This window comes from Papaver somniferum, chromosome 4 (genome assembly GCF_003573695.1).
Source record: "Papaver somniferum cultivar HN1 chromosome 4, ASM357369v1, whole genome shotgun sequence".
In the NCBI taxonomy this organism is placed as follows: Eukaryota; Viridiplantae; Streptophyta; class Magnoliopsida; order Ranunculales; family Papaveraceae; genus Papaver; species Papaver somniferum.
Window position 1 is genome coordinate 26,772,633 of NC_039361.1, and position 72,089 is coordinate 26,844,721.

Sequence of the window (72,089 nt, forward strand, 5' to 3'; positions counted from 1 at the left end):
CTGCATGATTTCCGGGGATTCTGTCCGCAAGACTGTACAATCTATGATGAAACATTTGTGCGAGATATTGTACTTCTCCAAAGCACAACGTCAGGACATATTTGCAGCCCTCAACCGCGTTGTCTCAGGAAGGCGCTTGTATCTGGAAAAGGAAGCGGTCTCGAAACCTCAATCCTTACTGGAAGATGCAAGCAAAGAAAAATGGGGACTCTTAACCGTTGCTCGTTTGAGGTATGTCGAGTTCGATAGTATATTGATCGATACGGCCTCTGAATTCAACATCATCACTCTCCAGACCTTGAAAGCAACAAATATTTCAAAGCAGGAGGCTACTCGCAACCCAACTGTGATTAAGACTCCAGAAGGAGAACTTGGAGACTCATATGGATACATCGATCTTGAAGTTAAATTGAGTGACGCCCTAACACAAGCAAAGTTCTACATAGTCAAGGAGCATCCAAATTACGACATGATCCTATGACGCTCTTGGATACACGAAAACAAGGCAACACTGGAAGTTTGTCCTATACCGGCTTCGGTAGCCGAAAGGATATCCAACAAGCCGTCTGGACCTGGGGACTGTCTGTTTCCGCACCACCTACAGCTTGCCAACGTGATACAACTTCCTGGAGAGAGCCCGTCGGCGTACATTAAAAGGTTCCAAGCCCAAGTAAGTCTCATCACACAACCCTTTTTGCAACCAATCACTCCTCACTCTGACAAGCACTAGGGACTGGTCCCAACTAACAAACTAACCCCGACTAAGAGATGTGAATGGGAGGTCGTCCCCTTCAAACGTTTTATCAAAAGCTTAGAGGCTATCTCGGTCAAAGATGATAAAGCCAAGATCCAGGCATCTGCACGCCCAAACCCATTTGGAATTGGAGATATGGTGACGAAGATGACTACATCCAAGGTTGGAAGCATGACGGTGAAAGTAACCAATCCACCTGACTCACCCACTGAAAGAGAAGATGAACCGTACCTGGTAGCAGACGTTATCCTAGGAGGTTACTGCAAGCTCATCAACGCTGACAAACTGGAAGGCGTAACGATTCACTCGTGATGGCTCAAATCCTACCGTACTTAAGACGCTATGCTACCACTTTCCAGCGTCCTCCACACTTTAAAACGCAGTGCTGTTTTCTCCAGCGTGTCTTTTTACAGTTACCTTCTCATGTCATATTTGTAATTCCTCCAGAAAATGATTGCAATACTTGCATTCATAATTAGGGTTTCAATTTCCAATTTCAAATTAATTGAAGTATTATTTACATCCAAGAACTTCTTTACCCCTAAAGGAAGACACAAAGTCCTGAATCAGCCTAAACCCATTAGAGCAAAACAGAGAAGGAAACCCTAAGCAAACATTTCGTAAGAAGTCAAAGAAATAGAATATGTGCGGAAAAGGAAGATGCTTTGAGCCATTCACTCAGCAAGACCAGGGAGATCTCATGTCAGGAGCACATGCAGGTCCGTGGTATTCCATTATGACATTATTTCTTTTATCATAAAGAATCACATACATATGAAGGCACACCATTTCGCCTAAAAAGGTTCAGATGTAATCTTAACAAAGGATTATAACATAAAAACCTTTATTCAAGCAAGCAAACAAAATATCCTGGACTCAGCCGCCACTGGGTACAAGGAAGATGTTTATGAATTACAGGAATGTATGTAAAGAGAAAGAAAAGCAAAAGCCTAGCCGTCAACAAGGTCGACCACGTCAGCACCACTACTAGGTCCTGTTTCAACGCCATCACCATCGTGAGTCGTTACTGCTTCTTCCTTCGGATCTGCCTCATCTTCCGCTTCAGATGTTTTTACAGAAGCACTCTCCACCCCAACATCGTTAGCAGGAACAACTTCCATGTCTCCCTCAAAGGCCACAACAACGTTAGGGATTGTGTTGACTGCTTTCAGACGCTCAGGTTCATCTGTGTCAGAATCAAGGATTATCACACCGTCGTGGATTGGATAATCACATTTATCTTCACCAAGAGGTCGTTTGTGTTCAACCCTCCGCCTCTTTAACCGTGATGTAAACCTCTCTGCCCTTGCGCTCACTGGTGCTTGCAACGGTTCATCACGCCTCCATTGCTACTCCATGTCGATTGCAGCTGAAAGGGCACAGATACGTCCCCTGACAATATGCAGGTGCAGAATGGACATCCCCTGTATAGCACGACCGACTTCGCGAAGTGGGAGATCGAATTTAGCCATTACTTCTTCGTGCGCATCAGCTCCGGGCTTGTCGACTTCGAAACTTTTTTCTGGAGAAGTTACAGAATGGTCATCGCTCACCGCTTCCATGATAAGCTGCAAAGAAGAAGAAGCTATGAGCACATAAAAAATGTGCATATCATCATCAATCAATCATAAGATCAGATAAGTGCGTAGAAATACCTGGATATACGACTATGGATGAGAAGAATCCTTGGAATTTATATCTCGCAAGTCAAAAGAATCCCAGGAGAAAAGAAGTCTTTATTTGCCTCCTATAAAGGCTACTGATTCGGGATAATGATCAACGAGGCTCATCGGATATATCTGGGAAAAGCTGCCGTGCAACGGAGGATAGTACACCCAGTTCAAGAAGTGGGACAAGCTCTGTCCAGATGTACTTGGAGGAAACCAAAAGCGACTCGTCTGACCAAATCCTGCCTCCTTCATGACTCTAATCAAGACTTCCAGGACATCACCTGATGATCTATGCGGTAAATACGTATTTATTTTAGCTTAATTGTTTCAGCATACAAAGTTGTCACCATCTCATGCCTACCCCACAATAGTGTAACCATTACGTGCTAGGCAGGGGACTTAATGTTGATGGTGGATTTTCGTTTAAGGCTAAAATTGTAAAAGCCGAAACTATGCGCTAACATCCTGCAAAGGATAAAGCCACTGATAAAGTGGAGAATACTTCTTCACTATAAAACTTATAGCATTACCAATTAATGCATGACCAGCCTTGTATTTCATGTACTACTCTATTTTCATTATTGGTGCGGCATGACAACTGAGTGATCGCTCTCAGCAGAGCAACACGAATCTCCAAGCATTAAATAAGGAGGCATGTACGAAATACTCATACATGCTACAACTCTCGGAGTGTTATACTATCCCGATCGAGCATCTGGACTGTCCGTATCAATCTCAGAAACGATCACGACCATCCAACTTCACCAGCATGATTGGATGGCTTAGATCGGATCCATAACCCCCAGGAAGGTATTGGAGTATTCACCACCGACCCAATGCGGGCCCCACATGGTCGGCCCCCCCAAAAGGGTAACATGGCTTGCCAAATCGTCCAGCCAAAGCAGCGCGGACGTGAAACCCTAATTTAGGGTCTGCGACACATGTAATGTGTCGCAAAGCAGTCTCAACCATCCATCTTCGCAGGCATAGATGGAGGGTGCAGATGTAGATTCAAAGGGCCCAGAGCATGTCAACACAATCACCGTGGGCCCGCCTACACACATGACCGATCGGTCAGGACCAACTATAGTTGATCGTTCCAGTTCGTGCACCCAAACAAGGCATGACGCACGGCCGGTGAAACCCTAATTAGGGTTTGAACATCACGAGCGTCCATTTTCTCCTGAACGAACGAAGGGTCCAGGAATAGACTAGGCAGGTCCGATGCACATCAACATGATCACCTTGGGCCCATCTATATTAACACCCGATCGGCCAAGTAATATCATGCCTGGTTGCCTCGATTCGCATGCCCAAACTAGGCGTGGTCACACCTCCCAATTGTAAACTAATCTCGACCACTCAACTTTGCCGGAAAAATTGAGTGGCTTAGATCACGTTTCTATGGGAATGAAATACATGCGTGTACACCAGCCCGTCGTCTGTACACCAGACTAATCGGCCAAGACCGACCAGGCTTGGTCGCCTCGAAACACGCGCCCAAAGTTGGCATGACGCGCGGCCTTTGCGGCATAAAATATCTGTCACAAATCAATCCTAGCCGCTCCTCTTTGCTGGACAAATTGAGCGATCTAGATTACACTTTCACGAGACAATGAGGTATGGACATGTAAACAGGCATGCCATCTACATGCATGCCCAATCGACCTTGCCAAAATCGTGTCCCAATCTTGGATTCGACCAAGCTGAAGAGTGACGCTTGCGCACCTCTTCATAAACCCTAATTACACTAACGGTCGTAGATGAGTGTCTCAAAGATCATCTCGTCCGTTCAACTTCACCTGCTTGGTTATACAACCCCGGTCAGGAGTTAACTGGTCAATGAGGTGTCATGGTGATTACCATCCGTCACTCAACCACACAATGTGATCGGCCAAGTCAGGACTTATATGTATAGCCCCAAACGATCACTTGAAGATGGCTAGACATGCATCTATTTTAAGACGATTAATCGTGACTTACTCCATTAAGCATTAAAACAACGATGCTTCACTCATGCTAAATGCATTCGATGCATTACATGCATAGGATTCACACGATATTTCATAAATATCGACTTCCTAAATAACTTAGTTATTTAATCTAGTATTACATGCTACTTTCTGTGGGTCCCACGATCCACATACTTGAGACATCAATCATGTCACAAACTGGGGGATACATACTGGGGTATTGGTCTGGCGGTTTACAGCGTGCAGCGCACAAATCGCCATCACAAGAACGTGTCAGGAAGTCATGGACGGTTAGTGATGATGGGAGAAGTGGGCAAGACTGATCGTGTAACACTAACACATTCAACTCCACTACTCCATCACTCCAATTTCTCCATTTCCCGTGACGTGGGTTAGGCTCAATGACTTGTAAAAATAGGTTCTCCTCCCTATTTTCAAAAAAGGACAAGACAAAAGAAACGAAGTGTTGATACAACCGTATCCAAACACCAGAACTGATAGCTTACATTCTGCAAGCCAGTTTAGCTTTATGATACAAGTCATATACAGCCAACACCTCCACAATCTCAACACCTTCTTCGCTTCCCTCCCTAAGATCAACCCCATCTCCTTCACTTTGTGACCGAAGCAAGTCTGGAACGGCCGTATCTTGGTTTAGGCCAGAATTGTACAGATTGATTTCTCGAATCACAAAGCACTCCCGTGCAGTGCATTTGTTTAGGGTTTAGGTTCATTCCTCATCCACACACCCCAAATTACCAAATTCAGCAGGAATAGTTTTCACCCATAAACAAATGGACAACCTCTTTTGCTTCAACACATAATATTTGCTTCGCTTTGCCTTTAGAAAAAATGGTGGATGTTGTTGGCTTAAGAAAGAAATCTGTTGGTTTGGTTGAGAATAAAACCTAGTATTGTATTTATAACAAAAAAAAATAGGCGTGGGTAATTCAACGGGCGGTTTTAGTAAAGCCACAAGGTTTTACTACAAATGCCAACTCCTATGGTAATTCAAACGGGCGGTTGTAGTAAAGCCGCGCAGTTTTACTACAAACGCCAACGGATAAATTTCCAGCGACTCGATTTTATTTCTCGCCGTATAAATCCATTATTCCCATCTCTAAATTCACTTCTTCTTCTTCTTCTTCTTTTTTTCTAAAACTCTTAATCTCTCTCACTCTGCAGAAATGTCTGTTAGAAATCGTGGTCCAAAGTTTACTGAAGAAGAGGATATAACTATATGCAAAGAATATCTTTTTTTCATAGGGTAATCATTGGTATGGGATTTCAAGACGGTTCTTTTTGGGAGAACGTTTTTACAATGTTCGTATCGCTGACGTGGAAACCAGGAAACCGAGATGCTCGTCGATTGCATGCTCGTTTTCAATCTATTAGGCTTGCAGTCCAGCCATTTATTTCTCTGGTAATGGAAATTGATCGATAAAAGTTCATCGGTGTAACTGAAGATGAAGTGATCCAAACAACTCTTGATAATTGGGAGGAAGCTCACGGTAAACCTTTTCGTTACGAAGCGTGTTTTAGAATTCTAAAAGATGGTCCATGTCAAGCACATCTGTACTGCATTCGAATGCATCTCTCGATCTTTACAATGGAAGAAGATGTTACTCTTTTTCGATGTTGGTTACATCGTATGATGAGACCAATGAATAACGACGACTATTTCTGGGAAAGAGTATTGGGACATTTTGTAGAATCGCGGAACGAAACCATAAGAAATAGTAAGAGCCTAGAACTAAGAATTGCATTCATCACTAAGGAAGTCAAACATTATACATAAGTTTTGTGGATGGTTCACCGTAGCATTTCTGGATTATCCAACGAAGAACTGGTGAGTATCTTACCATTGTCCTCACTGATCAACTGCATCATAAATATCTGAACTTGTTGTTTATCTATTTTACATAAAACCATCGCTCAGACCAAGTTTACTGAAGAAACCGGAAGAGAGTTTAAGCATTTTGAATATTATGAACTCTACAGAGATAATGTCGCTGGATTTGATGTAGTTTGATGTTTTTGTTGTGATTTGTTAAAATGTAGTTTGATGTTATTTGCAAGTTTAAATTGTAATAAATGTCGCTTAATAATCTATTTTAAAATCTAAATATTTTCATTTATTGATATTACTGCCAATTCTTTTACAAAATATAAACTTAGGCAATAATAAAAAGTACTAAACAACTTCAATAAAAATCAAGTACAACCTTTGGCCTCCTGGTTATCTTCATTTGACGTATCTTCCATTCAACGAGCTCTTTCACATTTTTTCCTTTATTTTTGAATATTTTGTTGTTAACTTTCAAAACTGGAGCTCTTCTTTGCCTTTTTAGTGGAACATTTTCTTGGAGAAACTTCTAAAACTTGCCTTTCCCTCTTACAATTTTTAATCTTTTTAAAACTCCCACATATCTTAGAAACAGCAGCTACAAGTATTGCATCGCAAAAAAATGTGATCGCTTTTTCAGCCATTTCACCAACAACAAACTAAAAATTTGAAATAGAATTAGAAGTGAAAATTTAAGAGAAGTGAATTTTGGTGTGAGTGAATTGTTTGAAGATGATGGTAATTTATAGAGGTAAAAAAGTGAATTTCGAATTTTCAAAAAACTATCCGTTGGCGTTTTTGCTACAACCGTCAGCGTGCGTAGAAATCACGTTGTGTTTAAGCTTCAAATGCTCGCGGTTGTGGTTCCAACGCCGAGTTTGAGCTACAAATGCTGGCGATTGTTCTTTGACCTGGCGCTTGATGATCATCCTCCCACTTCTTTTCCCATAGTGGAGAAACGTGTTTGGCCATCCACCTGGCTCAATAAAAAATTAGATTTGTTCATTCCCATAGGAATTTCCTTAAGCCTAATGTGCATAGTACATCTTCCAGAATTCATAATCTGTTAAATTATTGCTCTGAAATCTCAAGCATGCAGGAAAGTAATACAGCCAAGCTATAGATCAAAGAATGGATTCCACCTGATAAGGAATTTGTGAAAGTCAATATTGATGGTTCTTATATGCATGATATTAGGAAAGGAAGTGTTGGACTAATTCTGCGTGATTTTGCAGGTAAATTTCTAGGAGACAGAGGAATAAAATTTGAGGAGAAGGTGGATGCAGATTATGGTCCTAAGAATTTTGAGTGTAAAGCACTTGAGATAGCGGTAAAATGGATGGAGAAACTGAACATTGAGAAGGTTATATTTGAAATGGAATGCGATAATGTGATACATTCTATAATAGGGAGGGAATCACAAGTTCATTGGTTCAACTCAAGTATAATTGAAAGATTCAAATTTAAATGCATTAGTAGTGGAAACTTTGGTTTTTTAAGTCTATCTATAAACTAGGAAATAATGTAGCTCACTATTTCGCTCGTAAAGCGAGAGATAAGAAAACAACATTTCATTTTAACTCTGATGTTCCAATATTCATAACACAACTTTTGAAAGAGTATTATTGTAATAATTTGGATTGGTTAATAAAAAGTTTCTTAGTATCAAAAAAAAAATATTAAAAATTAAATTAACATATGTTTTTTTTTTGTGGGAATGTTATAAATATCCTCCATTTTTGTTGACTTTGCACAAATACCACCGAGGGGTAAAAAGTAATTTTTTGGAGCCAACTTGACAAAGTTGTTTCTGCTTTTTGGAAGTACCTTCTATAAAGTTGCGTCCATTTCTGGAAGCAACTTGTGCTAGTTGCATCCACTTCTAAAAGCAACTTGTGCTAGTTGCTTCCACTTTTCAGAAGATAGGGGTATTTTTAAAAATTGAATAGTGAAAAATACTAGAAGCCCCTTACTATATGGGTTCAACATATAGAAGCCCCACTAAATGGATCATATATTGTCATCTCCATACTTTCAGAAAATGATATTATAGTAGGCCCGAAATATCACATTTTCTTCAGATCTGGCCCATAATTAATTATTACGAATTTTAATAAAGACAATACTATCCTTTAGTATATATACAAGAGGAATATCATCGATTTTATTTTCATTTTCATTTTCATTTTCAGCCTCTCTCTCGCTCTCTGGTCTCGGATCTGAAGAATTTTAGGGTTTCATATCGTCAACGTCGTTGTTCTATGGAGAAGAAGAAAACATTTTTAGCTTCATCGATCTCAGCTGAGGATGTTTATGGATTATTGTTGATGATGTTTAATCAATTTAACAGCTTAGTCAACTAATCGATTGAGCTTAATAACCACGTCGATGTAATCTGAAATTTTCAGTCGATTCAAGAATATCTCAGGTATTGATTTCTTTGATTTTTGTTTCAATCGATTTATAGATCCAATTGATTTGATTCAAATTGATTTTTGTTCCCAATCTCAGTTGATTCCAATTTGTTATTTCGAAGCTGCTCAACATAAGGTTTTCCAGTTTGATTCAATAGGTTTTCCTCATTTACTAGTTCTATTTTCTTAGTTTGATTAGGTTTTGATTATTATTTTTGGTTGATTCTACTCAGATCGGAGGGGCATAACCACATGAATTTTCTTGAGTCTAAATGTTTTGAATCTAGGTATGTTTTGATTATCGTTGTTGATGTTGATGTTGATGTTGTTGTTTAAGTTCGATTTGCTGGTTTTTTATCTTGATTTTTCATAATTTAGTTTTGTTGTGTTCTTTGATTTGTTTCATAATTCAATTCAGGTTAGGTTCAATTCAAATCCCTTCCGAATAGGCTTTTGAAGATAAATCCTGAGATTAGAAGTATTTCATGATATATATGGTGAAGATTGGGTGAATGCAGTCACTCAGCAGGACAACATTCTTACTCATGTCAGTAATGTCTACTACTCAGTGCCTCATGTAAAGGTTCTTTTGATGAATAAAAGTACTTTTTTTTGTTTCTGCATAACATAGTAAATTGACTTGAACTGATAGTTTATAAAAAGTTCCAACAAGTTTGATTTTGATCTTCATATTCATTTTGCCGCATATGTTCAATGTTTGCTGAAGGATAATACTGTGTCGATGCAGCTGGAACTTGCAAAGCGTCTAATGGATGGTTCATTCGCTGATCGTGTTTTCTTTTCAAACTATGGAACTAAAGCAAATGAAGCAACTATTAAATTTGCGAGGAAATGACACATAGTCAGTTTGCTAGTTTACTGGGTATTGAATATTGTATCAGTTTGTTGTTGCTTTAAAATCTAATGGTTGTTTCATTGGTTTATTTCGTTGAGTTGCTTTCTTCTTTTGAACTTGCCACATTGAAGTGCGCCAGGTTGCTATAAATTGCTACTTTGAACTGTTCTTTCACTATAAATTGTTGATTCATATGTGAATTATGGTTTTCTTAACATAATTTTAGTGAGGACAAGCCGATGTCTTGGAGTCATTTCACAGCTGAAGGTGATGTTGAGTTCAAGGTTGTTCTTTCTGTTCCTCCAAAGGCTCCTCATGATCTGTATGGGAGTTACTAAAATGCTAACAAGTCCAACTTGAAGTTATACGCAGACGTGTCTTCATCTCAGATGGATTCGATGATCTTTTGCGCAAGTACCTGAAATTTTTGATGGTAACCAATTTTTTCCCTAAGATTATTTATATAGGTTCATTATTATAAACGAGGCATAGCCTCATAGAATGAATTGCAAGCTTTGCTACATGGATAATAGTTGAACATCGTTTTTTTTGGTATATTATGCAGGGTCTTATGGACTCAGATACTTTACCACTTAATGTATCACATGAATTTGTTGATTTTATGTTGACATATATAATTATGATGCATGTGTAACTCCTAGTTGAACAATTCAGATGCATGTGTATCTGCAAGTTACAAATGCTAATTGAATGTGTAGCTTATAGTTACACATGCTAACCGAATGTGTAACTGCTAGTTGCACATGCTATGTGGATCTACTGGTTTGTATCTACGTTATGCTTATTTTTGGTTAAATTTACTGGTTTTGTGTTGTCTTGTGCAGGGAAACACATTAGGAAGTTGGTTAAAGATGGATTCATCAGCTGCAAACCAAACCACATTCACTCTCGATCTCATGCACGAAGAATGACAAAAGCCATATTGAGGGGTTTTCACTCTGGATATGGTACGTTATACATAATAATTCACAGTTTTTTTACTTTTTCAGTATTCATAGTGTGTATTTGGCTTCCATCCTGCACTGAACCCTTAGCTAGACTTGTACTTATGGATTAACTCTGTCATCATTTCTCAGTAGTATGCGCTATGTCAATAAATCAGATTAAAATACAGCTGACAGTGTTCTTTAGACTTAATTGCAGTACCAAAAGTATTATGGCGTGAAATTCGGTAGTTTAATTAGTTAAGATTGATTGTTCTAATAATCACTGAATTTACTACCTTGTGAAACTCATTTGTAACATAATACATGTATTAAATTTTGTATTGGGAATTTTAGCTGATTGTGTTTGATTTTCCTTTTGTATTTATTGGTATGCAAAAGTATGTGAAACTTATAGATACACATGCTAATTATATGTGTAACTTCTAGTTACACAAGATAATTTGATGTGTAATTACTAGTTACACATGCCGATTGAATGTGTAACTTCAGGTTACATAGATTTTACTTACATATAGTATTTACACAAGAAATTACCAAATTAGTAGGCCTTTCACAAGTAGTAGTATTGTGTATGATTAAACTTGAGTAGTTACTTGTAATCTTGTATAATAACGCCACTTTGAATGATTCAGGTTCAGTTAGTAATTGAGAATTTAGAGCAATTGTTCCTGAAACAACAGAAATGATCGGCTTGTTGTCAATGATGATCGAGGTGATAAGTTAATGCTACTGCGAGCAAATACAGATGCCCCTATATATCTCTGCCTATAGGTAAGTAATGGAAATGGTTTGTTTAAGTAAATTTAGGACTAACTAGTGGAAGTATGTTTACTAGTTTAAGTCCATAACAAGTCCATAGTGAAAGTAATGTATGGACAGCAGAATGAAATACACATAATTGTATTCTTTTGTAGGAACTGTTAGCTTTTGAAGTTTGAACGCTTTCATACTTTACGGGTACACAAGCTAATTACATATGGTAGATTAGCTCCAAAACCAGATTCTGAAGTCGTGTAGCTACTAGTTACACATGCCAATTGGATGTGTAACTGCGAGTTACACATGCTAATTGAATGTGTAACTGCTAGTTACATGTGTTAATTATATGTGTAAAAGTTTGAGTAAACCCGAAATGATACGTAATTCAGTTTATTAGTTGCATATAGGCATGAGCTAGTTGCAACCTGGGTGTTGAAACTTTAGATTTGTATATCTCATATCATGCATTCATATTTTTTTATGTTCTGGTCTGATACTGGAATACTAGTCAGTCTTTCCATGCATAAATTGATTTATCCATCTTTTCATAGGTTACCCTCCCTGAGCAGATGAGTTAGGAGGTATGATTAAGTAAGACTTGAGATGATAGAGAAGAATATGAAGATCAATTGATGTTTTGGATTCGTGTCTCAATCTGCAGGTGTTGATTATTATTATAACAACAATACTAGTAATACTACCTCTCTGGTGGTGGTGGTGCTGCTGCTGTTGACAACTCTCTCTTGTATTGAAGCACAAATTACGGCTCCTATCGAAGGTAACTATTTCTTCTTAATTGACACTAACTCATCTTCTTTACCATGATATACTTATGACCGTAAACAATCAAGTTATAGAGGAGAGACCAAGCATCGTTTCACAAGGAAGTAAACTATTTCATGTCTCACTTTTACTAGAAGATTGTTTGGAATGTTTAATTTTGTGCTATGAAGTTATGAGTGGTGTTACAAATGCTTGCTAGTAGGAAGTAGCATATACCTTGAAAACATTGATATGTTGTTTTATGCATTGACCCTATTCTGCCATTTTCTGCGTATATTATAACTTGTTACTCATACCTGGATGCAGAATGAGGGCTCTGACTCAAGATACATTCACTTGCTTTAAAGTTTCTTTATTGTGTTGTGAAGAAATCGATCTCATGAGGATGTGTCTGCATACACATCTATATGGATGTGTGACTGATGATTACGCATGACAGATGCATGTGTAACTCCCAGTTACACATGCTAAGATAGGTTATCATGTGCATTTGCTGTGATCTTTGTTCTATAATTTTTCCTTACAATTTGTCTTATAATATTTTTATTATTTTTTCTTTTTGTTCATCCAACCTAATCCATGGATGTTTATTTCGTTGCTGATATGCAAGCATTTTGGAGGGAGGAAAACAAGAAGGAAAGACAAAAATTTAAACTTCATAAAAGCACAAATCAGACGCATGTGTAACTCTCAATTACACTAGATAGATGCATATGTAACTCTCAATTACACTAGACAGATGCATGTGTAACTTCTAGTTACACATGCTAAGAAATTATTGTAAATGAATATTAAAGTAATACATGTATTTTTTGTATGCGTTCTTTTTGATGTCTATTTTTTTGATGTGTAACTTTGTATTACACATGACATAAGGATGTGTAACTTCTGGATACACATGCCATATGCATGTGTAACTTCTGTTTACACATTCACACTGAAATAATTTTGGGTCTAGATTTAATAATTTTGGGCTTAAATTTATGGGCTTGACAATATATAAAAGGATATGGATGTCCTTTAATAACTCGGGACCTAAATTTAAATTTCTTTTAATTAAGGGCCTCATATTATGGGTTATCCATGGGTTGGACCTTAGCCTAATTTTCCCAACTGAATAAGGGTATATTTTAAGGATCCCACGAATAACCTAATTTTGAAACCGAAAACGGCTCGAATACATTAATCAGTTCCTGGTTCCTAAGATATCCGAGTGAAATCGACCCGTTTATACCTGGCCCATCATAGAGTAAACAATTCATGGGCCCATCATAGCTTCCTGTCCTAAGAGTCCAAGCAAGAACACATGTCGCTTCATAATCTTTCAATGCAAAAACTCCTTTCCAATCGCCTTTCTTGACCTGACAACCTGCAAAATAAATTTACTCCTCCTCACCTGTTAATGAAAATCAGAGAATCCCCAATTTTTGAATCATATCCTCCTCATCCAGGAAAACCCTAAATTTCCTTGCCAATAAACACTTACCACCCGCTCTTATTCAGTTTTTGTTTCAAAGATCCCACTCGAGTTTGTGTTTGATCTCATTATTCAATTTCCTTGAGACTTTCCTGTGAACATCATAAATTCTTTCGGCAGCGTATTACCCACCATGTCATCTCTCTGGATTTGTGAGATGACATGGCTGATAGAAGGCACTTCAAATCGTTTTCGTAATTGCCTTGTTGATGGTTTCCTCTCCGAGTCGGAGAACTTGAAATCATGTTAGAAATAAGCAGAAGCTTCATCTTATCAGATTAGCGGAGCTTCAAAATTTATAAGAGAAACACAGGTACACCTTTATGTATTCAATTTCAAGAAATTCATTTTTATTTATTTTTTGCCATTTTTTTGCGAACTTGTCCATTTTTACCTTCACATTTCCGAATGTTGTATGTCTTGTGTACCCTTCCCTTCATGTATGATTCTTTTTAGTGTATTCAAGAATTTGAAACTCCCTGTAGTCTTTGAAATTGAGTTTCGAGTTGAGGCGGCTTAAAATGAATCACACAGAAAAATTTACATGATAGTCCACCATGATGTCGATGCATACTGTTGAGAATAGCCCCACCTAGTATGGTTTGAGAATTGGGCAAATGTATGGTGCAAGTTGATAAATAGCGACAGCAGCGACCTTTATAATATGGCCAAATGTATGGAGAGTTAGATCTAGGAACACAGACATTTTGGTTTACAATTCTTTATGCTTACCAGCTGACATTAATGGATTTCTAATCTCTCCTGCAACAGTTGTTAAAACAACAAGAACAATTTTACGTTATGTTTTACCCAATCTCAATCTCAATCCTAACAATTCTCTTCTACTATCTTTCTAAGAAGCGTAAGAGATGTGATGATGCGTCGAGCATAAAACTCAACCTACCGCCTTCTCCACGGACGATACCTATCATCGGAAACATACATCAACTAGGACTCCGACTTCACCAGTCTTTTTACCGTCTGTCAAGTAAGTATGGTCCACTCATCCTTTTAAATGTGGGTAAAAAGCCTGTCCTTGTAGTTTCATCTGCAGAGATGGCAACTCAAATTGTGAAGACCCATGATCTCGTTTTCGCAAATAGGTTTAGTACAAAAGTTGCAAAAGTTATCTTCTGTGGTGTAAATGATATAGCTCTAGCTCCATATGGTGAGTATTGGAGAAAAGTGAGAAAGTTCTGTGTCCTTGAATTGCTGAGCATAAAAAGGGTTCAATCATTCAAGTTTGTAAGAGAAGAAGAAGTTGATAAACTTATTGAGAAGATAACTTGTTCGTCTAGACAAAGAGAGACCATAAATTTGACTGAGATGTTGTTTTCTATGCTAAACAACATTATCTTTAGGTGTTCACTTGGTGATAATTTTAAGAAAGATTACACAGACAGATTTGTGGAGTTGACTAAGAAGGCGGACACATTGTTGGCATCTTTCAGCTTTGAAGATTTATTTCCTTGGCTTCATTGGATGGATACTCTAACTGGACTTACTGGGAAGCTTAGGAGAATATCTCATGAACTAGATATCTTCTTTAATCAAGTCATTGATGATCATCTCCTTTCCAGATCACACGTGGACCACGACAAACATGATAAGAGGAACTTCATAGATCTGCTTCTTGATCATGCTGACCAAAATAACCTTGATCTCACTAGAGATAATATCAAGGGAATAATATTGGTAACTCTTATCACTCTCAGTTTATTTTTCTGCCTTGAACACACAAGTTATTTTCAATTCATATTTTCTATTACAGGACATGTTTGTTGGTGGAAGTGACACCACTGCAACTTCCATTGAATGGACTATGGCAGAGCTAATAAAGAATCCAAGGCTAATGAAGAAAGCACAAGAAGAGGTAAGAAGAGTGATAGGAAATAAAAACAAAGTGGAAGAGCAAGACATTGATCAAATGCAGTACTTGAAATGTATTGTGAAAGAGAGTCTACGGCTACATCCGCCTTTACCCGTTTTGATTGGAAGAGTTTCCTCTGTCAGTTGTAAGATAGGAGGTTATGATATCCCACCAAATACTGGAGTTTTCCTCAATGCCTGGGCAATTCAAAGAGACCCCAAATTGTGGGATAAACCAGCACAGTTCCATCCTGAAAGATTCGAAACCAACCAAATCGGTTTTAAAGGTCAGGATTGTCAGTTCATCCCATTTGGGTCTGGAAGAAGAGGGTGCCCTGGAATAGCATTTGGTCTTGCGGTGGTGGAATTTGTTTTAGCCAACCTCTTGTACAGGTTCGACTGGGAATTGCCTGGCGGTGCTGACAGTGAGGGGCTAGACATGACTGAAGGTCTGGGCATCACTGTGAATAGGAAAATATCTCTTCATGTAGTTCCAAATATTCTCAACCTGCTTCTGATTAATCTCTCCTTATATGCATAAATGTAAGTTTTAAGCTCTATTTAAGTTTTTCACAGAAGCTTTTGTTTCCAAGATCCGGCTTGAAAGAAAGTCAAAGCATAGTTTGTCATTAAAGCTCCAGAATCCAGATAACTAGATCAACAAATTAGTTTTCTATTTGAATCTTCAAGTCTACCCCATGTTCCTATGACCTTGAGGCCTGAGCTCCTTATTTTGCTCAAGTTGAAACATGGCCGAGTCAGGCTGACATTACTATACAGACGTGCAATAGCATCTCATCAGTGGTAGGATAACACCAGGACGGCAACAGCTGTAAGCACCACCAAATATATATATACTCAAATCGTTCAGTTGTTCACAAACCACAATCCATACCTTTACCTAATCAATATCCAACAATGGCAGATCAATCTCAGCAGCAAGCAACAGATAAATCCACTGTTACTGCTACAAGAATGTTCGACCGGCTTCACACTATTACTACAACCGATCCTTATGAAAAACTGATGTGCATCCACAATCCTGACAATGATACTCTCATTAGAAACTTCCCAAATCCACTTACCATCCTAGCAGAAGATGATCAAACCGCCAAAGACATATCTTTAAATCCTGACCGGAAAACCTCGATCCGAATATTTCGACCTCCGGCCGAACTCTCTGTAACAAATAAGCTTCCCATCATAATTTACTTTCATGGTGGTGGTTTCATTCTTTTCAATGCAGCTTCAACTATGAGTCACAATTTCTGCCAATCCATTGGTGCACATTTGCCCGCATTGGTCGTTTCGGTAGACTACCGTCTTGCTCCCGAAAGCCGACTTCCCGCTGCTTATGATGATGCTGTTGATGCCCTCAACTGGGTCAAAAGTCAAGCTTTAGACACCTCAAACGGCGAACCATGGTTCAAAGAATACGCTGATTTCTCAAGGTGCTTCATTATGGGGTGTAGTGCTGGTGGTAATATTGCGTATCATGCTAATCTAAGAGCAGTAGAAATGGATCTTGAACCAGTCAAGATCAATGGGCTAATACTACACATACCCTTTTTTGGTAGTTCAAAGAGAACTGAATCAGAACTAAGATTGATCAACGATCTATACTTGGCGCCTTCACTAAGCGATGTCATGTGGGAATTGGCTTTGCCGGTTGGTTCCGATCGTGATCACGCTTATTGTAATCCGAGTATTGACGACGGCGAATCATCTAGAATCAAGGTAGGGCTGATGAATAGGTGTTTGGTGATGGGATTTTACGGGGATCCGCTAATTGATCGCCAAATTCAGCTTGTGCAAATGTTGGAGGAAAATGGTGTGAAAGTGGAGACTTGCATTGCAGAAGGAGGGTTCCATGGGGTGGCATTCCATGACCCTAAAATACTTGAAACTTTGCTGGAAAAACTGAAACAATTCATTTGACTTTCTCTGCTATTACCAAGAAGATTCAAAGAATGGATAAGCCATGAATCTACTTTGTCACATTGATAATTTTAAATTTTAATTCAAACTTGTACTTTTTTTTGTTACAATATCATTTCAGTATGACACTAATCTCAATTTTCAGAGAACATGAAATCTTTTACAACTTTAAACAACTCTTGAGCCTTGTTTGGATCAGTATGTGCCGCTCCATGAGACCCAGATTCTGCAACCAAACTCACAACTTGAACACATTTTCCATCCAACATCTTGGCAAACTCGATATCCCGATCAACCAACGGATCTCCTTTACTACAAGCAACTAAACATCTCTTTACGAACCTTAATTTCCTTTCTAAATTCTCATCAACAAATGGATTACAATAAGCATGATCTCTGTTGACGCCGATTGGTAACGCTAATTCCCACAACAAATCATTGACAACTAGCGGCACACGGTCATCGTTAACCAATCTCAATTCAGAATCCGTTCTTTCGACTCCACCAAAATGTGGTTGGTTCAATATTAACCCACAAATCTTTATTGGTTCTAAATCCAATTCCGATGCACTTAAACAGGAACTATAAGCAATGTTTCCACCTGCACTTGACCCCATGACGAAACATTTTGAGAAATCAACATAGTTTCTCAACCATGGTTCCCCATTGATTGTATCCATAGCTTGATTCTTAACCCAAATTAGAGACTCCACGGCATCTTCGTAAGCCGCTGGGAGACGGTTCTCCGGTGCGAGACGATACTCTACGGAGATGACCATAACGGATAACTGATCCGCCATGGACTTGCAGAAACTATGGAAAACCGTTGAATTTGCATGAAATTGAATAAACCCAAAGTAAATTATGAGTGGAAGAAGTTGATTATTTTGAGATTCGGATGGTCTGAAAATTCTGATCCAGGATTTGTTTGTGGGGTTCAAGTCAACGTCTTTGGTGTCTGGATCATCTTCTTAATTGGTGATCGGAATGGAGGAGTTTCTAGTAAGAGAATCAGTAGCTGGGTCGTAAATGATTTTGAGTTTTTCATACGGATTTATGGTGCTGATGATTGAACCGGGAAGTGGTTCAGAAGACTGATTTGACATGTTTTTCGCCGAGAGATTTTTCCTTCGAACTTGTTTGGATAACAGAGATCGATTCGTAAGTGGAAATTTAGGACAAGGTTTTATTACCCCAAGGAGTTGACAAATTTGTAGCATAATTATGAAAAACTAAGTGAGGGAGGACGAAACTTCGTATAAAACGAAAAACTGCTGGGTCCTATGATTATGAAGCAGATATGCACTGGGTTTATCAAAGCTTAGAGCAACCACAATCATAAACGGGACTAAAGACCAAACGCCATACCAAAAGCTAAATTTATTTGGCATTTTCAGAGGTCAAGCGTAGTGGTGAAAGACTAAAATTTAGTCAGGCGAACAAAATAACAACGTATGAAATGGAACGGATATACAATGAGCGTACAATGGTCAGGCGTTGGTATTGTGGGCGTATGTATGGGACGAATGTATTTTGAACGCCTGGTGTTGGGCGTGAGTATTACTAACGCCTGGCAACAGACGGAAATGAAAGACTATGCCCAATCAGCAGACGGAAATGAAATACTACGCCCGATCAGCAGGCGGACTTATAGCAAACGTCTTGTTGGGGGAGTAATTATTGTATATGTTGGGCGGTGATAGTATATGCGCTTGATGTGAGGCGCTAATAATACTCTCGCCCCAATCAGGCGCTGATAATACTCTCGCCTCAATCAAGCGCCCTTTATATCACCGCCCCATCTCAAGCGCCCTTTTAATAAACGCCCCACTGTCAAGCGGCCCTTATACTTACGCTTAAACCATACGCTCATTATATCTTCGTCCCACTATACTTGGGTTTGGTCTGGGTTGACGACTAGTTTTAGTCTCAAACCCTAAAATCCAGACCAAATATGCTTATAGTCTGTTCCACTACGCTTCCAATCCTGGCCAAATTTGGGTATAGTCCCTAATTATGATCGTGATTGTGGATGCTCTTAGGGTTTTCAAAGTAACGATGTTTTTGGGTACCATGGTTTTTTTTTTGGTAAAGACATTAAAAGTAAATCCAGATCATCTCTTATCTAGATATTTATATTAATATCTAAATTACTCTACTGATTAATTTTGAGTGATAATTAGTTAGTGTTAATAATAGTTAGTGTAATGATTAGTGAGATGATTAAGTTAAGGATAATTAGTGAGATTAAAAAATCATATGGTATTTTTTTTAAGAAGTAGAATTATTGAGAGAGTAAAGTTAGAGAAGATGAAGAAGGAAAACATGAAAAATGATGGATTTTACCAACCACAAACGGAAGAAGGGTATTTGAGTATCCAGGTATGCTTCAAACTTAGATAATGTTGGTTGAATTGCTCCAAACTTTCAAAAAAAATGAAATTTTTTATGTAGATTTGGGCCAGTTCGGTTACCATATGTCAAGAACATGTAACCGAACACACCTGAAAGTGTAGTTCGGTTACGTTTTCCAAACACGCAGGTTACCGAACTCGCTCGTTAATGGAGGTTTTAGTCGTACAGTGTAATGTTCGGTTACCTAGGATAAAATGGTAGGTAACCAAACTTTGAACTTAACAATTTATTTGGGTACATCTTGTGTGTTCGGTTAGTCCGCAAACTTCAACGCAACCAAGTTTCCAGCCGAACTGCAGGTTAAAAGTAACCTAGTGTTAGAAGTTCGGTTGGTTCGCAAACTTTAACATATTTTGCGAATCAACCGAACTGGGCTTATATATGCATATATGCAATTAGACAAACGTTCGGTTACTACGAAATTTATTTCTTGGCGAATTAGGTAGAGTTCGGTTACGAAGTTTCAAAGGTAGAGTTCGGTTACAAAGAAAACTTAATATTTTTGCGAACGAACCGAACTTGTGGACTTCTCATTATTTTCGTAAACTAAAGTTCGGTGATATCCTTATTTTGCGAAGGAACCGAACTTATGGACTTGTGTTGTTCTAATACAAGGAGTTCGGTTAAACGTATTTTTTTGCGAATCAAGAGTTCGGTTGAGAAAAAATTAATTCGTGATAACCGAACTTTTCTCTGAAAAAAAAAACCCTCCATTAAACCTCTCTGCAACTTCCATTTTCAACTTATTTTAATGATTACTTCTCATTTATTCAACCAAAAACGAATAACAAGTAATAGGTTTGTGAGAATATCTTTATTAATGTTTTAAATTAAGCTATAGATATATAGTGGTGGTGGTGGTAATCGGAGGTGGTGGTGGTAATCGGTGGTTGGTGGTGGTGATAATCGGAGGTGGTGGTGGTGGTAACCGGCGGTGGTGGGCGGTGGTGGTGGTGGTTATCGGTGGTTGGTGGTGGTGATAATCGGAGGTGGTGGTGGTGGTAATCGGCAATGGTGAGAGGAGGTGGTGGTTATATATATATATATATATATATATATATATAGGTGGTTATTGGGTTGGTTTTAAATTAAATTAGGTTAAGGGTAGGTTAGTCATTTCAATATTTTAGGACACCCCTTATAACTATAGGGAAGATGGCCTAATAAAACTATGGTCCCCTCAAAAAAATCATGGTCCCTAGAAAATCGTTCTTTCAAAGGGATACTGCTGGTGAAGTCTTTGTTGAGGAAGTTGTATTCAAACTCATGCGGAACTACATACAGACCAGAAAAAATCAAATTTTTACTATGGTTTTAAGTTTGGCCAAAAAAAATCATGCCTAAACCATAGGCTTAAGCCACCCCAACAATGCAATTAGTTTTCAAGCGACCCACCTTGATTTTCCAGCTCCGCCACTGAACTCATAGTCTTTGTTCCACAAGCATATTGATTTTCGCAAGAGAAATCCGGAAAGCTTGTTTACAAGGGACTTCGGGAAACAGGGATCAGAAATTACTGACCACCATTGTTTGGATAAAGATTTGAACGCCATAATGGATTCATATGGCAGACGTAATAGAATCTCTGATAGTAGATCTACATTGCTAATTAGTAAAGATGATGATGATGCAAAATCTGAAATCTCACCTTTACTTTGGCGCTCTGGTGATGAATGCATTCTCAAAGAGAAAAGAAGTATCAAGGTCTCTCTCTTTCGCTTTGGTGATGTTTCGTTTATAGGCTTCCTTGTTTCGTTTTTTTTATGCCTTATTTCGTTTTTTGCCAAGAGTAACCCAAATTGGTATTCCCCATGACCACGGCCATAGGTCTAGGAAAGGTCCACGTACATATAGCCATTCGTAACACTATAAATATTTGATGAATAACGGAAGCTTATTGTATAATTTGATGGGAAAGTTCGCCAGGAAAAAATAAATAAATAGGTTTCGTGGAATTTGTAGTCCCCGATTTGAAAACACAACCGAATGTTCCACGTTGAGGACCACTTACTAATTTGTGCGGCTTAAAACGAATTACACAAACAATTTCCAAAATCGCGCTCCGTGATAATCCACCAACGATGGACAGTTGGACACACCAAAATGTAGTTTTTTCAACCATATTTATGGTCACAGGTTTAAATTATCCGAACGCAACAGCCAACTTTGACAATGTTATTATGCTTCACAACACAGTTCAGCCAACTCGCCCTTAGCCATTTCTTCATTTTTTGGCCAAAACTCTATTCAACCTATACTAAACAGAGGTTTTGCTCACAAATCTTTCAAGCCTTCAAAATAGTACACATATTCCGCTTGATGCATAAAACAGTAAGCCAAAACAAGGGACAAATGCACCAACAAAACTTAGCTTTAATATTGACCGAAGCCTTATTATTTAGGATTACACAACTCTTCTTGTTCTTGACCCCCAACCCGTCACAAGATCGGGCTTTTATAGCTTTAATCTGCCTGGCGGTTACATATTTACTTTACACAAGGCAGTTGGTCAACCGTGTCAACTTGCGCAACTCCTTTCATAAAGCCAAACAGGCAGTTCCCTTAAAAATGCATAAAGCAAACATTCCTTCCGTGTAACCAACTTATAACCGTCAAGGCTATGTGCCTGACATATGTCATCTAGTCTTGCTGCGCCATGATAGCTTCACCATCCAAAGTCATGCCATCATTGTTGTGCATCATTTTCCCAATGATGCAAGTGTGCTAATGCAAGTCTTGCTTGCATTCCTGCACGACACATGCATATAGGTTATATGCCAAACTCATTTGGAACCTCTTGATGCTAATCTCGCATCTTTGGCCATATCTAAACCCTGTTTGGCACATGCCTTTGCCTAGATGCAACTATGAATGTGCCACCGCATTTTTGGCCTATGCCATGTTGCCAATAATGCACAACTGTTGCGCATTATTACTAGGCCGCTTGACCGGTCGGTCATAGACCTCCCCCACCATCTGAACTCGAAGCCCTCATCGATTCTTTTTGTTGTATGTAAGCCTGGATATGGTATTCTTCTCCCAAGAAGCTATGGAGCCTGGTAAACCATGTTGGATGTCATAAAATGAAAGGCAGATACAAAGACTTTAATGTTGTATATCTATCTCTACCCCCTATAGTCCGAGAAAGAGTGGACAAATATCCCTTGCATTGGTTTTTATTTTGTAGATAAAAAAAATACAACAACATTATAGTTCAAATATTGGTAGAAAGGTAGTGGCTTACGATGCGCGCGTTCCATTTCCTGGACTTTAATATTGATGGTAAGTTTATTAAACCAAAATTAATATTTATTTTTAAATAATTATTGATTGATCCAAAACAACTAATTAAATGATATCATTGTTGTTATAGGAATTATCCCCTTGATTTGTATTTCATCGTGAAATATCAAGTGATGTGAGAGTCCCCGTACCGTTCAATTAAAACGAATGGGTGTCAAATCAAAAATTGAAGGCGATTCTTTTATTGTTTTTGGAATCCAAATACATTTTTCAGCGTTGAACGCTTTCGTTTTATCCAAGAAGGGATCAAATAATGAAGCCGAATATGAGGAAATCGAAATAGTGTTTGTCTTCTGGTTATTGGGTCAAACATTCTTTTCTAACTCGACCGATATTTCTCACGTTCTTTGGAGCGTTACAAGATTTTCATGTTGCACTATATCATGATTAACTATCTGCAATTTTAGCCGAAATGTATTATGGCCTCGATGCAGCGTCCTGGGCATAGAGGTAAATATCCAAATTCTGCTATTTTTAATTGAGTAATTTTCTGGAAAAAAAACCTGATCAAAATACTCAATTATGAATTTATTTCCAGCGTTGGTGGTATACCTGCTTCCGTGTTGGTAAACCAGTTCTCAAACACAAAACCTTGAGAGTTCCAATAATGACATGTACTACAAATAAAACTGGGATAATTAATTAATGACACTTGTGATGATGAAATGCTTTCCGTTTTTGCTGAAAGATATCAACAAATGACAGGGACCCCCAAAAATCTTATTGTTCATCGTTACTACAGTTTTGCTGAGCTTGAAGAATTCGGGGTGTAGTTGCAGGAAATCCTACACTACACCCCTCACAAGATTTCATTAATATTCAACTCATTTTAGATTAACAATCTTAGTTTTATTGATCAATCTTTGAACAATCCTACAAGAAAAGATATAGGAATCAAGAATAACCACTGCTCTAGATTTTCTCTCTCCTATTTACTTGTTTCTCACTCAAAAAAGCTCTCTCTCTCCTTTTTCTTTACAACTGAACGACTATTTATAGGGAAGTACATAGTGGATGACATCTAATTTTTCCTTTATTTTCAGATATGTCCATTCTCGCAACCTTACAAATGTTAATCTCGCAAACTCTCTTATTTTCGCAGAACCATCACATTTTTCTCATGATTTTAGCTGACGTCGTTTATTATGTCATTTCTAAAATTGTTCTGCGACGCTGTTGTGTTGTGTTGTTGATAATTTCGCTGAGGAATTATTGTTGTGAGATTCTGATCCTACATCTTGCCTCTTCTCATATCTTCTCTGCAAAGTAGAGAATGATGTGAGAAACGCGGCAGCTGTTCATCTCTTCATATTCTGCATTTATCACAGGTATTCTTTATTCCATCTGTTTCTTGACACGTCTTCAGTAACCGCTACTTTTCAACCGCTCACGTCTTTTCGCCTTAATGGTGTTTATTTATTCGAGTAAAAAATCTTCTTTATATATTCTTCTTACTCTTCTTTCCATTTTCTTTTTACTTTCACTTCTCTTTTTATTCTCTCATCTATGCAACTCTATTGTTCTTCTGTAAGTTCTGCTACTGTAATTCCTCCCTCTTCAATCTTCTTACTTTTTATTCATTCCCATACTCTATATTCAAATATGCTTCAAAGTGGCCATAAACATGAGAAAAACTTAAAAGACGTCCAAAAAGATCTTGCTGAGAAAGGTTTCACACTTTCTACCATTCCTGGTGAAAGTGCCAAGTCAATTCTTTCTATCAAACTTTTCTCTGATCAATATTGTGATGATCAATCAATCATAATTTCGCTAGGTCAAATTCTCGCAGGTCTCCCCATTCCTCTTTATGACCCAGATATTCCTCTGTTCTATGAAATTCTCGCTCACTCGGGATTTTCGCGAGCTATCTTCCAATTGAGTGGGGATTGCATCCGTCTGATGCTAGAGTTCGCTATCCGTGATGCTGATAAAGGATCTCTGTACTCCAAAGAACTTAGGGATCCTAAATTCGCAGACTTGGAGATAATTGCTGAGAAATACACAGTAGCGAGTTTCTTTGAAAATTATGAATTGATCTCCATGAAGAAAGAGAATACTCGCTGGGGTGTTTGTTTGAAAATGAAAGATAACATTGATGAAGCTAAAATACTCATGAAAGACATTGATTGGAATTCTGGTAAGAACACAACTCCTCGCCAATCCAAAGATGATAAATGGTGTGTTTTTCCCTTGATGCTAAAAGGACCTTACATTGGTGGGTCAAATGTTCTTCCTGAGAATCTCGCTACTTATCAACCTTGGGTATTCTCTTGGCCCGAGAAGGAGAAATAGGTATGTTTATTCTAGTTTCGCTCACTTTACATTTCTTTATTTGTCTTTATGCTTTTGTTCGCTGACTCTTGCGACATTCTACAGATCCAGAAACTGAAAGATAGTTATAACAGGACTGGGAAGGCTAGTACCTTGTTATCTCTTCTCTCATACACAGATGAGGTGAGAAATATTCTCTTATGATTTTAAACAGTATATTGTTGCTTCCATTTCTTATTTCTATCTGTGTGTGGAGATTATTGCTGAAGTAGAAGAACCTGCCAATGTTGTGAAGACTAGTGATAAAGGCAAAGGTGCTCTTCGCAGGGAAAAACCAACTGCTCCGCCTTCAAAGAAAAGAAAAGCCCGTTCTTCCTCTCCTTTAAATATTCCTTCTTATGAAAACTCCGAGAATGATGAGGATGATGAGGATAATGATGACCTTGCTGCAAATGAAGATTCTCCATCTAAATCTTCTATGGCTAAGCTCTCTGGCCTCTTTTCTGATTCTTTGCAAGGAATGGGAGATAGTCAATTCGCTAACACTTGTAAAGCTCTCGCTACAATTTTCGATGTTCCTTTATTGGATGGTGATAATTCTCTTCGTGGAGTTTCTATATCAGTGACTCCCAATTTCCTGCGTTCTCTTAATAGTCTGGTATGCTTTCATCCTTTTACTTCTTCATTATTGTAACTCAAAATCTCTTTCTATTTTAATACTTTTTATATTTTCTCGCAGGCTGGAAAAGCTTCCTTCGCTTTTGCCTCAGATCTGGAGAGGAGACGCGAAAATCTTGAAAAGAAGAATCTTCAATTTCGCACAAAGAATGAGGAACTAGAAGCTGAAGTCAAATGTCTTCGCCAGAAGAACAAACAACTAGAAATTGATTCTTCTTCGTACAAGAACAAAATCTCTAGTCTTCAGCAAGCTAATAATCAACTCTATGGTATGTTACTTTTCTCCTTTCCCTTCATTCATTTATCCTGTTGTTTTATCTTATTTAATTGATCCTTTTTGCAGACATTTATGGTCTTTCTGATAAAGCTACCATTCTTCGTTCATTTCCTAATGCCTTGGATAATGATACCCTTCTTTAGCGTCTTAATAAATCTTTAAATAGTTTCTCAAATGATAAAATTTCATCTCTTTCTCTGAATGAACTAAGATCCAAATTTCGCCTCTTAGAAATTGACCATAGATCTAGTTTAGGCTCAGCCAACCGATTTAAGCGTCTCCTTCTTAATTCTAAAGAGAAAATCAATGAGTTAAGAACCAAAATTAGCGGTCTCATAGATGATAAGGATCGCATCTCTGATCAAGGTGCTAAGGCTTTGACGAAATTCCAAGAGACCCTTCTTGAAGTTCAACTTGAACGAGATGAAGCTAACCGCAAGAACATCGAGCTCTGCGAAAGGGAAAACCAAATTCGTTCTCGTCTTATTATAAGTAATGAGGATGAATTCGCTTAGGTTTCGAAATTCTTAGACGATGTCAGAAAAGATTTAGGTGTAAATGTTAGTCTCCAAGTTGAGCATACAACCTTGATTAGAGATATGATTTCTGACAGAGAAGGTTATTAACTGTTCTTCTTCGCTAATCTTTTGTTTCTTATGAATTTTCATAAAGTTATTAATTGATTGCCTTTTATTCGCAGATTCTGAAAGTAGATATCGCGAAATAATTGAGGAACTTGAAGCTGAAAAATAGGAACTCGCAAAGAATCTTTCTTCTCGCAACGACAAGTATTCTAGATTAAAGAATCAAATCAAGATCACTGTTGCGAACTTTAAGAATAATGCTATGCATTTTCACAATCAAACTATTCAAATGGTTTGTAATGACCATAGTATTCCTCATTCTGATTATCCTTGTCTCTTGGTGGAGATCCCAAAGAACATTCCCAGTCTAATTATTTTTGATAGCGAAGCTGATGATGAAGAATCTGATGGTGATGAAGGTTCTGATGGAGATGAAAGTTCTGATGCAGACAAAGAAGGGAATAAGTCTGATGAAGATGATGAAGGATCAACTAAGAAGTAATTTTTGTTTATTTCTTTAATCTTCTGTAATACTTGTACATTTATTCCTCCTTTCTGTATATTTGCGAATTATTTTGGTTCTCCATATTCCTTAATGCATGAGTTTCTTTCATTTTGACCTGCATTCATTAAAACAGTTCTTCCTTGCACTACAGTTAATCAATATAATCATTAATTTTTGAATTTTTGTGTAAATCTATCATATGGAGACAAATAATATTTTCTAATTTCATTCATTCCCATACTTGCGTCTGTTATTTGTATCCAAATGAGAGATTTTGCAGATTTTACTTATTTTGTGCCTCAACTTCGCAGTTGTTTATGTATAATTTCGCAATCTTATGCGAAGTGAATTTTGATTCTTTTCAAAATCTCATTCATGTGTGGTCTTATTTTTCCTTCCTAATTAAAGGTCTTATTATGCCACCTCTTGTCATTGCGACAAAATCGCAGGACGTTCTTGCACTTTCATGCAAAAACCCATTGATCTTGCCTTAACTTTTTCTTTTGTATTATGGACTCTTCAGGAATGTTGCGACAATATGACAGGCCTAAATATTCTTGCGAAAATAAAGCCCCATGATATTGTCGTCTTGCGACGAAATCGCAGGACGTCTTCGCACTTTCATGCGAAAACCCATTGATCTCGTCTTATCTTTTTCTTTTGTATTATTGCCTCTTCAGGATTGTTGCACAAATATGACAAGCCTTAACACCCTTGCGAGTAAAAAACCTCATGACATTTGCGTCTTAAGACACTTATCAGCTCCCTAATGGAGGGTGCCCCCCTTATCTTCCCGATGGTTGCCCCTTCAAGGAGGCGTACTTCTACCATACAAGGTTAGCTCCTCCCATCCAGTCTTAACAACAACCAGTTGTTTTCGCAGCCTCTTATCCCTTTTACCTATAGGTCTTATGGTTACGAGACTGCACCCTAAGTGGGGTTTTCTTCAGGCCAAGTGCAGTATAAGCCAAGACTTGTCAAGAATGGCAAGGTACGCTTCAAACGCCCCTGCCACTCTTGACTCAACCGTGTACCTCGGCGCCTTGATCAGATTCTGCACTCCTTGGGAGAGTCCTTATTACCTTAGTCGCCCAACCTAAGTGATATACTTAAGCTGAGAATCCAAGGTGTCTCTCCCGGATGGGCTTTATTGACCCCAAATCTCCATGACTCAGGTTCCGGTGGCGATGTATCCTTTCCCTGAGCCATGCAACAGGTACCCCCTTATATGACGTACTTTAGGTCTTACATTTTCCTCTTGCGAAATTGTATTCGCGAACTAGGGTGTACGCCATAAAGGTTCGCCCCTTTCTCTTTTGTCATTTTTTTTCTGATTGTCTTATGTACAATTCATTATCTCTGTGAGATTCTTGCACATCATCACATTGTATTTGCATTTCGCAATCTCAATTTTGTCATTCAATAAAATGTATTTTTGAGAATTTTATTTATTGCGAGAGTGTCGCAACAAATCAATCATTCATACATTACCTTTGTTATCCTCTGCTTGTTTGTTATTTTCTGCTACTGTTTCCTTGGTAGTGGTATGTTCACCATTTTTTTTTATTCTGAGCTAGCATTAGTTTCGCAACATCTCTTCTTCTTTTCTTTCGATTGCATCCACCATCAACCTCTCACTTCTTTGTGTCTCTTTGATTTTGTGTCGCCAATTTTCCTTCTTGTTTGCTCTTCCTTCACAGGATTTTATCTCAGTTTCGTAACGCCTCTTTCCTTCAACCCAATCTCCCTTTATGATTCCTACACCGCTGGGGTGAGGAAATTTGATGCAATGTTGGAAAGTTGAAGATACACCTAAAATCCCATGTAGCCAAGGTAGACCAATTAATGCATTGTAGGGTGATTCTACATCAACGACACAGAATAGGATTTCAGAAGATATTCCCTTCAATGGAATTCGCATAGTAACCTCCCCTCTAGGCTTGTTGGCAGTACCATTAAAACCATATATCTTATACATTGATGGTATAAGATAATCATCTCTTCCTCCCATAGTTTTATAAGTATGATAAAATAAGATGTTCACAGAGCTTCCAGTATCGATTAGAATCCTATTAATTGCCCATGAATCTTCAGCTTTATCATCCTCATCTTCTTTCGGTTTTGGATTAATTTCTAATTTTACTACCAATGGATTATCATGTATCTCTTCACCTTCGGGGATTTCTTCTGCGGTAAAAGAAATAATCTGTTTCTGCCATTCCTCTAGTGGCGAGATTTTCACAATATTCATAATTTCTCTTCCATCGTTATCTCTTGCGAACACTCTACTCAAAACATTGTCATGAAAATATTCCATTGTCTTGGTATGAATGTACGATAGAGTGACATAATAGATTCTTTACTTTTGCACCAACTTCTATGAAGAGTGTTTCCTTCTTTTTCATCGTGTTTACTTTGTGATGCTCTGGTGGTGGTGGTAATGGTTGAGATTGTGGGTGCCCTACCAAAAAGTGGTTTAGTTTTCCTTGATCTATCATTCTCAGAATAATTCTTTTTACATTTCTGCAATCATTTGTAGTACGTCCATGAAAATGATGATAAGAACAAAATTCATGACTTCTGTGGTTTGGAGGTGGTTCTGTTCCCATGTTCCATGGTGTTGGTATATTCTCCATCAAAATTATAGCTTCCCATATTTTCTCCACACTTGCATTTAGAGGTGGCATCTTGATTTCTTCCCATACTACCTTGTGACCTCCTTGTCCTTTATTATAGTTTTGTCTTTGACCTCCATAAGTTTCTTGTGGATGATCGAGTCTTTGAATCTTGTTATTTCCACCATGATTGTAGAAATTTCTTTTTCCTTCATACTCCTCTTGATATCGGCTTCCCATAGCCACCAGTTTCTGGTTATTGTTACCCGTCACCTTCTCTTGTTGTACTTATGAAGTGTTCGCCACTGTGTTTATTAGCTTGGGTAATAAGCTTGCATTCGCTGTTTGTGAACTGGCGTTCGTAACTGGGTATGATTCCATTTCATTTTTCCTTTCCTCTAGAGCAATATATTCTTCTTGAAGTTCCCGCAATTCAGTCATTGTGATCGTATTCTTGACTCTGAAAATTTGGATATACAATAGGTTGGTTGCAAACATAGCATTGATGAATGATCAGATAAGATATCTCTCATCTACACGGCCAGCCATTTCGCTATACATAGTCCTCCATCTTTTAGTTAGGTGCTTCAAACTTTCGTCAATCCTTTGTTTTAATCCAAACACGTCCTCAATACCAGGTCGCGAAGAATTATTACTTATACATGCCCCCAGAAATGTAGTCTGCAAATGATTGAAGGATGTTATTGTATTCTTTGGTAGACCTTCGAACCATTTTAACGCCTCCCCTGTTAAGATGGATGCGAAATACTTGCATAATACGACATCATGATTTTCCCATTGCAGCATACACCTCACATAGGCTTTAATGTGTTGAATTGCACAAGTTGTTCCATCAAAAATGCTAGTTAATGCAGGCAACTTGCATTTCGGAGGTATTCCTCCTAGTTGTACTTCCCTTGTAAATGGAGTTTTCGCAGCTTCTTCTATAGCCTCATCTAATTGTCTTCTGCCTACCTCTCCTCTATTATTTAGCATTCCTCTCATTTCTTCTAACTTTTTCAAGATTTGTTTATTTACACCTGAATTTTGATCCATTGGTGTTTTTAATTTCGCCTCCCTTCTTCTAAGTTCATGTCTTTCTTCTCTCGCGAAATTTTGCATTTCTTATTCATTATCCTCATCCCGTCTTCTTCCACGAGTCTCTTCTTCATCTTTATCTTGAATTCGCATATGATGATGTCTCTCATTTTCCCCTTCATGATTTTGTTCATTTCTTATTAATTCCATTCGCTGTCTTTCAGCCATCCTCTGTACTGTATCATACTCTTCATTGATATTACCATTATTCCGGTTTTGTGTATGCCTTCTTTCTCGATTGTCGTGATTGTTCTGGCGAATTGTCTCCTGAAGATCTTGTTCTTCCATTTCCGCTCTCAATATTTCACGTTCGTAAATTAAACGTGCTTGTTTAGCATAATGTCTTTCAATTTATTCTTCAATCGTTTGTTGATTTCTTTGAGTTTCTCTTTCATGTAAAATTCTCCTTCCTCTCGATTTCCTTCGCCATCTTGATCATTTCGTCCCTGACGTTGTCCATTCTCTTGATTTCTACCATTTTGCATATCATCAAAAGTTTTATTTTGTGGAACGTAATGATCATCCGTTCTTTCTCTATTTTCGCGATATTCTTCATTAGGATTTGATATTTCTTCTTGAATATTGTTTCTTGCATTAATTGTGGGTGAGTTTCGCCTCATCTCTCTTCTAGTCGATCTTGAATATGATTTTGTAATACTTCTCGATCTTCTATTCTGTAGTCTCATATTTTCCATCCTAAATTCGTGATTTTGCCTTGTTAAATTCGCACGTTCGTATGCCTCAGCTCTTCTTTCTCGTGTATTCTTCGTCTCAACGTTTCTAACGCTCCAATTTCCTCATCTCCATGAATTATTCCTTCATCTGCTTCTTGATTTCTCTCTACCTGTCTATGGTTTCTGGTTTTCTGCTCTTCTTCTACTTCTTCTGATGAATTTGATTGCCAAGTGTGTATACTCATCCTATCATAATATGTATTCCTCCCTTGTACTAGTGTTTGTTGAACTGGTGGTTGAATTTGATTTTCTCTATTATTTCTCATTCTAGTAGATTCTCCCATTTCACTTCTTTCCCTTCCAGCAATTCTCTTGCTTCTTCTAACAATAGTTGGTTGTTCTGATGTATTTCTTATTCTAGTTATTTTTTCAATGTTAACGAATTGCAAGAAATTATGTAAAATTCTTAATCAATCACTCCAAATTTTCACAAATCTTAATATTAATCTTCAATATTTTCTAGAATAATCTTCAATGTTCCCTGTTTCTAGCGCCATTATGTAGTTGCAGGAAATCCTACACTACACCCCTCACAAGATTTCATTAACATTCAACTCATTTTAGATTAACAATCTTAATTTTATTGATTAATCTTTGAACAATCTTACAAGAAAAGATATAAGAATCAAGAATAACCACTGCTCTAGATTTTCTCTCTCCTATTTACTTGTTTCTCACTCAAAAAAGATCTCTCTCTCCTTTTCCTTTACAACTGAACGACTATTTATAGGGAAGTACATAGTGGATGACAGCTAATCTGTCCTTTATTTTCGGATATGTCTTGCGACATTCTCGCAACCTTACAAATGTTAATCTCGCAAACTCTCTTATTTTCGCAGAACCATCACATTTTTCTCATGATTTTAGCTGACGTCGTTTATTATGTCATTTCTGAAATTGTTCTGCGACGCTATTGTGTTGTGTTGTTGATAATTTCGCTGAGGCATTATTGCTTCGAGATTCTGATCCTACACGAGGTAAAAAACATTCGGGATTATTCACTCCAAAGACTTGTTTTGTTCACCCGGGCATCTCACAGAGGCGTTTGGCATTTTGGATCAAGGAGGCGTTTCTATTTACAGAGTACTTTTGCAAAGGAGATTAACTCCCCAAGGCAGATGAAAGTCTCTACATCAGATTTTGATAGGTTATGAAAGACGCCATGAGAGAGGTTTCAAGAAAACGTTGAAATGAATTTTACTGATGCACGATATCTCAAATGGTATCGAAAAATTGCGAATATGGTAATTGGTGTTCACAATATACACATATTTGAGTTTGATATGCCGAAATTAGCTCGGATAGACTTTGATCAGTCTATTGTTCTAAGTCACCCGTCTCCAGAAAAACCATGCTTAATGTCCTACCCCACAAATGGAAGTTCTTCATCATCTTTATTAAATATGCCTCAATTAAATTGGGAGTTTCCAAGTATAACTTCACAATTCTCTTGTGCGTACTTATCATTATTATAATATATAGATGTGGATGCCACTGAAGATCAATTAAAGCTAGAGTGTAACAATTTGTGGTGGATAAATCAAGATATGGCGACTTTGTATTTGCAGATGGTTCAGAAATGGCAGGTGGATACCACCCTGTTTGGATTGTGTCCATCTGTAAATCCTAATGGTCGTAAAAGGTTTGGCAGTATGTCTAAGAGCAATTCATCATGGCACGAGAATGTGGGAGGTATACAAATGCTAGAAACTGAACCACAAATTGTGCCTACAACATCAAGTAATTCAACCACATTCGAGACACTTTCATGCATCATTTTTGACCTGTATCAAAATGAAGCTTATCATCCCGCTGCACCACAAACAACCTCTTCTACATTTCTACCAACCGCTTCTGGTTTACAACCACCCACTTTTAGTTTTAAACAATACGGAGGTATATATCAATTCACAAATCTGTAATAAGAATATTATGGGTCTTGGATCCTGGAATCAAGATGAAGAAGACAATGATGCTTGTAATTTATAATCCTACTACTAATATAGTTCTAACTTTAATTAATGAAAAGTAATGCTTTCAGTTGAAATCAAATTACATATGATTTAAATTAACCCTTACATTACTTGATAAATATTTACTACTAATTAGAAACAACTATTCAGTTTAAATAACCATTATACTCAATATGCATCTTTATCGAGATGTATTTGGTGTAACAACATTCAAGAAAAAGGGGTTGAATTTTTCCAACACCTTAAGAACTTTGAAACAACCTTCGAGACAGAACACTATCATTTTCCATCTTTGCTATTCTTCTACTGATCTTCTTACCAACTCAACATCAGTTTCACTCCTCACTCTTAATCGACTGACTTGCATGGTCAAAGCTACAAATTCACTTACTTCTGTTAATTATCCTAAAACAAAATTGTAGGTCACATGTAACACGACGATTCGGGTTATGGGGTGTTACTATAGACCTTTTCTTATAAACTCTACCAGAAATTCTTACTTGGTGTTTGTGCTAAGGAAAGGTGAGTCTGTAACACATAGTTTCTGCAAATATCTAAATATTCTTCTCGAGTATATTGAGCTCGACGACTAACAAGGGTTGAGACGTCTTTCAAAAAATTATATCGAAATTGGAAAATATTTTGTGTGATACTTGACGTTTATATGAGGTGTAATTTGATATTGATGTGAGAAATTATTTTGTACAGAGAATTAAAAGAGAGCCTTTGGGCGGCGGATATTTAGCCGTATGTCTGGACTATAGACGCCATCGTTAGAACTTAGATCGGGTGGTCAAATCTGAGCCGTCCGGTGAAACAAGAGACATGCATCTCTTGTTGGACCACAATGGGGAAACCCTCTAATGTGTTGTTTGCCCATCCTTTTGCAAATTCTATAATGGGAGGATTCTATTGGATTTGTCCTAAGTCACCCTTAGGTTACCCTTATTCATACCATGAATCCCCTACAAGACCATTTATCAAGTTTAGAACCATGAAAAATAAACTCCACCAAAGCTAAGTGTTTATGGGTGAAAACTATTTCTGCCGGTTTTGGTAATTTGGGGTGTGTGGATGAGAAATGAATTTAAACCCTAAATAAATGCACTGCACGGGAGTTCTTGTGATTCGAGAAATCAATTTTTACAACTCTGTCCTAAACCAAGAAATGGTCGTTCCAGACTTGCTTTGGTCACAAAGTGAAGGAGATGGGGTTGATCTTAGGGAGGGAAGAGAAGAAGGTGTTGATATTGTGAAGGTGTTGGCTGTGTATGACTTGTATCAGAAAGCTGATCTGGCTTGCAGAATGAAAGCTATCAGTTCTGGTGTTGGAATACGATTTTATCAACACTTGGCTTCTGTTTCGTTGTCTTGTTCTTGAAATAGGGAGGCTAACCTATTTATACAAGTCATTGTGCCTTACCCACGTCTCTCGTGGGAAGTGGAGGAAGTGGAGTGATGGAGTAGTGGAGCTGGTGTGTTAGTGTCACACGATCAGTCTTTCCCACTTTTTCCATCATCACTAACCGTCCATGTCTTCCTAACACGTTCTTGTGATGGTGAGTTGTGCGCTGCACGCTGTAAACCGCCAGACCAATACCTCAGTATGTATCCCCCAGTTTGTGACATGATTAATGTCTCGAGTATGGATCGTGGGACCCGCGAAAAGCAGCATGTGATGCTAGATTAAATAATTAAGTTATTTAGGAAGTCGATATCTGTGAAATATCGTGTGAATTCTATGTATGTAATGCATCGAATATATTCAGTGTGTATGAAGCATCGCTGTTTTAAGGCTTAACGGAGTAAGTCGCGGAAAATAGCATCACGTCCATCCATCTTCGAGTGATCTTTTGGAGGTTGTACAGGTAAGCCCAGACTTGGCCGATCACTCTGTGTGGAAGAGTGGTGGACGGTGATCGTGGAAATACCTCACTGGTCGCCTAACTCCTTCCTTAGGATGCCCGTCCAGGCTGGTGAAGTTGGACGAACGAGATGGCTTGCGACCCACATTTGCGACCGTCGGATTAGGGTTTAGGAGGTGCTCGAACACCAACCTTTAGCTTGGTCGAATACAAGCATGGGACACGTTTTTGGCAGGGCCGATTGGGCATGCGTGTAGATGGCATGCTGGTGTAGGTGTTTGTACCTCACTGTACCATGGAGATGCGATCTAAGCCACTCAATTTTTATGGCAAAGAGGATTGGTTGAGATCGATTTGCGACAGAAATCCCATGCCACAAAGGAATTGAAGACCACACATCGTGCCTACTTCGGGCGCACGTTTCGAGACGACCAACCATGGTCGGTATTGGCCGATCAGTCAGGCGTGCAGTCGACAGGCCAGCGTACACGTCCGTACCTCACTGTCCGGTGAAGATGTGATCTAAGCCAATCAATTTTTCCAGCAAAGTTGAGTGGTCGAGATCGATTTTCTATTGAAAACCCGCGGCCATGCCTAGTTTGGGCGCACGAATCAGGACGACCAACCATAGTTGGTCTTGACCGATTAGTCATGTATCTAGGCGGGCCCATGGTGATTGTGTTGACATGCTCTGGTCCCTTTGAATCTACATCTACACCCTCCGTCTATACCTGCGAAGATGGATGGTTGAGACTGATTTGTGACACATGTGATGTGCCGCAAACCCTAATTAGGGTTTCACGTCCACGCTGCTTTGGCTGGAGGAATTGTCAAGCCACGCTTCTCTTTTGGGGAGGACGACCATGTGGGCCCCACGTTGGGCCGGTGGTGAACACGCCAATACCTTCCTGGTGGGTATAGTTCCGATCTAAGCCATCCAATCATGCCGGTGAAGTTGGATGGTCGTGATCAATTTGGGACCTTTAGTGGAATTTCCTGCGACCCTTTAAGCTTTCACGCCGTCCCAACTTCGGGCAACCGTACATGGTTATGTGGCTAGGTCAGGGGAGGATCGATTATGCAGGAGTGAAGGGGCCCCGCCGGTGTACAGGACAACGCTTGTCCAATTGGGCATGGGACGATCTATGCCGTCCAACCATGCTGGTGATGTTGGACGGAAGTGATGATTTTGAGACTGCCATAGGCGGCCTTGTTCGCACATCTCCTCCAAGTTGCTCAATACCAGCCTGGACATCCAACTTCAGGCTGGTGTTCGGTGATTGGGTGGCATGGTAGATATTCGACTGACCAGGGCGTAAGTGGGCCCACTGGTGGTCATTAAGGTGGTAGCCTGCTCCTGCTGATGATCGTTTAGGCTGGTTAAATCATGCGGCCGACTTGCGTGGTCGTGATTGTTTCTGAGACTGACATGGTCAGTCCAGACTCAAATATGCTTAATCGGGCTAGTATAACACACCGAGATTTGTAGCTTGTACAGGTATTTCGTGTATGCCTCATTAGTGACACTTGGAGACTTGTGTTACTCTGCTGAGAGTAACACTCAGTCGTCATGCCGCACCAATAATGAGAGTTCAGTGGGAACAACACAGGAAATACAAGGCTGGTCATGATGCCATAAATTTATAGGGTACATGGGATTGTTGCTACATGCTCCATTCTAAGTAAATTAGCGAAGTGAAGAAGTATTCATCATTTTATTAGTGGCTTTACCCTTTGCAGGATATCAACGCATAATTTTGGCTTTTACAATGTTAGCCTTAAATGAAAATCCACCATCAACATTAAGTCCCCTGCCTAGCGCATAATGGTTACACTATTGTGGGGTAGGCATGAGATGGTGAAAAATTTGTATACTGAATTGATTAAGCTAAAGTAATACGCATTTACCGCATAGATAGATATTGTCAGGTGCTGTCTGGATGGTCGAACCTGATTAGGGTTGTGGGGGAAGCAGGACTTGGTCAGGTGAGCCGGTTCCCTTTGGTTTCCTCCGCACATATCTGGACAGAGCTTGGACCGCTTCTTGGACTGGGTGTACTCTCTTCCATTATACAACGGCTTCTCTTAAATATATCCGATAAGCATTGTTGACATTTATCCCAAACTAGCAGCCTTTATAGGTGGCAAGTGAAGACTCCCTTTCTCCCTGGGATTCTGTTGGCTCGTGAAATATAAAGAAAATTCTAAGGACTCCTCCTATCACAGAATCGATTTCTTCTACATTCCAGGTACTGCTCCGCGCTTATCTGATCTTATGATCGATCAACAATAATGATGATTTTTTTTTGTAACCATAACTTCTTCTTCTTCGCAGTTTATCATGGAGGCGATTGGTGATGATCACTCTGTAACTTCTCCAGAAAAAAGTTTCGAAGTCAATAAGCCTGAGGAGGCTGGTGCACATGAGGAGGTAATGGTTAAAATTAATCTCCCACTCCGTGAAGTAGGTCGTGCTATACAGGGGATGTCCATTCTGCACCTGCGTATTACCAGGGGACGCATCTGTGCCCTTTCAGCTGCGATCGATATGGAGGAGCAATGGAGGCGCGATGAAGCATTGCGAGAATCATCAAGCGCAAGAGCTGAGAGATTTGCAGCACGGCTAAAGAGGCGGAGGGTTGAACACAAACGACCTCTCGGTGAAGATAAATGTGATTACCCAATCCATGATGGCGTGATAATCCTCGATTCTGACACAGATGAACCTGAATGTCTGAAAGTGCTCAACACAATTCCTAACGCTGTTGTGGTCTTGAGGAAGATGTGGAAGCTGTCTCTGTTGATGTTGTTGAGGCGGATAACGTTGTTGCAGAAATATCCGAAGCGGAAGCTGAGGAAGATCCGGAGGAAGAAGCAGTAGCGGTCCACGATGGCGATGGTGTTGAAGAAGGTCCTAGCGGTGGTGTAGGCGCGGTCGACCTTCTTGATGGCTAAAGCTCTTTGCTTCTTTTTCTCTTTTCAAATATATTCCCGTAATTCGTGAACATCTTCCTTGTACTCAGTGGCGGATGAGTTCAAGATATTCTTCTTTTGTTTGCTTGTTTGAATAAACGTTTTTATGTTATAATCTTTCGTAAGACTACATCTGAACCGTTTCAGGCACAATGGTGTTCCTTCATATGTATGTGATTTTTCATGATAAAAGAAATAATACCATAATGGAATACCACGGACCTGTATGTGCTCCTAACGCGAGATCTCCCTGGTCTTGCTGGGATAGATTGCTCAAAGCATCTTCTTTTCTACACATATTCTTGACTTCTTACGAAATGTTTGCTTAAGGTTTCCTTCATGGCTTGCTCTAGTGGGTTGATTTAGGATGACTCAGGATTTTCTGTCTTCCTTTAGGGGGTAAATAAGTTCTTAGATGGAAATAATATTTCAATTCACTTGAAATTTGAACATTGAAACCCTAATTATGAATGCAAGTATTGCAATCATTTTCTGGAGGAATTACAAATATGGTATGAAAAGGTAATTGTAAAAGAAACACGCTGGAGGAAATAGCGCAGCGTTTTTTTTTTTAAGTGTGGAGGACGCTGGAAAGTGGTAGCACAGCGTCTTAAGTATGGTAGGGTTTGAGCCATCGTGAGTGAATTTTTACGCCTTCGATCTTGTCAGCGTTGATGAGCTTGCAGTAGCCGCCTAGGATAACATCTGCTACTAGGTATGTTCATCCTCTCTTTAGGTTGGCAAGTCAGGTGGAGTGGTCATTTTTCACTGTCATGCTCCCAACCTTGAATGTAGTCATTTCGTCAACAGATCTCCAATTCCAAATGGGTTTGGGCGTGCAGATACTTGGACCTTGGCCTTATCGTCTTTGATCGAGACATCCTCTAAGATCTTGATAAAACGTTTGAAGGGGCCGGCCTCCCATTCACATCTCCTAGCCAGGGTTAGTTTGTTGGTTGGAACCAGTCCCCGGGACTTATCAGAGTGAGGAGTGATTGGTTGCAAAAAGGGTTGCGTAGTGAGACTTACTTGAGCTCCGAACCTCTTAATGTATGCTGATGGGATCTCTCCAGGAAGTTGTGTCACGTTGGAAAGCTGCAGGTGCGGTAACAGACAGTCTTCAGGTCCGGACGACTTGTTGGAGATTCTTTCGGGTATCGTAGCCGGTAGAGGACGAGCTCCCAGCGTTGTCTTGTTTTCATGTATCCAAGAGCATCCCAGGACCATGTCGTAATTGGTATGCTCTTTGACTATGTAAAATCTTTCTTGCGTCGAGGCATCACCCAATTTGACTTCAAGATCGATGTATCCATATGCATCTCCAAGTTCTCACTCTGGATTCTTAATCACAGTTGGGCTGTGAGTGGCTTCTTGCTTTGAAATTCTTGTTGCCTTCAAGGTCTTGACAGTGATGATGTTGAATTCGGAGACCGTATCAATCAATGTGCTATCAAACTCAACATCTTTCAAACGAGCGACGGTTAGGAGTCCCCAGTTTCCCTTGCTTGCATCTTCCAGTAAAGACTGAGGTTTCGAGACCGCTTCCCTTTCTAGATACAAACGCCTGCCTGAGACAACGCGGTTGAGGGCTGCAAATATTTCCTGACGCTGCTCCTTGGAGAAATATAAAATCTCGCATAAACCTTTCATCATAGATTGTATAGTCTTGTGAACAGAATCCCCGAAAATCATGCAGTTCCTGATAGGGAGAGGATCTCTATTAACACCTTCGTTTCCAAGCTGGAGTTCTCTTGCCTCTATCTTTTCTTTGAATATTTGTTTCAAACTGTTGCAGTCTTTCGTCAGATGATGGACAAACCTACGGTAGCTGCAGTACTTGGGGTCCGCCATGTCTTTCTCAGTTGGCGGGCGTCTGATAGGAGGCAGCTTGATAGCATCGTCTTGAATCCATGCCTCCAAGAGTTCCATTACTTCACTCATGGGGATGGGAAGCCTGCATCTTCGGTGTCTTGTGCAGGAGTCTTGACTGTTGATAGACGCATTTATGTGTCTATTTTGTTCTCAATGTTCTGTATTGTTAGACTCGATTAAGTACTTATTGTGTTATTTTGTGTTCTTGTAGGAAATTTTAGAGAAATAAGCCCTTGCGGCGAAATGGGCTCAAAAAGCAGTGTTTTACACCCCGTAGAAATGTACCGTAGGCACCCCAGAAATGCACCGGAAGCGTCCCAGAAATGTCCCGGAGGAACCCAGAAAAATTACTATTTCCACCCCAATTGATATTCGCACTCCATCACTCTGGATAAGGGGCACCTTCTTCAACAATTTGGATTTTTGTTTTTGGCGGGAAATGAAGTTTTCAACTGGCAGAATTTTGATTGTCAAAATAAATGGGTTAGAGTGCGATTCAATCGCTGAAAATTGGCAGAAAGATGTGATTTGGCATAAGGAACAAAGTTTGGGTGGTGGTTTCGATCAAATTTGGCTGGAATACGTGTTTTGATTCTCGAGTTCAAAACAGGGAAAGCATGCACTGGAGGATGATAATCACGCGTCATGGAGAGTTATGGACGTGTTCTGATGATGTGGAATGGCTCGAGCATCACTTTGGGTCGTGAAGAATCGATTTGGAGCGTGGAGGGAGGAAGTTTACGCAAGAAATTCCAAGTTTGGTAAGAAAATATTCGGAAAATATTGTTATTCACTGCCCGCATAATGAAGAATTATATTGGAGTTATTGGCGAGATTTTGAGCTGTTGTTGGGTATAAATAGGCTCTTTGGGTCTACTAGAGAGGGTGTCGAGAGTTTGGGGTCGAGAGGAGGTCCCGAGAAGCAGAAATCAAAAGTTGATGAAACTCTGTTTCTACTGTTGATGAAGAACACCAAGAACACGAAGAACGGACCTGCAACAGCTGTCGTTTTTCTACAGTAATAACGACTCACACCTATGGGTCGTACATCAGGCAGTCTTATTTTCCACAGCGTTTGCGACACAACGGCAGCAGTCTTATTTTGTCACTGAGGGTCGTAGGTCTCTGGTTTTATTGTATTTCTCATATTCTCATCATTTGTAAACCATTTTTAAGCCATAATAAATTATTTTGAGAGCATTTTTACTATGATGAGTTGAATCCCTGGTAACCAAGCAATGGAGGAAGCTATTCACGCAACATAAATGGGTAACTATTTCATTTAATTATATAATTCACCTAATCGCTGCTTTTGCAAAGCTTTAAATTATTTGAATGATTGTCTTAATTATTTGTTATTCAGTTTGATAGGTTATGCTTGGTTTAATATCTTGATAATCTATGCTTAAGGTTTACAAATAATGTTTGAGAATCTGTATGATTGATAGTGAATTAAAGATAAAAGAGGACTTAAGAATTGAATAGAGTTTTGAAATATTTATCATTCAATTTTGCATAATAGTGGAATTTAGTGTCTTGGTTACCTCTCGAACCCCTTGTTAATAATTTTGTATATAATTTTATTAAATATTTAAATTTAATCTTCACAAGTCCGAGAGTTTGAACCTCATTACTACAACCCCCAGAAAATCCTAAATCATTTTGACGCCGCCGACGCGGATTGTGCTTAGGTAGAATTTTTAGGTTTTTTTTTTACTATTATTTGTTCCTTTTTACGTTTCTTTTTGTGTCTTTGATTTACAGGTTCGAAGTGGAATACTAAGGACTCGGGAACAAAAATCTTAAAGCTAAAAGCTAAAAGAGAAGAAAAAAAGACATAATTTTTTTTTAGGATTTAATTTTTTTTATTATTATTATTATTTTTTTGTATATAGCTTTTATTTAATTTTTTTAGAATTTGTAAATAGGCTTTATTTTTCATAATTTTTGTAATTTTTGGACTTTTTATTTGGACTTTATTCTGGACAATTGGACTTTATTCTTTTTTTAACCCTACGGAAGGGTATTATTAGAAAAAAAAAATTTTACATAAACTGTGTGCAGGGAAGGAAGACGATTACTATATCGTCTCGGCCCCTCGGGTTCGTACATGACATAGGAGTCGTGGCCCGAGTCGACTTCAACGGTTCATCCCCCGTCTGGTACGGGAGGTAAGTCCATCGAAACACTCGCGAATCTCCTGTAAGCGAGTTACTGTATTCCTTAAGGTGATTCATTGATTGAGGAGGAATTTGGACTATTTTTAAATTCCTAGTAAAGGGAAAGGCCTGGCCAATACAAGATAAGGGTTCGGATTTCATTACCGCTCCCTTCTTGGGCGCCTTAGGAAAGCGAAACCTAACGCGAACCCAAGCTTAAAACTTGACTAGAACGAGACCGATAGGGTATCGCGCTTATCAGGAAAAATTTTCGAAGGATATTGGTTACTTTCTTAAGCACACCTCGAAGTTCATGATGGTTTCTGTGAGTTGAATGCGTGACTGCGCCGCCTTGTGATAGCGGTGAGGCCTTGGGTATCAAAGCTCCACTGAGCTTCCCTCGCCTCAATTCAACTTACTTTGACTCGGATTGATTCCAGAGGGGTTTGCTTAAATTGTAACGAATTCCCCTTCGAGAGATAGAAGCAAGTCTAGAAACAATCTAAGTGGAGCCATCATGCTTGTTGTTTTCTAGATTTTATAGGTTTGATTTGGTCGAGTCAGCCTTGTTTGTGGTTGTGTAGAATTCCCTTGCAATTAAGAATGTCAAACTGGTATGATAGAAGCCAATACAATGAGTATCGACCTGAATTTGAATTTGGACATCATCAGTTTTATGACCATGGTGGGAATAGTAGTTGGGAACGCCAACCTTTTCAAGGTTATGGTTCATACCATAGTGAGCCCAATTACTATCCACACACGAATTGGTCTTACGAGCAAGAAAATCAGGAATATTATAGTACTAGTCATGCGTTTTTGGAAAATTACTTAAAAACTAGTCCTGATTATGACATTTCTAAACCAGTTCAATCTCTAGAAGAAACCTACCAACAAATTCGAAGGGAGTATGAACGTGCAGTTAGTTCAAGAGAAGAGAGTACACAACGGTCTAAGATATTCAATGAGACTTGTGAATGTATAAGTGTTACGCTCAGTGAAATTCAAGCACGTTTAGAGGCAGAAAATGAACAGTTAGCTAATGCTGCTCGAAATAATCTAAATTTCCAAAATAGTGTTTCCAATTCTCCCCTTGATATCAATAGTGAATATTTGCCCAATCTAGAGGACGAGGTTAGAATAAAAGACACCACTTATTTAGATAAGGTTCAATCATCTTTGTACTATTATGATGATGAGGATAGTAGTAATGAAGAATCTGAAATATGTAGGCATAGTGATCAGGAATCTATTAATCCAATTGAGATTTATAATGATTATATTATTTCTAGTTCAAATCCAAATAATTTTTATGATTATTCACCTATTCAAAAGGACGAGGATTTGATTAGGGATACCACCGTTTTAGACGATGTAGTTTTTCCTTTTGATTACGAAGCCGATAGTGGTTTAGAGGAACGGGTTCATTTCGAAAATACTATTTTAGAGTCTAGCGACTTAGAAACAATAGTCTTGGAAGAAGAAGATAGACCCGTATAGATGATTAAAGATGCACTACCTGATAATAACTTAGAAGAATCTTTGAATATTTTAAGGACTCTGAAGATACGGAAATTCAAGAAATAATTAGAGGTCTATCTAGAGACACTGAAAACTCTAAGTTTGGGGGTGATTATCACTTCCCTAGTGCCTTACCTTTAACTCTCAGAAAGTCCCCACACTTAGGACTTGATATCTGTGCCTCGACCATTTTACAAGATTACCTTCATACTCGTTTTCCCGATCCTAATGATGTCCATGAAGGAGTTCAGTCGTTAGAAACCCATCCTCTGGTTGATGTGGTTTGCCCAGGCTATGATCCCCAGATTGACTTTGTTTTCCCACCAAATAGTTTTCTTCCAACTGTGGGAACGTTTATATTCCAAATGTGTCGAATATTAAGTTGTGAGACTAAACCTAAATGCTTTAGGAAATTAGAATCGACACATTTTCTTAAGAATGACCACTACTCTCATTTTGGTCAATTATGTAAGTCAAATCTTATTGACTTAGAGGATCCTCAGTTATTTAGGTTATTATTGTGCGCTTCTAAGATCATATTTGAGTTTTTCCAGACTCTAGGACCTAATGATTCGGATCCCACCTATGAAGAAACGCAGCCAATGAAAATTTTCTATTTAGACCCTTTCATAGAACCTGAACCTGAACCACAATTAGATATAAATTTCTTAATCAGGAAACTAAGTAAGGGCATGCTAGTCTTGTTCACTTTCTTGGTTCATTGTAGTTTCCTTTGGTCAGCTCTATTTAGTTTTGAAGACCCACAGTTATTTCGACTGTTATTTTATGGTTCGAGTTGACTAATCCTTTCCTAAGTCTGGCTGAAGACTTTAAACTTAGCACTTCTTGGGAGGTATCCCATGCTCATGCAACACGGTAATATCTTTCCTTAACTCTTCCGCTTCAAATGGTAACAGTTTCTTCGTGTTCATGCTTTTAGTTTCATCTTTAGAACATTGAGGACAATGTTAGATTTAAGTTTGGGGGTATGGGAGAAACTTTTTAGTTGCAATAAATAAACTCCAGAGCATAGAAATTTATGTGTATTTAGGATGACACTAACCAATCTAAGTGGATGAAAGCATTTTGGTTGTAGGAGTTGAGGAACCAATCTGAATAGATGGAAACATCTAAAGAGTCTATTCATAAAAGCACAGAGCTCAGGTGTTAGAAATAACATGATAGTTGCACCATATCTCGTTGAGTCCTTTTCACTTCTATTTTTATTTTGTTTTTAAACTATGTACTCTAAGTGATTAGGTAGGGCCCACGATTCAAGTTGTTACCAATGCTAGGGTGAATTAGAGTGATTGAGATACCATAAAAAAAAATGGTAGTTACCAAAAAGTTGAAAAATAAATAAATATTGAGACCAGACCATTTGACCAAAAGGAATAAATTCAATAAAGTCGACCACTGGTACCCTTGTATATGCCAGTTGTGTTGACCTAGAGTTAGGTTATCGACCATTGGTACCCTTGTATATGCCAGTGTGTTGATATTAGTCAGACTAGTATCTCAATCCATTAGGATAGGTTCATTTTGGCGGAGGCCTTCAGACAGATATGGGAAACGCCGTTCACTTAGTAAACATCAAAACCATCTATGTTTTTCTATATCCATCTCTTAATCTTTCCATGTGATTAGTTTGACTGCGAATATGATGTCCATAGTGCAACTATCTGAGTAGAGCTCTGTCACTTATATATGAATTTTAGTATGCTTGAGTGCAAACTCTTGTACATCCATTGGAATTTCGCATCAGGGTACTTCCTCTTGTAGTCAATAAGTATGCCAACCAAGGAGATTTTTTAGTGCCTTCCAAGGTTCGTTGTAGATAGCTAGGGTCTGGAGTATAAAGGTTTTGTGGGTACACCTCTGGTAAACCCTACGGAGACACCACTCCTCCACTAGGGCCACCTAGGGGTTCAAATGATTTTTCTTTCTAGAATAAATTTGCTCGAGGACTAGCAAATAATAAGTTTGGGGGTATTTGATAGACGCATTTATGTGTCTATTTTGTTCTCAATGTTCTGTATTGTTAGACTCGATTAAGTACTTATTGTGTTATTTTGTGTTCTTGTAGGAAATTTTAGAGAAATAAGCCCTTGCAGCGAAATGGGCTCAAAAAGCAGTGTTTTACACCCAGGAGAAATGTACCGTAGGCACCCCAGAAATGCACCGGAAGCGTCCCAGAAATGTCCCGGAGGAACCCAGAAAAATTACTATTTCCACCCCAATTGATACTCGCACCCCAGCACTCTGGATAAGGGGAACCTTCTTCAACAATTTGAATTTGTGTTTTTGGCGGGAAATGAAGTTTTCAACTGGCAGAATTTTGATTGTAAAAATGAATGGGTTAGAGTGCGATTCAATCGCTGAAAATTGGCAGAAAGATGTGATTTGGCATAAGGAACAAAGTTTGGGTGGTGGTTTCGATCAAATTTGGCTGGAATACGTGTTTTGATTCTCGAGTTCAAAACAGGGCAAGCATGCACTGGAGGATGATAATCACGTGTCATGGAGAGTTATGGACGTGTTCTGATGATGTGGAATGGCTCGAGCATCACTTTGGGTCGTGAAGAATCGATTTGGAGCGTGGAGGGAGGAAGTTTACGCAAGAAATTCCAAGTTTGGTAAGAAAATATTCGGAAAATATTGTTATTCACTGCCCGCATAATGAAGAATTATATTGGAGTTATTGGCGAGATTTGGAGCTGTTGTTGGGTATAAATAAGCTCTTTGGGTCTACTAGAGAGGGTGTCGAGAGTTTGGGGTCGAGAGGAGGTCCAGAGAAGCAGAAATCAAGAGTTGATGAAACTCTGTTGCTGCTGCTGATGATGATGAAGAACACGAAGAACACGAAGAACGGACCTGCAACAACTGTCGTTTTTCTACAGTAATAACGACTCACACCTGTGGGTCGTACATCAGGCAGTCTTATTTTCCACAGCGTTTGCGACACAGCGGCAGCAGTCTTATTTTGTCACTGAGGGTCGTAGGTCTCTGGTTTTATTGTATTTCTCATATTCTCATCATTTGTAAACCATTTTTGAGCCATAATAAATTATTTTGAGAGCATTTTTACTATGATGAGCTGAATCCCTGGTAACCAAGGCAATGGAGGAAGCTATTCACGCAACATAAATGGTTAACTATTTCATTTAATTATATAATTCACCTAATCGCTGCTTTTGCAGAGCTTTAAATTATTTGAATGGTTGTCTTAATTATTTTTTATTCAGTTTGATAGGTTATGCTTGGTTTAATCTCTTGATAATCTATGCTTAAGGTTTACGAATAATGTTTGAGAATATGTATGATTGATAGGAATTAAAGATAAAAAAGGACTTAAGAATTGAATAGAGTTTTGAAATATTTATCATTCAATTTTGCATAATAGTGGAATCTAGTGTCTTGGTTACCTCTCCCACCCCTTGTTAATAATTTTGTATATAATTTTATTAAATCTTTAAATTTAATCTTCACAAGTCCGAGAGTTTGAACCTCATTACTACAACCCCCAGAAAATCCTAAATCAACTGTTCCTTTTTGAGACGAGGTCGTGTGTGCCGGAGCCGCATGCTTGGGTTGTCGTTCCGTTGCTGAAGATTTCCTTTTTCCTCCTTCGCCTACCACGCTCACAGAAGGACCAGTGTTGTATTACTTTTTCGTGAGACGCCTGCTTCCTCGACTCTCACGTGGATCTTCGTTTCGAACAACCCTGGTTCTCTCTAGCAACACCGGGGCAGTTGTGGCTGAACGCTTGGCAGCTTCATGGAGTTCGGAGAACGTCTGAAAGCCCAGATTCTCCAGTAAGGAGCGATATATGGGTATCATCCCGTTGATGCACAACTCTACCAACTGACGTTCAGTGATGTTCGGATCATGACAATCTAGTGCTTGAGTTCTGAACCTCTTGACGAAGTCGTTCGGATGTTCGTTGTTCCGCTGAGAGACTCTCCCCAGATCTGAAAAGGTGATTTTCTCGGACACGAAGAAGTATTTTTTATAGAAAGCGCTAACCATCTCGTCCCAATTGGATATGCTGTTAGGCATGATGTTGTTGTACCAGGTGTACGCCCTCCCCGTAAGTGATTTCGAGAATTCTTTCATACGGAGAACACGATTCTATTCATGTTATCCCAAAGATTCTAAGAATCGAGAGATGTGTTCATGAGCGTTACCAGTACCATCGTAGAGGGAGAACTGAGAAGAGGTGTATCCTCTTGGAAGAGGAATTTGTTGCACATCTTGAGGGTACGGCGGCTGATGTTGGTGTGCCTCCATCATGTTTCCTTTGCCTCGGTTTTGGAGAAGTCGTTCCAGGTCTTCACGCGTGATGAATTTGGATGGCCGGTCCATCTCCCTTGGGTGTTCAGGAGTAACACGAGCTTCTTCGTTCATGTGGGTCTGAGTGGAAACGCCTGCTCCGGGTGTATTGAAGGCATTCCTTGTTGGCTCCAGGGGTTGTCGTGAATCGTGTGGCAATCGTTCAGTTAAGGTTTTAAGAAAAGTGAGTACCTCTTTCTGAGTTGCAGCCATATCCGTTTGAGTCTTAGCAAGAGCTTCCTGCCTATCCATCAAGTCTGCGATGGTAATAGGAGATAGTCCTCCTGTTGCTCCTCCGGCTCCTCGTCCTGATGAAGGAGTGGAAGTTGTTGCTCTGGTGATCGCCGGAGGCGTTACACTTGAGGCGATGCCAGGATTCGCGGCTGCTCTGGATCTGGTGATAGGAGGTGTTGCACTTACTGGAACATCTCCTGCTCCGCTGGCGTTGGTGGTAGGAGAGACGACTCCACGAGACGTATTGACCACAGTAGCTCCACTGACAGGTACATCAACACCGAGAGTGTTATCTGCATTAGCTCAATCAGAATTGATTGCTGATCCTGACCTAAGTTCTACCATCTTGAGACAGATTGATGATTGAATTGAATTGAAGATCCATCCCTTCGAAATTGACAAGATTGAATTAGATTTTGAAGGAATTGACTTTACAACCGAGAGATTAACCTCCCACTGTGGTCGTTATGGGTGAAAAGTATCTCTGCCGGTTTTGGTAATTTGGTGTGTGTGGATGAGAAATGAATTTAAACCCTAAACAAATGCACTGCACGGGAGTGCTTGTGATTCGAGAAATCAATCTGTACAACTCTGGCCTAAACCAAGAAATGGCCGTTCCAGACTTACTTCGGTCACAAAGTGAAGGAGATGGGGTTGATCTTAAGGAGGGAAGCGAAGAAGGTGTTAATATTGTGAAGGTGTTGGCTGTGTATGACTTGTATCAGAAAGCTGAACTGGCTTGCAGAATGAAAGCTATCAGTTCTGGTGTTGGAATACGATTGTATCAACACTTGGCTTCTGTTTCATTGTCTTGTTCTGGAAATAGGGAGGAGAAACTATTTATACAAGTCATTTTGCCTTACCCACGTCTCTCGTGGGAAGTGGAGGAAGTGGAGTGATGGAGTAGTGGAGTTGGTGTGTTAGTGTCACACGATCAGTCTTTCCCACTTTTCCCATCATCACTAACCGTCCATGTCTTCCTAACACGTTCTTGTGATGTCGAGTTGTGCGCTGCACGTTGTAAACCGCCAGACCAGTACCCCAGTATGTATCCCCCAGTTTGTGACATGATTAATGTCTCGAGTGTGGATCGTGGGACCCACAAAAAGCAGCATGTGATGCTAGATTAAATAACTAAGTTATTTAGGAAGTCGATATTCTGTGAAATATCGTGTGCATTTTAGGTATGTAATGCATCGAATATATTCAACGTGTATAAAGCATCGTTGTTTTAAGGCTTAACGGAGTAAGTCGCGGAAAATAGCATCACGTCCAGCCATCTTCGAGTGATCGTTTGGATGTTGTACAGGTAATGCCTGACTTGGACGATCACTCTGTGTGGAAGAATGGTGGACGGTGTTCGTGGTGATACCTCACTGGTCGCCTAACTCCTGTCTTAGGCTGTCCGTCCAGGATGGTGAAGTTGGACGGACGAGATGGCTTGCGACCCACATCTGCGACCGTCGGATTAGGGTTTAGGAGGTGCTCGAACAACAACCTTTAGCTTGGTCGAATCCACGCATGGGACACGTTTTTGGCAGGGCCGAATGGGCATGCGTATAGACGGCATGCTGGTGTAGGTGTTTGTACCTCACTGTCCCATGGAGATGCAATCTAAGCCACTCAATTTTTCTGGCAAAGAGGAGCGGTTGAGATCGATTTGGGACAGAAATCCCATGCCACAAAGGACTTGAAGACCGCACGTCGTACTTACTTCGGTCGCGCGTTTCGAGACGACCAACCATGGTTGGTCTTGGCCGATCAGTCAGCGCGTGCAGTCGGCAGGCCAGTGTACACGTCCGTACCTCACTGTCCCGTGAACATGTGATCTAAGCCACTCAATTTGTCCGAAAAAGTTGAGTGGTCGAGATCGATTTGCTATTGAAAACGCGCGGCCATGCCTAGTTTGGGCGCACTAATTGAGACAACCAACCATAGTTGGTCCTGACCGATTAGTCATGTATGTAGGCGGGGCCACGGTGATTGTGTTGACATGCTCTGGTCCCTTTGAATCTACATCTACACCATCCGTCTATACCTGTGAAGATGGATGGTTGAGACTGATTTGCGACACATGTAATGTGCCGCAAACCCTAATTAGGGTTTCACTTCCACGCTGCTTTTGCTGGAAGAATTGTCAAGCCACGATCCTCTTTTGGGGAGGACGACCATGTGGGCCCCACGTTGGGCCGGTGGTGAACACGCCAATACCTGCCTGGTGGCTATGGGTCCGATCTAAGCCATCCAATCATGCCGGTGAAGTTGGATGGTCGTGATCAATTTGGGACCTTTAGTGGAATTTCCTGCGACCCTTTAAGCTTTCACGCCGGCCCAACTTCGGTCAACCGTACATGGTTCTGTGGCTAGGTCAGGGGAGGATCGATTATGCAGGCGTGAAGGGGGCCCGCCGCTGTGCAGGAAAACGCTTTTCCAACCGGTCATGGGACGATATATGACGTCCAACCATGCTGGTGATGTTGGACGGAAGTGATGATTTTGAAACTGCCATAGGCGGCCTTGTTCGCACGTCTCCTCCAATCCGCTCAATACCAGCCTGGACATCCAGCTTCAGGCTGGTGTTCGGTGGTAGTTTGGGTGGCATGGTAGATATTCGATCGACCAGGGAGTAAGTGGCCCGCTGGTGGTCATTAAGGTGGTAGCCTGCTCCTGCTGAGGATTGTTTAGGCCGGTTAAATCATGCGGCCGACTTGCGTGGTCGTGATTGTTTCTGAGACTGACATGGCCAATCCAGATGTAAATATGCTTAATCGGGCTAGTATAACACACCGAGAGTTGTATCCTGTACAGGTATTTCGTGCATGCCTCATTAGTGACACTTGGAGATTCGTGTTACTTTGCTGAGAGTAACACTCAGTCGTCATGCCGCACCAATAATGAGAGTTCGGTGGGAACAACACAGGAAATACAAGGCTAGTCATGATGTCATAAATTCATAGGATACATGGGATTGTTGCTACATGCTCCATTTTAAGTAAATTAGCGAAGTGAAGAAGTATTGATCATTTTATCAGTGGCTTTATCCTTTGCAGGATATCATCGCATGCTTTTGACTTTTACAATTTTAGCCTTAAATGAAAATCCACCATCAACAATAAGTTTCTTTTTTTTTTAGTTTGCGACCTTGTTCATTGTGGATTTTATTTAAAATAATTTTAAATTCCCTGAGGGTATCATTCTTATGATCTAGGAACGCCACCCAAGTGAATATGGTATAATCATTAACCATTACCAAAGCATATTTATTCCCTCTAACACTAGGTTGTTGGATTGGGCCAAATAAATCAAAGGAATTAAATCAAGTTGAGATTTTGGTGGCAATGTCTTGTGATGATTTATGTGGAATTCTAGCTCGTTTACCTTTTTGACAAGCACCACAAACACCATCCACTTTGGCATTAATTTTGGATACACCTCTAACAAGTTATTTATTAATGAACTTGCCAAGAAGACGATATATGATGTGAGTAAAACGTTCATGCCAAAGTTGTGTGTACTCCACCTTAGTCAAGTTACAACAAAGAATGAACTGAATATTAATAAGATAACAGTTATTTTTGCCACGAATGCCATAAAAATTACTTTTCCTGACTTATCTTCAAACTCATATCCTTAAAACATTAAAGATAACTTTATGGCCTTTCTCATAAATTTGACTAACACGAAGATTAACAGAAACACCTTTGACATAAGCAACATCATGAATTTTAGGTACTCTTGGAAGTTTGATTGTTCTCTTTTTGCTTATGTAGCAAAAAACTCCCATCTCCAAAGGCTACATGTCCTTTCTTAATTAAAATAGTTTGCTTTCACAAACCATGAAAGGTCACCTGTCATGTGTCGTCTATATCCACTACCGAGAAATCCTTGAATGGAGAAGTGGGTTTTATGGCAAAGGCTCATAGACTAACATTACTTTTTCTTGGATTAGGATATCTTGTAAGTTTTTTGTAAGTCTTTTAATATTGGACAAAAGTTTTTCAGCTCTTTTGTGAAGAACTCTAGCAACTTTTAACATTTGTAGAAAGAGCTTACATGTATATTGGTAATAGTTACAAGAACCAACATAAGTGGTAGATTCATTATCAGGCCCTCTCAATGAAATCTAAGTCAAATCAGATGTAACAAAGCCCAGGCCTCGCTTATCTCCTGATCGTCGATAATTCTTTAAACAAGAATCAACAGATGAATGACATGAATCCTTCGAGGACTTAGATTTTTCTTTTTCAAATTTTAAATTCTCGAGAACTTTTTCTAATGTAATCTTTGATTCAGGTAACATGGCAACAATGTCCTTCATAATGCGGATTTGATCATCTTACTCTTTTTGGAAGAAAAAAATTCGCTTTCAGATCCTTCTCGAAAATCAGAATTCTTGATATAAAGTTCATAATGAAGTCCATCAATTTTCTTTATGAATCGTTATTTCTCATAAAAAATATTATCAATTTCTTTATTCAAATCAATATTCAGATCATCATCGGTGGTTTCTAGAACATACTCTGAATATGTAGATTGACTGCTCATATCCAAGCAAGAGATCTTCATGTCGGTTGTTAGTACACGAACATGCTGCTTTGATACCAATTGAAAATGAGAAGGTATTAAGTACATCACCAACTTTTTTTCGTTTTGATAGAAGTATGAACCTGTGTAGTATTTCTAATAATCAAAATATGCGGAAAAGTAAAAAACACACACATGCAAGAATTTTATTAACGAGGAAACCGTAATAGCAGAAAAACCTCGAGACCTCGTCCAGATTTGAACACCAAAATGTATTAAGACACTAAAGACACTATCTCAATATCAGACTTCGGACCGCAATGTAGTTGAAACCGAATCCACCCTCCATGCGATTCATTTACAGTCCCGCTCCTTACATCTCTTGAATCTCGCGATCCTCTATGAAATTGATTACCTTAGATGATATCCTTTACATCCTAAGTTTCTTCAACCTAAGTGAAGACTTCTGATACCAATCTGCCTATAACATATAAGTTTATTTGATTTCCCTTTAGATAAAAGATCATGGCTTGGAAATCTGTTTACAATGGACAAAGCTAGCAAATTTCACAAATCTGGAACTTTTACATTCAGGTAGATGAGAATCCTGGATTCTTAACTACCTCTCATGAACAATTGTGAACTAATAAATTAAGAATAGTTTTTAGATATATATATTGAGAAATCACAAAGTCTTACACGAAGAGAACTTTGTGATTTCTATCTATTTTAAGGATATTACGGAAACCTCAATAAAAGAAAAGCAAGATCAGGATACACGAACTATCAAGGTAAAGATAATCGGAACTGACTTCACGAATCCCAAAGTGAAGTCTTTAAGTTGTAGATCTAATTATGTTTCTCAGAGGACGAATCTAGCAATCAACCAGGATACAAAGTGTCAGAGATTGAATTTCCTAGTTGAAAGAGCATCTCTATTGATAGATGTTTGATAGACACATTTTTTTGTCAAATTTCTCTCAATTCTCTATATTCTTAGTGCTCATTTTTGTACTTATTATGGTGTTTTATGTGTATGTAGGTGTTTTTGGAGAAATAAACTCTTGTGGAAAAAATTGCTCGAAAAGTGATATTTGCACCCAGAAAAGTGCTAAAGGCACCCACATAAAAAGTGTTAAAGGCACAAAAAAGTTATAAATGCACCCAAAATTACTAAAGGAACCCTAGAAATTATTAAAGGAACCCCAGGACAGCTGCTAAAGGGACACCACAATTGGATAGGGGGAGTCCTTCTTCAACAAATTCAAATTCAATTTTTTGTGAGAAAATGTGTTATTCATGGGCAGAAATTAGAGTTAATATTTTGGAGATGTTTAAAACAGATTCAATTATTGGATTTGTTTACAAAGACCTATTAGGATTAACAAGGTTGGTATGTCTTCCAGATTCCAAAGAATTAGGCTCGGTAATCCGATTTGAAGAAAACAAAGTGAATATTTGCACGAGATATATTATCGAGATTTTGATCTATGTTTGGAAGGTAGGTGTGCGTGTTTGAAAAAGAAGGGGTCTAACAACCACGCCCAATATTTCTTTCGACAATCTGAATATACAAACTCCAATATATTTTCAAGAGAATCAACTAGACAGTCAGACTCAATTTAGAGAAAAGTATATCAAAGAGTTTTATATCTCTATCTCTCAATTCAATCTGCAATCAACAGATAGGAATTTGCGAGCTCGATTGAATATAAGAGAAATAACTTGAACGGTACCAAAGACCAATGTTCAAGGATCAATCAATTTCATTCAACAACCAAAGGTTGGATTTACCAATTAATCGATTCAACGCACAACCTGTGATATTTCTATTATATAACAAAATATAATGCGGAGAAGAAATAACACAGACACCAGAATTTTGTTAACGAGGAAAACCATAAATGCAGAAAAACCCTGGGACCTAGTCCATCTTTGAACACCCTACTGTACTAAGCCGCTACAAACACTAGCCTACTACCAATGAACTTCGGACTGGAATGTAGTTGAGCCCTGATCAATCTCACACAGATCAAGGTACAGTTGCGCTCCTTAAGTCTCTAAACCCCAGCAGGATTCTAAGCACTTGATTCCCTTAGCTGATCTCACCCACAACCAAGAGTTGCTACGGCCCAAAGTCAACGACTTGATAAACAAATCTGTCTCACACGGAAAAGTCTATTGAAATAGATAAATCTGTCTCCCACAGAAATACCTACGAGTTTTGTTCCGTCTTTTGATAAATCAAGGTGCACAGGAACCAATTGATAAACTGAAATCATATTCCCGAAGAACAGCCTAGTATTATCAATCACCTTACAATAATCTTAATCGTATGGTAGCGAAACAAGATATTGTGGAATCACAACGATGAGACGAAGATGTTTGTGACTACTTTTAATCTTACCTATCAGAGATAAATCTCAAGAAAATCTCAGCAAAGATAGTACTCAAACACGATAGAATAAGTAAGATCAGAAAACGCAACTACAGAGAAAATAGTTGGGTATGGATTCACAATCCCAACGAAGTCCTCAAGTCGTTAACCTACAGGGTTTCGTGGAAAACCTAAGGTTAAAGGAGAATCGACTCTAGTCGCAACTAGTATCACTCAGGAGGTGTGGGGATTAGGTTTCCCAGTTGCTAGAGTTCTCCCTTATATAGTTTTTGAATCAGGGTTTGCAATTTAAGTTACCTTGGTAACAAAGCATTCAATATTCTCCGTTAGATGAATACCTGATTAGATTCAAACCAATATCTTTCAACCATTATATCGAACTTAGCTTATTATACACAAATGAAATGTACCCTCATTTAGGTTTAGTAACCGTACCTAAACGTGTACACCATGTTGTCTCAACCCTAATTAACCAAGGTTAGCTATATGAACACTCTCATATCAACCTTATTCATCTTAACCATAACTAGTTCGAATGACTCAAATGAAACTAGTTAAAGAGTTGTTCAATTGATATATTCTCACACAAGTATAAAGAACACAATTGAAGCAAAATCAGTTTGATTCATTCGAAACAATTCATGAACATTATAGCCACGGTTTGCAAAGAATGCATTCCTTAATATGTAAATGTATTAGTTCATGAGCCAACCGATTTCAGAACTTTAACCACTCAAGTATGCATACGGGTACACATACCTAAGCAGCCAGTCTGAGTTTGGGTTCGCCAGTATGCGAACGGGTACATATACTTAGTACACTTCCAAAACCCAGCAGAAATTCCCGGACCTATACCTTACGCAAGTATGTGTACTTGGTACACAGAATTTCACAACTTCAAGTACGCATACGGGTATGCATACTTTAGTTCCGTTCATGGATCACATACATGCAAGAATGCACACTATGTTTATAATCCAATGATGGTTAAGTATTCTAAACTCTTATTTCAATCATTGAAACTTTCTTAGAGGATGACAATATTCATTTTCACACACTATTAGCATCAAAAAAATTTTCAAGTTATTGAAATAATCATAACGGAACATTCCAAGTCTACACCAAATGATTGTATCACATAAACCATATAAGATGTTACTCGGAGATTTTCACATGATCATCTTTTGACTTTCGTCAAGATATAAGATGAACTTGGTTGAAGCGAAAGCTTACCAACACATATTTCGAGAAATATGTAAGCGACTTAATCTCAGCTCGAAATCTCAAATGTGTATAATCGACAACTATATAGTAATACGACTTTTGTATCAATATAGGAGATAGAGTAGAAATAGACTTTCCAAGTGATAGATGAGTTTTAGTCTCCACATACGTTTTATTGATGAAGTTGCACAAGATATCCTTAATAGTTCTTCGTCTTCAATTGATGAACGTCGTGAAGTCTAATGCTCAACTACACAATCCTATCCTAGTGTATTCATCAAGGAGTTTATAAAGATACAAGATAACCCCTATAATATTCCACGACCGCACTCCCCACAAAGATTTGGTAATTAAGAACAAGTTCAATTAAGAACTCTCCCCCATAAAATGTCATTCCCGAAAAAAAAACAAGAGTGACCTTACTTTCACAAGAAAAGAAAGATTTCTTTGGACATTAACAAATCACATAAGAATATGAATTTGTATCCAAGAATCTCAATTAAATTAACCACAAGAGAACCCATGATTAATTCAGTCGGAAATGCTCATATAAGAAAACTTACGGAGCCGCACAATATTTTCATAAAGATATGGATCAGGGAAGATCAATACTGCGGAATAAACAAAGATTCATTCTATTCTTCATCACTATTTGCACAATGACATATAATAGACTTAATCTTTGTAAACAAAAGCTCATCCTATCTTCTATCAATATTTTCATAATGACATAATAGGCTTATCTTTTGTTTGTCAAAAGTTCATTCAATCTTTTATCAATACTTGCACACCGACGTATGAATGACTTAACTTTTGACAATGTATGGGACAATCATAGTTCATGGACGCAAACATACATATCCCATAACATGTTGCAATATATGAAACCATAAAGATTAATACTGCAAAATCATCTTCCAAATAAACTTTAGAATTTAAATAAATAAATCTAAAAACATTGCAAGATGAAAGTCGTTGAAAATAGCTATGTGTACTCACAATAATGGATATTCCAAAACCTAGTTATCCTTCTTAAAAACACAAGAATAAATTCTCATAAGAAGTTTCCTAGACAATAAGACCTTTGAAAAATTCTTTATCGTCCCCGAACTCCTTGTCATCAACGATCATTGGGACATAAGGTTCGTGAAGAAAGGAGTTGATATCAACAAACCTTTTTGACTGATGTCGAACCAGTGCCTTATGAATCTCAAGAGTCTTAAACACAAAAGCCTTTATTTGATGCACTTCCTTTCTTAATTCCTCCAATTCTTCAAGAACACCAGAAAATTTCTGAAGATTTGAAGGGACACCTCTTGGTTTTCTCACATTCCTCCTTTTTCTTTTCAATTTTGAGTGAACATGAGGAATGTCTTTTTCCTTCATGATTGATGGCTTAACAATCATATTAACATCTTTTCCATCAGAAGTTATGATGCTTGGAGTCTCCATACCAATATGGGTTTGTGAGAGGGATTTCTGAGAACAAGCTCTACAAGGAAACTTGTGATAAAAGAGTTTCTTAGGGAAGGAAAAAGGAATGTAGGGTTACGGAACCTTTATACACTTAAAGGATTCACGTACGCACAACTCTTACCCTATAAAAAGCAGAATTTTCTATTTTAACCCTCTTTTATTGATTAAACAGGGAATTCCTTTCCAACATCAATTAGATATGAAAAATGACATGAATTCCAGACTTTACAATGCTCTCAAAGCAAAACATACAAAAAAAAAATCAAAACTATCTAGAAGACTTTTATTTTCCTAAAGCCTGAGGTGTGCAAAATCTTGTCTCTTTTGATCAGGCAAGATGCACTAACCAACACAATTTAAGTTGTGCTGGGGTGAACAATAATCTGTCCACCATATCCTTTTCGAACGGAATTCATAGAGACATGTTTCTCATAGAGTTTATACCATAAATTTCTTTCTAATGATCTAGTCTTTTCTTTGGAAACTAACTTCTTTGAAGAAGAGATGCGATTACATATCTCTGATGATTTTTGAACAAGTTTTAGCTTGTCTGCTAATCGATTCGCTCTTCGTTGAAGTTTGTTGACATATCTTGTCTTATGTTTGTACCTCTGAGAGAACAATAAGGACATGTCAACCTGGTAAATGATTCAGACGCCCGAGATGTGTACACGGCTAGACACATGATGGAACCTGAAAAATCAGAAAAAGATTTTCCAGTAGAAACAGGTAGATCAATTGTTTCTTCCAGATCGGTTGAGATTTCTTCTGAAAGAATATCAAGATTGATGTATGTATTGCTACAATTATCATAATCAATATTTTCACAAAGAAGTGCAGCACTTGACTTTTCGTCTTCATTAGAATCATAGTTGTCAGACATTTCATCAAGAGTTGTAGCTAGACCTTTGTTCCCAGTATATTTCTTTCGATTTGGACACTCATTTGCAAAATGGACAAAACCTTTACACTTAAAGCACTGAGGCATATCCTCGTCATCAGTTTCATCATTATTCCTGTTTTTAGGAGGAACACGATTATGGGGTTTAACTGATGACTTGGGTTTATCTCTGGAGAACCGTTTACTTCTCTTCAAAAGAAGGTCTCTAAACTGTCTTGTGATCAATGAGACTGACTTGTCAAGATCTTCATCTGATGAATCATCCTCAGAAAGATCATCTTCAGAGATGCAAACACTTTTACTTTTGTCAAGTAATTTAGTGTTTTTTTGTGCTTTGAAAGAAAAATCCTTTCCGGATTTGGATGTATGCTCATGATCAAATACCTTTAACTTCCCAACCAGAGTATTTCTAGAAAGAGTTGCGAGATTATTTCCTTCAACGATGGCATGCTTCTTAGAATCGTATCAGAATGACAGAGATCTGAGAATCTTCATCACAATGTCCTTTTCAGGAATAGTCCAATGAAAAGATGCATTAACAATTTCAGAAACTTTGTGATTAAACTCATCAAATGACTCTTCATCTGCCATACAAAGGTTTTTCCAATCAGAATTTAGGTTTTGAAGCCTAGCTTCCTTTTCACGGGTATTCCTTTCAAATACGGTTTCTAAGATATCCCTGGATTCTTTAGACTTTGTGCAAGTAGTCACATGATGCTGAAGATCTAGGGTAATGGCATGTATGATAGCATTTAAGCCGTCAGAATTTTGCTTTGCAGCAAGGATTACTTACGGAATATATCTACCAATATCCTTAAGTATAGATACATCGCCTTCTGTATTAACCGGAGGATCATAGCCACTAACAACACGTACCCATGTTTGAAAATCACGAGCTTAAAGAAAAGCACGCATAGAGATTTTTCACCACAAGTAGTTTGAGTCTTCGAAGACTGGTGGTACGTTTATGGAGATAGAATTTATGTCCATAGAGTCAGATCGCTACAAACACAGACTTATAAGGTCTTTAAACGTGTTTTCCTGCTCTGATACCAATTGAAAAAGCGTGGGTCTAACAACCACAACTAATATTTCGCTTAGCAATCTGTGTGGACTAACTCCAATATAATTACAAGAGAATCAACTAGACAGTTGGACTCAATCTTAAGAAAAGTATATCCAAGATTTATATCTCAATCTCTCAATTCAATCCGCAATCAAACAAATAATCATTTGTGAGCCCGATTGAATATAAGAGAGATAACTTGAACGGTACCAAAGACCAATGTTCAAGGATCAATCAACTTCAATCAACAACCAAAGGTTGGATTTATCAATTGATCGATTCAACGCACAACTTGTGATATTTCAATTATATAACAAAATATAATGCAGAAAAGAAATAACACAGACACCAGAAGTTTTGTTAACGAGGAAACCGCAAATGCAGAAAAACCTCGGGAACTAGTACAGATTGAAAACCACACTGTATTAAGCCACTACAGAAACTAGCTTACTACAAACTAACTGCGGTCTAGACTGTAGTTGAACCCTAATCAATCTGACACTGATTCAAGGTATAGTTGTGTTCCTTATGTCTCTCATCCCAGCAGGATACTACGCACTTTATTCCCTTAGATGATCTCACCCACAACTAATAGTTGCTACGACCCAAAGTCGAAGACTTGATAAACAAATCTGTCTCGCACAGAAAAGTCTATAGGAATAGATAAATCTGTCTCCCACAGAAATACCTACGAGTTTTGTTCCGTCTTTTGATAAGTCGAGGTGAACAGGAACCAATTGATATACCAGACTTATATTCCCGAAGAACAGCCTAGAAATATCAATCACCTCACAATAATCTTAATCGATTAATGAAACAAGATATTATGGAATCACAAACGATGAGACGAAGGTGTTTGTGACTACTTTTCTATCTTGCTATCGGAGATGTAGATATCAATCCAAACTTATAATTTCACTCAATCACGATAGAAACAACAAGATCAGATCACGCAACTACAGAGAAAATAGTTGGGCCTGGCTTCACAATCCCAATGAAGTCTTTAAGTCGTTAACCTGCATGGTTTCGTGTAAAACCTAAGGTTAAAGGAGAATCGACTCTAGCTTATACAACTAGTATCACACAGGAGGTGTGGGGATTAGGTTTCCCAGTTGCTAGAGTTCTCCTTTATATAGATTTCAAATCAGGGTTTGCAATCTAAGTTACCTTGGTAACAAAGCATTCAATATTCACCGTTAGATGAAAACCATATTAGATTCAAGCTAATATCTTTCAACCGTTAGATCGAACTTAGCTTGTTATACACAAATGAAATGTAACCTAATTTAGGTTTGAGTAACCGTACCTAAACGTGCACTTAGTTGGTTCAACAATAGTTAACCAATGGTTATCCATATGAGCACTTTCATATCAACCTTATTCATCTTCACCATAACTAGTTCAAATGACTCAAATGAACTAGTTAGAGAGTTGTTCAATTGCTTAGATCATATAGAGGTATACAAGACACAATCGAAGCAAAATCGTTTTTGATTCACTCGAATCAATTCATGAACATTATAGCCATGGTTTGCAAAGATTGCATTCCTTAATATATAAATGTTTTAGTTCATGAACAAACCGATTTTAGAAAGTAACCTACCTAAGTATGCGAACGGGTACGCGTACTTAAGTAACCAGATTGAGTTTGTTTTTCACATTCAAACTCCCGCAGAAATTCACGGACATGAACTTTCCTCCAGTATGCGTACCTGTAAACATACTCAACCAGATTTCCAACAACCGCCAGTACGCGTACAGGTACACATACTTTGGGTTCCCGGTTTTGGACTTTTACACAAATGTGAGAACACACTATGTTTATATCCAAAGATGGTTACTTGTTCTAAACTCTCATTTCAATCATTGAAACTTTCTTAGAGGATGTTATATAGTTGTTATTCACAAACTATTTTTCATCAAAGCGATTTTCAAGTTATTGAAATAATGAACATGACTTTCGTCACGAGTAAAGATGAACTTGGACAAAGCGAAAGCTTACCAACACATATTTCGAGAAATACATAAGCGAGATAAACTCGGCTCGAAATAGAAAATGTGTATAATCGAAGTCTATATAGCAATACGACTATTGTCTCAAAATATGAGATAGAGTAGATAGGCTTTTGAGTGATAGATAAGTTCAAGTCTCCACATACCTTTTTGTCGATGAAGTTCCACAAGTTCCTTGAGTAGTTTTTCGTCTTCATATGATGAACGTCCTGGAGTCTAGAGCTCAACTACACTTACTATCCTAGTCCGAGACTTAGCTATAAGTAGACTAAAAATCAAGACTTATAGTTTTGGCAACTAAACTTGACAAACAAGCTTGAGATAGAAACGCTTGCGAGTCCGACCGGGCAGTGCTCTAACACATACTTTAGTTCCGGTCATGGATCACATACATACAAGAATGCACACTATGTTTATAATCCAATGATGGTTAAGTATTCTAAACTTTTATTTTAATCATTCAAACTTTATTAGAGGATGACAATAGACGTTTTCACACACTATTAGCATCAAAGCAATTTTCAAGTTATTGAAGTAATCATAACGAAACGTTCCAACTCTACACCAAATGATTATATCACACAAACCATGTAAGATGTTACTCGGCAATTTTCACATGATCATCTTTTGACTTTCGTCAAGAATATAAGATGAACTTGGTTGAAGAAAAAGCTTACTAACACATATTTCGAAAAATATGCAAGCGAGTTTATCTCAGCTCGAAATTTCAAATGTGTATAATCGACAACTATACAGTAATACAACTTTTGTCTCAATATAAGATATAGAGTAGAAATAGACTTTCCAAGTGATAGATGAGTTTTAGTCTCCACATACCTTTTGTTGATGAAGTTCCAAAAGCTCTCCTTAGTAGTTCTTCGTCTTCAATTGATGAACGTCGTGAAGTCTAATGCTCAGCTACACAATCTATCCTAGTCCGATACATCACTATAAGTATACTAGAAATCAATACTTACAGTTTTGATCACTAACATTGACAAACAAGCTTGAGATAGCAACGCTTGCGAGTTCGACCGAGCAGTGCTCTAATAATCTCCCCCTTTGTCAATTTTAGTGACAAAACTATCAATATATATGGATTAGAAAATAAATAAACTTTGTAGCTTCTCATCCAAATGCTTGATCTCCTTGGTTCTCAACATTACTCAAAATATTCGTCACTTCCAAGTACTCCAATGATTCCAAAGATGTTCAATTCAACATCATAGTTGTTGAAGATCTGTAGCAATAACAATGAGAAAACAGATGCTCTCAATCATTGTTATACAATGTCATAGTATCATCACACAACATCAAAGTTCAATTGTATCACAACTTTAAAAATAATACTATGGTGATATTTATCACTCCCCCTTAGTCAATACTTCATCTCACAATGAAAACCACTCCCCCTTACATAATGATCCATAAACCATATGTATTTGTAGTGTGAACTACACATTAATTCTCCCCCTTTTTGTCAATATAAATTGGCAAAGTATGAAAACTAGTGGGATCCTCATGAAATTTTCAAAGAGATACTTCATGACCAAAAGAGAACAACATACCAACTTGTTTCGATGATTTCACATAGTCGAAACTTAGCGTCCTCATCAAGGAGTTTATAAAAATACAAGATAACCCCTACAATATTCCACAGTCGCACTCCCCACAAAGATTTGGCAATTAAGCACAAGTTCAATTAAGAACTTTCCCCCATAAAATGTCATTCCCTAAAGAACAACAAGAGCGACCTTACTTTTACAAGAAAAGAAGGATTTCTTTGGACATTAATAAATTATATGAAACATGAATTTGTATCCAAAGATCTCAATAGAATTAACCACAAGGAAAATGATCAATTCAATTGGTCATGCTCAACATAAGAGAACTTACGGAGCAACACAATATATACACAAAGATGTGGATCAGGGAAAGACCAATACTGCGGAATAATCAAAGATTCATTCTATTTTTCATCACTATTTGCACAATGTGAAAAGGCGGGGGTCTAACAACATCATCCAATATTTTGTTTAGCAATCTGTAAGGACAAACTCCAATATACTTTTTACGAGAATCAACTAGACAGTTAGACTCAATCAATAAAAAGATATATTAAAGAGTTTATATCTCAATCTCTCGATTTTATCTTTACTTAAGCAAATGGAAATTTGCGAGTCTTTATCGAGGACAGATAACTTGGACGGTACCAAAGACCAATGTCCAAGGATCAATCAATATCAATCAACAACCAAAGATCGGATTTCCAATTGATGATCTTTGACGCACAACCTGTATTAGTTCAATTATATAAAAAAACATAATGCGGAAAAGAAATAATACAGACACCAGAAATTTTGTTAACGGGGAAACCGCAAATGCAGAAAAACCCTGGGACCTAGTCCAGATTGAATACGCATTGTATTAAGCCGCTACAGACACTAGCCTACTCCAAGCTAACTTCGGACTGGACTATAGTTGAACCCCAATCAGTCTCCCACTAATTCAAGGTACAGTTTTACTCCTACGCCTCTGATCCCATCAGGACACTGCGCTCTTGATTCCCTTAGCTGATCTCACCCACAACTAAGAGTTGCTGCAACCCAAAATCGCATACTTGATAATAAACAAATCTATCTCACACAGAAAAGTCTATCAAAGGATAAATTTGTCTCCCACAAAAAAACCCTAGGTTTTTGTTCCGTCATAAGATATAAAATCAAGGTGAACAGGAACCAAATGACAATCCGGTCTTATATTCCCGAAGAACAACCTAGATTAATCAATCACCTCTCAACAATCCTTCTTGACTACACAAGTGGTTTGTCGAGGAATCACAAACAGTGATACGAAGATGTTTGTGACTTCTTTATCTTGCCTATCGGAGAACTCTCACGATCTCAAGCCAATCAAAGATTTTACTCGTACGATAGAATATGCAAGATCAGATCACACAACTACGATAAAAGTAGTATCGGTCTGGCTTCACAATCCCAACGAAGTCTTTAAGTCGTTAACCTGGTTTTAGATAAGAAAACCAAAGGTTAAAGGAGAATCGACTCTAGCGAGCGCACTAGTATCACACAGACGTGTGGGGATTAGTTTTTCACAATGCTATATGTCTCCTTTATATAGCCTTCAAATCAGGGTTTTTCCTTAGTTACAAAGCAATCCATATTCACCGTTAGATGAAAACCTGATTTAGATTCAAGCTAATATTTTTCAACCGTTAGATCGAAAACTTAGCTTGTCACACACACACTTGGGTAGACGTTTACTGGGTTTGTGAAAACCATTCCCAAACATGTACGTGTATGTTGGTTCAACATAGTAACCCAAAAGTTTAACCATATGAGCATTTCATATTAAACTAGTTCTTCTTTACCATAAATAGTTCAATTGCTATGAGATCTTATGTAACTACACAAGACACAATTGAAACAAAGATGATTCGATTCGATGAATCGGCTCATGAACTTTATAGCCACGGTTTGCATAAAGCATTCCTTAGTAATTTAAGTTTCATGTTCAGAGCACATCTTTAGATCATAACCACTTAATCTCACAAACAAGTTCGCGGACTTAAGGCGACCGGAAGAGTTTTCCAAACTCAGCAGAAAATCTCGGAAAGAGACTTCCGCCAGTTCGCGGACTAGGTTCGCGGACTAAACACGCAAACGAGTTGTTAGAAAATCCCAGCAGAAATTCTCGGTAAGAGAACTTCCGTCAGTTTGCGGACTGAGTTCGCGGACTGGGTTCGTGGACTTGGCAAAGCCAATTCCTCCGGTTTCTCTCAATCAACAAAGTTCGAAAACTTCGGATTAAAGAATACATGGTTATATAATCTAAACTCTCATTCCAATCATTGATACATTCTCAGAGGACGTTATATAACCGTTATTCACACATCGTTTCACGTCAGAGCAATTCTCAAAGTAATTGAAACTTTTCATGACTTTCGTCACTAGGTGAAGATAAACTTGATCAAAGCGAAACGCTTTACCAACACACGATTTCGAGAAAAAGATAAGTAGTGAATACTCAGCTCGAAATGTCAAATGTGTATGATCCATTCTATATAGCATACGACTTTTTATCTCATAAGAAGTAGGAGATAGAATAAATAGACTTTTGAGTGATACATAAGTTCAAGTCTCCATATACCTTTTTGTTGATGAAGTTCCACGGTTCCTTGTGTAGATATTCGTCGTTGTATGATGAATCGCCATGAAGTCCTTGAGCTCAACTACACTTTTCTATCCTAGTCCGAGACTTAGCTATTATAGACTAGAAATCAAGACTCATAGTTTTGATCACTAACATTGACAAACATGCTTGATATAGCAACGCATGCGAGGTCGACCGAGCTATGCTCTAACAATCTCCCCCTTTGTCAATTTTAGTGACAAAACTATTAATACATATGGAATACAAAAAAGATAAACTTTAGTGGCTCCTATTACATAGTCTAATCTTCAACGTTCCTTGAAATCTTTGTCCTTCCAAGTACTCCAATGATCCCAAAGGTTGTAAGTTTAGCATCACCGTTGTTGAAGATCCGTAGCTATAATAATGAGAGAAATCAAGATTCTCGATCATTATTATACAGTGTCATAGTATCATTATGTAATATCAAAGTCCAATTGCATCACGACTTTAACAACAATACTATGGTGATATGTATCACTCCCCCTTAGTCAATACTCCATCTCGATCATGGAAACCACTCCCCCTTACACAATGACCCGAAAACCATATGTCTTTGTAGTGTGAACTACATTATTTCTCCCCCTTTTTGTCAATAAAATTGGCAAAGGTAAAAGAACGGGATCATAATGAAATTTCCACAAGAGACATTTCATAGACTAAAATAAAAATACATACCAACTTAATTTAGATGCAATCATAAAGCAGAAGCTAAATGCATTCATCAAGGAGTTTTAAGATACAAGATAACCCCTATAAAATTCCACATCCACACACCCCACAAGATATTACCATTAAGCACAAGTTCAAAAGAAATCTCCCCCATTTGATGTCATTCCCGAAAGAACAACAAGAGCGACCTTAATTTCGAAAGACAAAAGGATTTTTAATTGGACACCAAAAACCATAGGAAAATGATTTTCTATATCCAAAACTCAATCAAATTAATCACAAGTAAACCGACGATTAATTTAATTGGAATACACAACTAAATCAAACCACAAAAGTGATCAATTTAATTGATTATGCTCAACATAAGTAAACTTACGGAGCTACGACTAAGGTAATCATACGGAGATGACTAACTTAATCGTTCACATACTCACCATAAGGAAAACCTTACGGAATATACGACTACATCAACTAATAGAACATAGTTAGTATAGCGGTTCATATACTCAACACAAGAACTTGTGGAATATATGAAAACTCAACTAGACTAATTACAAGAGAACCCATAATTAATCTAATTGGAATACAAACAACCTAACTAATCACGAAGGTAATCAATTTAATTGTCAAAAGTTTTGCTCAACAAAAGAAGATTTTCAGAGCAAATAACTAAATAATCAACCAATATGATTAATTTAGTTCATAATGCTCAACATATAACATCTTATGGAACAACCAACAAAGCCAATAAGAATAATCGACTTAGTTGTATCGTGCTCAACATAAGACGCACAATGGAGCCTTCACGGTAATACAAAAAGAATGGATCAATGAAGATCAATACCGCGGAATACATACAAGGATCTATTATATCTTTCCATCACTATATGCATAATGACATAATAGACTTTATGAAAAAGCGTGGGTCTAACAACACCACCCAATATTTCGTTTGGCAATCTGAATAGACAAACTCCAATATACTTTCTAGAGAATCAACTAGACATTCAAACTCAATCTAGAGTAAAGTATATCAAAGAGTTTAATATCTCTATTTCAACACAATCAAAGTTAAACAGAAACAAGTCCGTAAACCTGATTTTAGTGTGATGCTCTTGAAACAAAGTCTTTTGTTTTAATCACAACCGATTCAATATCCACCGTGTATAAACCTATTTAAGCAACAATCAATAAGGAATATTTCAACACAATGTCCACTTGAAATAGGGTTAGTCCAGACTGGTCTAGCAATGTGAAAATAACAAAATCAACTGTTCAAGATCAATCAAGTCTTATCCAACAAACAAGGTCGGATTTAACAACTATGATTGATTAACGTACAACCTGTATTATTTCAATTATATAAATAAACTATAATGCGGAAAAGAAATAACACAGACACCAGATTTTGTTAACGAGGAAACCGCAAATGCAGAAAAACCCCGGGACCTAGTCCAGAATAAACACACACTGATTATAAGTTGTTACACCAATTTCCTACTACCTATTCGGACTAGATGTAATACCTTCTTCAGCACTTGTAGAACTCCTAGCAGAATACCGATTCTCTTTAGGAACTCTTCACACAAATCTTCTAGCAGAACCCAAAGTTCTCTTTAGAAGATACACCACCACGATCGATACGATTTGATATTTTGTTTGCACAAAACACCAGTTTTATTTCCTTTTAGATGTGAATCAAGGTTTTGGAAATCTTGTTTTTATTTTGATAAAAACAATTACTAGGTAAAATTAATATCAAAACAAACTTGTAGATTAGGGTTTTAACTTACAATTAGTATGCGTATACACAAGGAGTCCGTGAACCTGATTTCCGTAAGTAAACTTGGGTGATTCCAAAGATCAATTTCCAAGTTAAGAAAACCCTAATAAATATACCACAAGAACAACTAGAATAAATCTAGAGATATCTTGTTTAAAATTTCTCAAGGATTTTTACGAGATGCCTCAAAAGAAGTTTTTCTTTCTAGTCTCCGATTTCGACTAACAAGTGTTGGTATACGATCGGAAACTGAAATCTATCAAAACCTAGGGTTTTGATCAACAACTCTTGAATGGTTTTATATCAGAAGAGAAAACCTTAGAATAGACAAGAGGTGAAAACCTAGATTACAAGTTGTATGATCAATCACGAAGATTAAATCCAACTTGGCTTTGTGATCCCTAATACAAATACTTTTATCTCACTCTCTTTCACGAAGAACGTAATATGTGGAAATTAACCTGAAGAGCTTACGCCAATTTTCCAAAGGGATGAAAAACGTGTAAACGCACGAACTCCTTATTTATAATGAACAATAGCTTGGAAGCTAAGCAAAGCTATTTTCCTTTTTACAAGACTCTCCTAAAAATGAGAGTCTTTCCTAAGTTAAAACTCTTTCCAAAATAATTAAATAAATAACTTATTTAGCAAAAATTATATTTATGTGAATAAATCACATTTTAACTTAGGCAGGAATCACAAATACTTTAATATGGAAATCAAAAGTGTTTGGACCAATAGCTAACTTGCCTAGATAAGGAAACATCGCCAACTTGACCAAAAATCCCTTTTAGTCACGTATTGGGCCCAAGTTCGCGGACCACTCCAAATCCCATGAAATGTTTCCTACTAATGAACTTAAATCACTCATAACTTTGTCGTTATAACTCGGAATTGAGTGATTCTTGGCTCATTGGATTCGCAATCTCATTCACTATAACATGAGATCCTTTATAGGGATAAAGGTTATTATCACCAAGGTCATGAATCAAATAACCTCAAGTATATATACATAAATGTACATTTATCGTCATAGGAATTGTTCCATAGAGTGAGCATTTATCTCGATAGATTAGAAAGGTAGAACTGAACAAGAATCCAAATGAAATCAATCACATACCTTTGTTGATGAAGTACTTGTTGATGTATTCTTGTATCCTTCAGTCTTCAATCTTCATCCTTTAAGGATAGCTTCGATTCAACTTCTTAGACCTAAACTAGTCTGAAACTATCTTTAGTATGCTAAATAAAGAATGCATTTTGGCAACTAAAATTGACAAATAACTTGACATACCAATGCTAGTGGGTTCAACTGATCAGTGCTCTAACAATCTCCCTCTTTGTCAATTTTAGTGACAAAACCATTTTACATATGGCTTGTACTTGTTAAAAGTAAAAACAACAATCTTGATTTCCTTGGTTCTTCAACTCTTCATGTGTTCATCCTGTACTTGTTGAAGATCCATCATAGTACTATTACACAACATCAAAGTTTCATTGTATCACAACTTTGACAATAATACTACGGTGATATGTATCACTCCCCCTAGTCAATACTCCATCTCGATCATGGAAACCACTCCCCCTTACACAATTATCCGAAAACCATATGTATTTGTAGTGTGAACTACAATACTTCTCCCCCTTTTTGTCAATAAAATTGGCAAAGGTACAAGAACGAGATCATAATGAAATTTCCACAAGATACATTTCATAGACTAAAAGAAAAATACATACCAACTTAATTTAGATGCAATAATAAAGCCGAAGCTAAATGCATTCATCAAGGAGTTTTAAGATACAAGATAACCCCTATAAAATTCCATAGCCGCACACCCCGCAAGATATTACCATTAAGCACAAGTTCAAAATAACTCTCCCCCATTTGATGTCATTCCCGAAAGAATAACAAGAGCGACCTTACTCCAGAGAGAAGGATTTATAATGGATCTTATAAATCCTACAAGGAGATATGATTTAAGAACCAATCATTGAAAGTCTCTCATGAGATCATGTTACTAAAAAGTTTAGAACTATCTCATGGTAACAATACACAATATATGATCATGTTTTCGAAGATACAAACTTGTATAAACAAGACTTGATATGCTTAGAAGTAAGAATAAACTTTTCCACATGGATTTACACCAAGAATGGTTACTATAAGAGTATGAAAAAGTTTCTTTGACAATAAAAACCAGCATCCATGGCTTTGATAATTGCTTGTAACCTGTTATATTTAAGAATTTCAATCACAAATCAAGTTAGGTAATTAAGACTCATACATGTGGTATCTAGCCATATGATCACTTCCATATAAACCATATTCTTCTTCACCATAACTAGTTCAATTGACTCAAATGAAATAGTTAGATAGTTGTTCAATTGCTATGAGATCTTATGTAACTACACAAGACACAATTGAAACAAAGATGATTCGATTCGATGAATCGGCTCATGAAATTTATAGCCACGGTTTGCATAAAGCATTCCTTAGTAATTTAAGTTTCATGTTCAGAGCACATCTTTAGATCATAACCACTTAAGCTCACAAACAAGTTCGCAGACTTAAGACAACCAGTGGAGTTTTCCAAACTCATCAGAAAATCTCGGCAAAGAGACTTTCGCCAGTTCGCGGACTGAGTTCGCGGACTAACACGCAAACGAGTTTTTGGAAAATCCCAGCAGAAATTCTCGGTAATAGAACTTCCGTCAGTTCGCGGACTTGGCAAAGCCAATTTCTCCGGTTTCTCTCAATCAACAAGGTTCGAAAACTTCGGATTAAGGAATACATGGTTATGTAATCTACACTTTCATTCCAATCATTGAGACATTCTCAGAGGACGTTACATAGCCATTATTCACAGACCGTTTCACGTCAGAGCAATTCTCAAAGTAATTGAAACTTTTCATGACTTTCGTCACTAGGTGAATATAAACTTGATTGAAGCGAAATCTTACCAACACATGTTTCGAGGAATATATAAGCGAGTTAAACTCAGCTTGAAACAATAAATTGTTCCACATATTTAGAAAATTCCCAACTTAATATGTGCGCCACAATTCTTTTGCAATCCTCACCGCATTTATTAGGGCTTCTTGTCGAG

At 38.1% G+C, this 72,089-nt stretch overlaps 2 protein-coding genes across 6 annotated transcripts; one reads left to right on the forward strand and one right to left on the reverse strand.

Annotated features, from left to right (window-relative positions):
• The first annotated feature begins 13,350 nt into the window (after positions 1-13,350).
• LOC113275002 (cytochrome P450 71A1-like) lies at positions 13,351-17,414 on the forward strand. Of its 5 annotated transcripts, none has more exons than XM_026524428.1 (3): positions 13,351-13,813; positions 14,359-15,195; positions 15,272-16,051. In XM_026524428.1, exons 2-3 carry the CDS (start codon positions 14,557-14,559, stop codon positions 15,908-15,910), a joined length of 1,278 nt encoding a protein of 425 aa, XP_026380213.1. In that variant the 5' UTR covers positions 13,351-13,813; positions 14,359-14,556; the 3' UTR covers positions 15,911-16,051. The 5 variants fall into 5 exon arrangements, with proteins under 5 accessions (XP_026380213.1, XP_026380214.1, XP_026380216.1 ...); XM_026524429.1 differs by having other exon boundaries at positions 14,362-15,195; XM_026524431.1 differs by lacking the exon at positions 13,351-13,813 and having other exon boundaries at positions 13,846-14,488; positions 14,952-15,195; positions 15,272-17,414.
• LOC113275003 (probable carboxylesterase 8) lies at positions 17,277-18,515 on the reverse strand. The gene has a single exon (XM_026524432.1). The coding sequence runs from the start codon at positions 18,105-18,107 to the stop codon at positions 17,442-17,444; it is 666 nt and encodes a 221-aa protein (XP_026380217.1). The 5' UTR covers positions 18,108-18,515; the 3' UTR covers positions 17,277-17,441.
• Between the last annotated feature and the right edge of the window lie 53,574 nt (positions 18,516-72,089).

What these genes read in the sequence shown, in the direction of transcription:
- LOC113275002 (XM_026524427.1), top strand. Translation starts at nt 14,302, where the DNA reads ATGTTTTACCCAATCTCAATCTCAATCCTAACAATTCTCTTCTACTAT. An exon ending in ATATCAAGGGAATAATATTG is followed by an intron (nt 15,196 to 15,271) that starts GTAACTCTTATC and finishes TTTCTATTACAG; the next exon opens with GACATGTTTGTTGGTGGAAG.
- LOC113275003 (XM_026524432.1), bottom strand. Translation starts at nt 18,107, where the DNA reads ATGGCGGATCAGTTATCCGTTATGGTCATCTCCGTAGAGTATCGTCTC.